The 71,247-nt window shown below is 50.4% G+C and overlaps 2 long non-coding RNA genes across 2 annotated transcripts; one reads left to right on the top strand and one right to left on the bottom strand.

Annotated features, from left to right (window-relative positions):
* Window positions 1–19,980: 19,980 nt before the first annotated feature.
* LOC121160843 lies at window positions 19,981–26,786 on the bottom strand. The gene is made up of 2 exons (XR_005884582.1): window positions 26,424–26,786; window positions 19,981–25,691 (listed from the first exon to the last, which is right to left on the bottom strand). It is a non-coding gene; the product is annotated as an uncharacterized LOC121160843 (long non-coding RNA).
* LOC121160844 lies at window positions 25,748–44,330 on the top strand. The gene is made up of 3 exons (XR_005884583.1): window positions 25,748–25,970; window positions 39,993–40,102; window positions 44,205–44,330. It is a non-coding gene; the product is annotated as an uncharacterized LOC121160844 (long non-coding RNA).
* The last annotated feature ends 26,917 nt before the right edge of the window (window positions 44,331–71,247 follow it).

Here is a 71,247-nt window from a genome sequence, read left to right as displayed (position 1 = left end):
TTTTTTAAGGCAGTGAGGGCCGCCTCTCACTCCGACTTGGCCCCGACTTCGCCTCTGGCTCTGAAACCCCTCAGGTGAGTCTCCCGGCGCGGTGGGCACCCGACCCACAAGCCCAGGCTAACCACCCGAGGCTGTTGGTAGTGCGGCGCCTCGGGTTTGTGAGGAAAGCACGTTTCTAACTAGTGTCTTGGTTTGGGCCTCCTGTGGGCCTAAAGGGCTTTCCCGTAAAACCGCTCATGCCGAGGAGGCCGCGAAACTCCGGCTCCGGCGCGCTCTCCTCAGTCAGCTCGCCGGAGCCGGAGCAGGACACGCCCCTTCCGGTGGCCGGCCGCGCCGCGGGCTTCGCTCCCCGGATCTGAGGGACCGGGGCGCCCTGATCCCCCCAATTCCTCCTTCCCCTTGGGCAGTGGCGCCGGGCCTCCACTTGAACTCCCTGTGGTCCCAGGTGGATTTGCTTTAGCAAGGGGATTTTTTTTCCCCTCAAACCTGAAGAGCAGGGGTTATTAGACGACAGCAGATGAGAAAGACGGGCTGTGCCTGCAGGCCACAAAAAAAAAAAAAAAAAATTTTTTTTTCCTTCGTCTTAGAACAGATCAAGGCAAGCCCTTGTTCTCCGCGCCGCCTGCCCGTGACTAGCAGATCTGGGTCAAGAACCTTCCGTGCTAACTAGGCCTCAATTCCTTTCACAAGAACATGGATTTAGTGGGAAGGGGCATGGGTAGGAAAGGTCCACTCCTTTTTAATCTAACTCAGAAATGAGGATGAAGAGATAATTATAGCCAAGTGTTTGGAGTGCTCGAGCAGAAAGACAACCTGCACTCAGGGTGTCATTAATTTTATTACTCCTCAGCGGAAGGCAGGGGAACCAGTCAGGGACAGGCCAGATGAGAGGGGAGTGGACTGCCTTAGGATCCCTGCAGGGTGTGGTGGGCATAGGGGCTGGACTAGACCAACCTTTATGTATCCGCTTTTCTGAGGCGTCTGTGCCATTGTAGGCACTTGGCTGGCTGGGCATGGGTGGAACACAGATGCTCACACCCACCCACAGGGATGACCCTCCATGTGTGCGTGGAAAGACGGGAAAGCACCCACATGTCTACTGCATGTAAACAAAAGTGTCCCCCTGCGCCATGGGGTCAGCCATCCCCAGCATGAACCAAGCCTCCTTGGATGGTCAGAGCGTGTGGGAGGGGGGAGGCAGGGTGCAAAGTCACATCCTGTGGGCACTCATGCCATCTACTCATGATGCAGCACAGAGGGCCCTGGGCTGGGGGGAACGATGCTGGGCGTCAGCATGCTGGGAGGTGTGGAAAATCCATCAGAGGCCTGCTGAGGAACCGGAGCCCAGAACCCCAGAGGAAGCGTGTGACTGTCTCCTCTCACCTGCCTGTGCATCTGGGCCGGATTCCTGCCTGCACAACCTCAGGGGCTCCCTGGTAGCCACTCGGGTGTGTGTGTGTGTGTGTGTGTGTGTGTGTGTGTGTTCCAGGGAGTGCTGCAGTCCCAAGGCAGGCACTACCCTTTTCGTGTTTTGGCTGACTGGGGCAGCTGGGGGTATTGTAAATTTCCTGTACCCAGTGACCAGGAATGTCAGGTAACCACTATGAGGAGACCACTTGGAAAGGCAGGCCTGACAGCTGGCTCGGAAGCAAGCTGCGATCATCCGCTTCAGACAGCTGAGTCTCCATATGACCACTGTCAGAAGCACGCTGGCAAATCTGCTTGCTCAACCATGGACTGGACTCAGTGTGGCTTCTAACCTCCACCTGCAGCTACCCCTGCCCGGGGAGAACCGTTTTGCTGACTGGTTGGAGGGAAAGAGTGCATTCTGGATCCAGAGGTGACTCTGTCCCTCTCAGTGGCAGCTTCTGGAAAGAAACCCTTCCTTTTAGCAGCTCTGGAAAATTAGCTGTCTAGTGGCAAGCAGCAGGGCCTGATTCTCTGGCCTGGTAGTGGTGCCACAGATACTGTATACACGAGACTCTGGCAGCACTCTGGGTGTCAGGCAGCAGGGCAGCCCTTATAAAGCTGGAACCCGGGTCTTCCTGTAGTCATTTCTTTGGAATTCATTCATAGGTGTCTGTGCCAAAGCACTTACCTGGAGACAAAACATGGCAGATCGGGGTGTCCTGAGGGGGAAGTGCCTGAACCTTGGGTGCCCAAGCTTCCCAAATTATTCATTTCACAAAACAGAATCACAGGTGGCATACCTCTCGTATGAATTTTAGCCTCCCTTTCCCTCTGCAGCCCCCTCCTGGATAGAATCCAAACACTGCTGCGGTCTCCTCAGCCCCCCAAGAAATTTCTCTCCCGCCTTTTTCTTCACCACTGTCGCTCTGTTCATTGCAGTCCAGTCCGTTCTTGGATCTCGCCAAGGTTTCCCCCAGTGCTGGGCCTTTGCACTTGTGGCTCCTGCTGCCTTGACAGGTTCTGGCCTGGCTCCTCCCGCCGTTGGCTCCCGTCTTCTCCTCCAGCTCGCAGCTTGAATGTCATTTTCTCAGAGATCTTCTTTGACTTTATCTAAGAATATCCCTCCATTCTTCTCCAGCCATCTGCTGCTTCCTAGCGCTTGTAACAATCTCTAGCTGTTTCATGTCTCTGTTTGCTTACATATTGATTCATCTAAGGCTCCCTTGACCGTTCACTGCTCTGTGAAAGTGGGGCCCGTGTTGTCTTTTCCAGCATTGTATCTCAAGCCTCCAGCACATATAAGGGTTCAGTGATTGTAGAATGAATGATTAGGGGCCTGGTGCAGTAGCCTAGCGCCTAAAGTCCTCGCCTTGCACACACTGGGATCCCATGGGGGAACTGGTTCGTGTCCTGGCAGATCCGCTTCCCATCCAGCTCCCGGTTTGTGGCCTGGAAAGCAGACCAGGACGGCCCAAAGCCTTGGGACCCTGCAACCATGTGGGAGACCCAGAAAAAGCTCCTGGCTCCTGGCTTCAGATTAGCGCAGCTCTGGCCATTGTGGCTGCTTGGGGAGTATATCATCAGACAGAAGATCTTCCCTTCTGTATCTCCTCTTCTCTGTATATCTGACTTTCCAATAAAAATAGTAATTTTTTTTTAAAAAAGAATGAATAATTAGAAGTTACATTTGGGGGCCCCAACGCAGTAGCCTAGTGGCTAAAGTTCTTGCCTTGCATAGGCCAAGATCCCATATGAGCACTGGTTTGCATCACAGATTCTCCACTTTCCTTCCAGTTCCCTGCTTGTATCCTGGGAAAGCAGTGGAGCATGGCCCAAAGCCTTGGGACCGTGCACCCATGTGGGAGACCCAGGAGAAGCTTCTGGCTGCAGATTGACTAAGCTCCAGCTGTTGCGGCCACTTGGGGAGTAAACCAGTGAATGGAAGATCTTTCTCCCTGCATCTCTTTTTCTCTGTATATCTGCCTTTCCAATAAATAGAAATAAATCTTTTAAAAAAAATAAAGATACATTTGGGAACATGTGTAACCCCTGGGCATCAATTTACCCTACTAGGCACAATAAGGCCATCAGTTTTTTTGCCTCCAGAGTGTGACACTGCCCTAATCTTGACCTTGTGGGAACAGGCCTATCCAAGAGGACGGTCTCGGGGCCACCCAAAAATCCACATTGAAAAGAGAAAGGTCAGGTTGGGTGCATGGTGCCACTGCTAAGACTGCTTGAGGCATTCACACCCCGAGTCTCAATGCCTGGCTTAGAGTCCCAGCTCTGCTTTTGCTTCCAGCTTCCTGCTCATGTGCACTCTGCGATGCAGCAGTGATAGCTCAGGTGCCTAAGTCCCTGCCTCCCATGTGGGACAGGCTGAATTCCCAGCCCCAGCTTCAGCTCCAGCCAGCTGTGGATTTTATGAGCGTTTGGAGAGTGAAGCAGCAGGTGGAAGCTTTCTCTGTTTCTGTGTCTTGCCAAGAAAATAAGTCAATTTTTAAAAGATAAAGATCCTATCAGTTCAGCTTTGGGGAGAAAATAAACTGGGAATGCCGACTCCCTCCTTGCTTGTATGTAGTTGTTCCATGTGGCATAAATCCCCAGTAGTGCAGTGTGACGGGACGGTTAGTAGTTGTCACTGGCTTTATTCAATTCAGGTGGCTAGGAACCTTCAGAGGCTGAACGAGGCCCCACCAGCCCCTGCAGCCTAGGTGAGGGGTTGCCACCACGTTCCCAACAGAAGTCACACTATGGCCCCACCCCAGGTATGGGCACGCATAAAGGGCCCAGCCCAGCCACTTCCACTGAGGTCTAGACTGCAACCCCCCAGTGGGCATCCCTAAAGTGACCCCAAGGTCCTCATGGCAGATTCCCAGAAGCTGGTCTCCTAGGGAAGGCAGGTGTGGGGCCTCCTGCCTGTTTTGGAAACGAGCTGTAACACAGAGAGGAAGGCAGATGTGCACAGGTCTCCCCCGCTGTGCAGAGGGGAGGGCTGGCAGCTCCAGTCCAGCTGGGACTCTGGGCATAAGAGAAGCAGATGCAGACTCTGACCAGCATAATGTCTCCAATGGGCACTTGGTCTCTTCTACCTAACGTTTAATAAAATAATGATTATAATGAAAATCCTCCCCGCCCCATGCCAGAAGAACTGAAAAACAGCTTCTGGTCTCCAGAAACACCAAACACAACCCCAGTCCCATGTCAGATTCAGCTGGCTTTTGTCATACACAACTAGGAGCTGCACTAGGTGCTTGCACAGCTGATGGTGTTGATGATGTTGAGAAAAGGATTGGTGAAGCCCATTTTCCAGGGAAGGAAACTGAAGCACAGAAAGATCATTTGCCTTCATACAAAATCACACAGCTTGGAAACTGCTGGAAATATGCATTTCAGATGGTCAGCCTCAAACACTCATACTGTTTACTGGCCACCTACCATTACTATTGGCTTTGGGCACTGCTTTATCATGGATATAATATTTAAAGAGTTGGCTCTTTCACTTAACAACAACGGAAAGAGCGATTGACTTGATTGAAAGGCAGAGTGACAGAGAAAGAGGGAGAGAGAGAGATCATTCTTCTGTTAGTTTACTCCCCAAATGGCTGCAACAGTTGGGGCTGGGCCAGACTAAAGCCAGGAGGCTGGAACTCCACCCAGGTGCCCATGCTGGTGGCAGGGGCCTGGGTAGCTGGACCCTCCTCTGCTGCTCTCACAGATGTGTGAGCAGGGAGTTAGATGGGAAGTAGAGTAGCTGGGCCTCAAACCGATGCTCACATGGTACTGGCCCTGGCTTCTGTGACTTGCTTGGGTGCCAAAGGCTCGGGAATTACAGATAGCACAGCAGTGTGTCACCTACATTCCCAGCAAAAGAAAATGCTGCCTTTGGTAGAGGTTAGTGAAAATCGAGTGGAATCAGGGTGAGCTTATTCCATGCAGATTCTAATGGTGACCCCTTGAGACTGAGACACAAAGGCAAGAGGACAGAGTGGCCGAGGGCACAGTCACTGAGTCAGGAAAGCCAGAGACACAGATTTGGCGACCTCACTTGTTGTGCTATGTCTCTTGGATTGATTCACAACTCTGTCATCCGTGTAACAGGGCTGAGGGCCCTGCTTCAGTGGGTTTGCCACACTGATCCCGTGAGATACAGAATGGAACGCGCTGGCCCAGGGCTAGGACGTGGACAGTCCCCAATACTACGCGACTGTTTGCCACCACCTTACACTGTTAATTAGGTCTTTGCCCTACATCCATGGAAGGTGACAGTGTCTGAATCAGACCCTTTCGGATGGTTTCCTCTCTTTCTCGCTGGAGATCCTGCTCTATGAAGCAGCTCCAAAGTTTCTCTCTCTACCCCTCCCAACCCACCAACAATCCCAGACTGATGATGATCCAGGGAATTGGGAGGTGGGGTGGAAAGACAGGTGCACCCTTAACTAGTGGCTTAATAGCTTTTTCTTTATTTCTCCCTTGAAGAAAAGATTAAAAAAAAAAAAAAACTGAGTTAAAGGTCAAGTGACACAGAGAGATGAGGCAAAGATCTTTTTTAAAAAAAAAAAGATTTATTTTTATTGGAAAAGCCGATATACAAAGAGGAGGAGAGACAGAGAGGAAGATCTTCCGTCTGATGATTCACTCCCCAAGTGAGCGCAACTGCCCGTGCTGCGCCAGTCCAAAGCCAGAAGCCAGGAACCTCCTCCCAAACTTCCACATGGGTGCAGGAACCCAAGGCTTTGGGCCATCCTCGACTGTTTTTCCTGGCCACAAGCAAGGAGCTGGATGGGAAGCAGAGCCACTGGGATATTAACCAGCACCCATAGGGGATCCCAGCATATTCAAGGTGAGGACGTTAGCTGCTAGTCCACCGCGCCAGCACCCAAGAAAAAGGTCTTCCATCTGCCGGTTCAATCCTCCAAAACACCCACATGAGCTTGAATGGGACCAGGACAAAGTCAGGAACCAAAATTCCAACCAGGTCTCCCATGTGGTTGGCAGGGACTCAAGCACTTTGAGCTGTCATGGCTGCCTCCCAGAATGCTTTAGCAGGGTGCTAGCAGAAGAGTTGGGATCCAAACCAGGAGACCTGGGACCCCGCATCCCAGGCAATGGCTTAACTCACTGCACCACAACTCTGGCTCTCATTTTTTTTTTTTTTTTTTTTTTTTTTTTGGTAATTGTCTGCCAAAGCTGAGTTACTGAGTTGTTCAGGGAGCAAATTCCAAGAGCATGAGCCTGTCTGTATTTCTCAGGACAGGTTTGGGCCAAGACAAACGGCAGTGATGCCAACAGTTGCTGAAACCCTGGGACTCAGAGGCTGGCTTTCGGGGGCTGTGTTTGAACTTTCTCCTCTCTCCCAACCCCTGTGATTAAAGGAACCACAAGTAACTTTCTCCTTGCTGCCTTTCCCCTTTCTTTCCCGTGCACCCCTTGGACAAGCTCTGCCAGCTGCCTCAATGTTTCCCTAAGAGCCTGGAGCTGTGGCCTCCGGATTTACATTCACTTGGCAAGGCCTGGTGGAAATGGCCGGAGCAGCCTGAATAATTGGAACAGGGAAGAGGGGAGGGGAGGGCAGGGCTGATGGGTGTCTGATTTCATAGGGCTCAGGCTTGGCCCCACTCCTGCAGATCCAAGCCACAGGCCTGGTCCTGGAGCCTGGATGCAGAAAAAAAAGAAAAAACGAGGCCACTGGAGCTTGAAACAAAAGTCAGCCTCGTGCAGGGAAATGAGCGACATCCGCTGGCCTTTTGGGGAGAAGGGGTGATGGGGCTTCATGAGCCCTCCTCCCCCCTCATTCCTCAGGGGTCACCTGCCTGGTGGGGCTTTTAATTTCTAGTCTACCCCCTTTGCAGGGGTTTAACAAAGGTTGTTTGAATGAAGTGCTTCTTCGGGAAGGAGTTGGAGGTTACTCTTTTTGCATTTGGTTCTGTAGAATGAGTTCACACCCCTCCTCCCACCCCCTGCCCCTGTGAAAGCTTGTGGTTATTGCCTGCACTTGATCTTGAACTGTTTGAGGGCAAAAACTAATTCTCCCCACTTTCTCTGTCTTTGTCTTTCTTCTTCCTTCCCTTCCACAAATTTTTATTGAGCACCTATTCTGTGCTATTATTGCGTACCTCCACCTCCCCACAGCTCCCCCCTCCCTGCCGCCACTCCACCATGCCTTCCTCTAATACTTAATATGTCCTTCTCCTGGTACCTGTTCAGTAAGTGTTAGATAAATAAAAGAACGAGTGAATGGATGGATAAGTCAATAAATAGAATTTCAGGTGGGACTCCAGGAAGTGGGCCGTGGCCATGGGTTGTCTGAGAGGCTTGTATCTGTGGTTGAATTAAGATCTCAGGCTGATGCCTGAGGCTAGCAAGATGGTCCACTAACAGCAACTTGACAGTCATGTGGTGGTGAAACAGTTAAACACTAAGCCAGCCCTACAACTGTTCTGTCCATAAAGTAAGAGGACAGCAATCTCAAGACTTGCAGATCTAGATCTCCATGACTTTCTGGGAATTTTCACCCCAGATCCTTCCATGAGAGAACAATGAGACCACCACATTCACTCCCAACTCTTGGTCTGGTCTGGTCTGGTCTGGTCTGGAACTGGCTGTGTCTCTTCTTCAAGAATCTACAGTGGTTCCAAGGTGTTGGAAACATCAGGTGGACATTTCCCTCCTTGGTTTCCCTTCACCCCCTTCTCCCCAGAAAGCCCAGAGCCTGGGCATGGCCAACCCATCTACCTGACTTCTTGGGAATTCTCTGTTCCAGTGAGGTTGCCTTCCTCGAGTGCCCTTCCCATTCCATCTATGACTTCGGAGTCCCAATGACGGTGTCAGAGGTGAAGTTAAGGTTAACCAAATCTAAGTTGTTTTTGAGTAGGTCACCCCCCAAAAGGAATTTTGCCCAGGAAAGAAAAGAAAAATCACCCATAATGCCTCCTCCCAACTCTGTAGCCATCTTGGTTCACGTCCTTCCAGTCGGCTTTCTTCTTAGATCTAAACAGGGTTTTAAAGAATGGACGACCCCATTGGTTTATCCATCCCCATGGTTGTTTGGCCATAGAGGTCATTTTTAACCTCTCATGGTCACCTACATGTTGTGGCGAGTATCCGAGCACCTATTTTTCATACATACACATATATATCTTGCATAATTAACCTTAATCTAAATTCCTAATAGAGGACTCATAAGGACGAAAGGTTTTTTGATGATAGGGCAAGAGGAAATTTGTTGGAATATAGATTCTCCTGGCAATCCAGGGAGGCAGATCAGATCTGCAGAGAGAAGGAGAGACAGAGAGAAAGATCCTCCCATCTTCTGGTTCACTGCCCAAATGGCTGCAATGGCCAGAGCTGAGCTGACTCAAAGCCAGGAACCCTGGACTTCCTCAGGTCTTCCATGTAGGTACAGGTTCCCAAGGCTTTGGGCCATCTTCTACTGTTTTCTCAGGCCACAGGCAGAGAGCTGGATGGGAAATGGAGCAGCTGGGACACGAACTGGTGCCCATATGACATCCTAGTGCTTGCAAGGTGACAATTTAGCCATTAAGCTGTCATGTTGGGCCCGAACTGGCTGTTTCCATAGGGGTTGCCAACACCTTCTCATCACTACCTATTAATATTCTAATATCAAGCTTCTCTGACTTCTAGAAGGCAATCTGCCAGGGATAACGATAATAATATAAACCAGCAGCCAGTGTGTGTCTGGCTGGTGGCAGAAGTCGCCTGGTAGGACTTGAGGGACTGGAACAAAGCCTCTGCGCCCACGCCTTGTCCCAGCTCCTCTCCAGTTCCCCTGCAGTTGCCCCACTCTTCCCTCCTCCTAGATGAGAGGATCGTGCACTCACACAGACACGTATGATTGACTGCGGTATTAAGAAAATATGTATGACACAATGTTTTTTAGCTTTTTCCAGGGATATTTATATCACACCAATGGCATGTTGGGCTCCCCCCTCCCAACCCCCAGTTACTAAGAATGAATAAATCAATTGTTCTAATCAAGCTAATGGAGAGCACAGGGGCTAGGAAGATAGGTGGGAGGGGCTTTTTGCAGGAGCTGGCTGCTCCCTGAGGAAGGGGGATAGAGTAGGGGGGGCAGGTCTGACCTGGACCTTCCTTTCCCTCTCTTGGAGCCGGTTCTGGGGCTAGCCGGCCACTAATGACTTCACAGGACAAAGGTCACTGGAAGTGTTTGGAGTTCCTTGCAAGAAAGTAGCTTTGGGAATTTGTAAGCCTCTGTGTTCAGCTCTCGGGAGCTGCGTGCAGGGGCAGAGTTGTAAACAGAGAACGCAACACTCCGTTCTGGTTCATAAAGGGCTTGTCTCCCACAGTCTCATAGCCTCAGCCTTAAGAGGCTGCTCAGAACATGGAGGAAGGAGGGGGGAGAGGGGGAATGCAGTTTGTTGTGGTTGTTGCTATTACATAAAAATTAACGGCTTGGCAAACCCTGGGATCGTCCTGTGGTGCTGAGGTCATGTTTATACCAAGCACATGCAGTGCAGGGCTCCTAAGGCACCGACAGCACAGCAGGCAGGGCAGGAGCCACACAGCTCCTTCTTGGGACTGGGAACCCTGGGCCCAATGTGCCGGGACTCCAAAGAGGGAGGCTAATGACTTCTGCAACCAGTGCCCTGTCGGTCACCAGACTCCTTACCCATGAAACAGGTTGTCTACTTCTTTACTTACTGAACCACACCAGCTCCACTGAGCAGTGCGAAAACAGGAAAGGAACCTATGATGCGAGCCAGGCTCTCATTCCTTGTCCCTGCATCCATTTACCATATTTACTGAGCACCTGGAGTCGTTATAGGACTCTGCTGAGTGCTTATGGGCTGGGAAAGTAGTGGAGAATGACCTAAAGCCTTGGGACCCTGCATCCACATGGGAGACCCAGAAGCAGCTTGTGGCTCCTGGTTTCAGATCAGCTCAGCTCTGGACATTATGGCCATCTGGGAAATGAGCCAGCAGATGGAACATCTTTCTCTGTCTCACCTTCTCTCTGTAAATCTAATCTGCCTTTTCAATAAAAATAAATAAATCCTTAAGAGTGGGATGGTCCTTGTCTGGAGCGATGTGATGGTCAAGGCCAGAAGATAGATGTTCATCAGTCATCACACAGGGAAATGGAGAAGTGTAAGCAAAAGGGAAGCTAAGAAAGGAGGCCTGTGGGAGTGGCAAGTGTCGTCGGAGGGGGCTGAGCTGGCTGTGCCGTGAGCGAGAAGGGGAAGAAAGGCCGTGCCTGTGCAAAAGTCCCTGCTAAGACAGTGATCCATCCCAAGACATGGAAGCCCCGAGCAGTACGAACAAGGCATAGATGGAGCTAAGAACACTTACTGGGAAAACAGGCCATGGTTAGCAAGGATAAGGAACATCAAAGGGGAGCCCAGGCGGTGACATATCAAGCTAATCCTCTACCTGTTGTAGCAGCATCCCATGTGGGCACTGGTTCATGTCCTGGCTGCTCCACTTTCAATCCAGTTCCCTGATTATAGGAAAACCATGGAGGATAGCCCAAGGCCTCAGAACCCACCTGGAACAGGCTCCTTCCTGGCTCTCACCTTAAAACCAGCCAAGCTCTGCCCATTGCAGCCTTTTGGAGAGTGAACCAGTGAATGAAAAATCTCTCTCTTTGTCTCTCTCTGTAACTCTTTCAAGTAAAATAAATCTTTTTTAAAAAATGAAGTGTTCACTGTGGGAAAACGGTAGGCAGGGGCTGGCCTTGTAGCACAGCAGGTTAGGTCATTGTTTGTTCGATTCAATTTATTTTTATTAGAAAGTGAGATATACAGAGAGGAGGAGAGAAAGGAAGATCTTCCATCCACTGGTTCACTCCCCAAGTGGCCACAATGGCCTGGAGCTGAGCCCATCTGAAGCCAGCAGCCAGGAACTTCCTCCAGGTCTCCCACACGGATGCACGGTCCCAAGGTTTTGGGCCATCCTCAACTGCTTTTCCAGGCCACAAGCAGGAAGCTGGATGGGAAACAGGGACACTGGGATTAGAACCAGTGTCCATATGGGATCCTGGTGTGATCAAGGTGAGAACTTTAGCCACCATGCCAGGCCCAATGAGCCCTGGTTCTAATCCTGAGAGCTCCGGCTGTTGGAGTCACCTGGGGAGTGAATCAATGGATAGAAGTTTTTCCTTTCTGTCTCGCATCCTCTCTGCAATAAAAATAAGATAAATCTTTTTTTTAATAACGAAGAAATATGCAGATCAGGCAGATCCTTAGAAGCAGAAGGTAGACTGTGGGTTGCCATGGACCAGGGGTGGGCAGATGGGAAGTGTCTGCCAAGGAGCTGATGGAAGGTTCTGGACTAGACAGCAGATTTGCCCAATGGTATGGATACATTTAATACCATATGCTGTAGGTGTTACAGTGGGTCAGATGGCAGCTTTTCTATGATACATATTTTACTACAACTTAGAAAGTGGAGCAAGGAAGGAGACTGAACCGCTTGGGTCTGGATGACGATGTAAAATTTTTATTTAGTTTTATTTTATTTGAGAGAGAAATTTTGTATCTGCTGCTTCATTCCCCAAATGCCTGCAATGGCCTGGGCTGGGCCAGGCTGAAGTGAAGAGCCAGGAACTAAATCCAGGAATACATGGATCCATGAAAGTCAGGGACTCATTGTCTGTTGCCTCCCGGGGTGGGCGTTAGTAGGGAGCGGGATCCGAAATGGAGAAGCAGGGATTTGAACCAGGCACCCTGCTGAATCCCAAGCTGGGACCTAGTCTTAGCCACTGTCCTGATGAAAGTGGGAGGGGAGGTGGGGCCAGCACTTAGAGCAGGGGGCACAGCGGTGCTGCTGGCGAAAGATGGGCACATCGGAGTAGACAACACACAGCTATTCCAAATCAACTGCTGCCTCACATACCCGGGTGCGATCGTCATTTCTGGTGGTGCTGGCCCAGGTTCCTGACTTCTCCCTGGCAGGGGTCACTCCATTTCATTGTGCCTCAGTTGTCTGCCGGCACACACACACACACACACACACACACACACAGAGCCCACAACCTAGACCCTACCAGGAAAGCTGCTACGCTGCTGCCGATGGCAGGAGGCGGGTCTCTGGTACAGGCCATCCTCTGAGATGCCCCGTCCCTCTGCAGCGCGAGCCCCGCCCCGGACAAGCCCCTCCCAGACCCCGCCCCCGGGGCTGGCGCACGCCACGCCCGCTCAGCTCCGAGCTTCCCACCCGCGCGGAGCTCGTGGTACCCGCCAAGGGACAAGGAGGCGAGGGATGGGCTGGGAAGGTCGGGGTCGGGAGGGTGGGGGGAGGAGTGGAGGAGCCGGGGGTGGTGGACCCGGCAAGGTGAGAACCGGGGTAATCGCCCGAGACAGACCCTCCCCGGCCCCCCTGTCCGCTCACTCCCTTGTCGCGACGCGCCCTTGGCTTTTGCATAATGTAAGTACTTCTTTAATGCGTGTGCTGGCTCCAGCGCGCTCCATTTGTCTTTCTGCCCTTCACCTGCCAGCGCGCTTCCGCCCGGTGTCTGCTTAGGTGGAAGCGCCTGCGTAGGAGGGCGCTTCCCTACGCCTCGCGTTCGACCCCCAAGTCCGGGGCCAAGGGCAGCGCGCGACAGGGGGCCGGGAGCCGGGAACACTGGGGGGGAAGCGGGGGCGGAGCGAGAGCGCCCTATGACAGCCTGGTGGAACCACAGCCGATGCCAACTTGGATCCTGTTCTTTTCTCCAATAAAAGGAACTTTCCGCTTGTTTTTCAAACACCCCTCTTGGAAAAAAAAATGTATTTAAAGAGATCAGCACCCATGCATCGGAGGGGAGGCCTCGTGGCGCAGAAGCGAAGCCGGTGTCCGCACGCGGGCGCGCGCGCGCGCACACACACACACACACACACACACACACACGTACACACATACACACACCCCGCCCGCGGTGTTCCCGAAGGTTTCGACTCCTGTTACAAGGAGGCGGCCCCTCCCCCCATCCCTGCCCCTCCCCCGCTGCTCTTATTTCCCCTGCTCGGAAGGCGCCTTCCTCAGGCCCCCGGGTGGTGGTGGTGGTGTTGGTGCTGGGGTGGGGAAGCCGCCTCTGCTGAAAGGAGGGGTGTCGGGCGTCACCGAATGAAGGCCAGAAAGAACCAATTCGGTAATCAAAGGAATGATAATGATTGCGCTCACTTTGCTGTCCCCCACCTCCCCCGGCAACGCTCCCCTCGCCCCCTCCGTTTGCGGGTGCGTTGGAACGCTGAGCGGGATATGATGAATGATCACCTGTCATGGCTTGTTTATTATAATGCAGGCAATCAATTACACATCCCCAACGCTGGCCGGCCCGCAGGAAATTTATATGCTCAGCACAAACCAATGTGAAAATGGAATCTCATTTGCCAAATGTGTCTCTCCCGGTTCAGCACGATGATTACAGTCTGTGTTTGTTTCAACAGTCTTGTGCGGCTGACAATGCCATCATTTACTGCCTGGCTCGGGTCGCCGTACTCTAAGGCTTTATTTATTGTGTTCCGGAGGCCCTCCGCACAGGAAAAAGGACAAGGGTTTCTGTTAGGGACGCCACCGTGGTAAAGAGTGGTGGGGCAGAGCCACATGCCACCTCAAGAGTCCGCAAGGGTACTTCCCTGCCCTCCCAGCGTCCAGCTAGCAGCTCTGAATGTCAGGAGCTCTACGGGTCCTAGAATTAGAGATCACAGAGCTCTGTTAACGATCTGATTGTGTACAGCAGGGGCTCGGTCTTCCCATCTGGAAAATGGGTGCTTGAATTCTCCCTTGCAGGAATATGGTTCCGGCTGGGGTCTCCTAGGTGTTGTTAAACATTCATTGCTGTGAGTTTGGGAAAGGAAAAATGTGACTCAGATTCACACTCTGCATTTTTTTTTGTCAATTTCACTTTTTTTATTTAAAGATTTTTAAAATATATATTTCTTGGAAAGTCAGATTTACAGAGAGAAGGAAAGACAGAAAGATCTTCCATCTGCTGGTTCACTCCCTAAGTGGCCTCAATGGCCAGAGCTGGGCCAATCCAAGCTCAGGAGCCACAGGCTTCTTCTGGGTCTCCCACACAGGTGCAGGGTCCCAAGGCTTTGGGCCGTCCTCGACTGCTTTCCCAGGCCACAAGCAGGGAGCTGGATGGGAAGTGGAGCAGCTGGGATGCAAACCAGGAGCTTTATGGGATCGCAACACATGCAAGGCAAGGACGTTAACCACTAGGCTGCCGAGGCACCAGGCCATCTTAATTTTCTTGAGTCTTAATCGCATCGTTTCATACTCTCTCCTCATCTCTCAAAAGCAACCGAAAAAATCTAGAACTAGATGCTTTTCAATGCAAGCACCCACCCATCTAGGCTATCTTTTCTGACCACCAATGTATGAAATTCAAGTTAGAATTCCATCAAAATAGCCCAAGTCAGGTAAAGAAATGATTCAAGTTCCTATTTCCAGAGTGAAAGAAGAAGGCTGTGTTACACATTGGGGTGGAGGAGCTTGTTTCCATAAATGTGAACAAGGGAGATTTCAGCCCTGCTGACCCCTGGAGCCAGCTGCCCCCCACTGCTCCCTTGGGGAGACCCCTGACTCACAGACCCTTATGCTCTGGGCCCAGCCCCAGCCAGCTTCCTGACACAGAGGGGCAGCCAGCACCAACCTCAGTGTTGGAGCCTGAGGAAGCAGCCTGTGTTTGCCCACGTCTTGACAGTTGAGGTTCCTGGGAGGGGCTGGTGAACAATGGGAAATGAGACATTTGAGCGGTTGCAAAAAATTCCGTGGGGACCCCCCACCCTGGGGGCCATTACTGTGCTGTCACTTGGAGAGTTCCTGAGCAAACCTCAGTAGCGTTCCCAAATGACACTCCCTAGGGCAGGCCCACCCTGGCCACTTTGTGCACATCCTGATTGTGGGTCGAGGGAGGGGATCTTGTGCAGTAGTATCTGACTTTCCGGCTTTGAGAGCTTGGGGACCTGCATGTCTGAAGGGCTTTGCCCAGGTTCAGTGTCACCTGCACAGTCATTTAGAAATACTACTCCCCATTGGAGAAGATTCCAGAGGGAAAGAGGGGGGCTCGCATGCACCCCTATCTGACATGCCACCTCCTGCTTTCTCCGTGCTGCATGGGAAGCAGGGCACTTGTTTTGTTGGGGACTCCCTTCTGCCCTTACTCAGAGAATAGTAACATGGACCAGCTGCTAATTCAAGGTGGCCAATGTCGTGCTGTCTTTGCGACGTGATATATGTGTTTGTAAGACCACTGAGAGGTGAGGTTTATAGATTTTCAGAGACACTTGATAGACAAGACAACAGAAACTTACTGAGGTTAAATAACTTGCCCATGTGTATTAATCATGAGGTTTCAGTTGCCAAGTGACAAAATCCCAGTTTCGATGGACTTGCGCCAGCTTGGAAAGCTACTGGGCTATTTCACTGAGAAGCCAGGGCTGTGTGAGCTTCAGACACAGCTGGATCCAGGCCTGCCCTCTCCTTTGCAGCTTTCCTGTGTTGGTTTGAGGTTTAGCCTGGCTCTCATCGCCTATCTTGCATCTTCCCAGAGTTCCAATCCAACCTTTCTTCCGGTGCTTGAGGCCACCCCTCCCGCCCCAGGATGCCCTCTGCTGTGCCAGCCCCACTACTGCACAAGGACAGTCCGGTTGGGAGATCATGGAATCTGCTGCAGCAGAGAGGAGGATGGGGACCTGTGGCTGGGGGCCTCCCCCTGTTCAACCTTCCCGCAGTTCTGGTTCATGTTAAGCTTCCATGCGTGCTTTCTTTTTTAAATTTTATTTGTTCCAAAGGCGCGCGCGTGCACACACACACACACACACAGCTCCCATCTGCTGTTTTACTTACCAAATGCCTGTTAAGGCTGGGGTCTGGGCCAGCCCAGAACTCAAACTAGGACTCCCACAGGAGTGGCAGGGCTCCAACACCCTGAACTATCACCTGCTACCTTTACCACATGCTTGTAGCAGCCAGTGGCTCTGTCCTCCCACTGTCCTCCAGCCTGGTCTCTGGTCTCCAGGCCCCAATGTGAACTTCAAACACCAGGTTTTCTGGGACCAGCACTGCGGCGCAGTGGGTTAAACTGCAGCTTGTGCCCGCCCCCCCCCCCAACTCCTTCAACATTCCATATCTGAGTGCTGGTTCAAGTCCTAGCTGCTCCACTCCCCAAGCATCTTACTTGGGAAGACAGTGGAGTCTTCCCAAGTGCTCAGTCCCTCTCACCTAAGCGGAAAACCTGGAAGGAGTTCTAGACTCCTCGATTCAGCCACACCTGGCCCTGGCTGTTGAGAGCATGATGAAGACACAAATAGATTCTTTGTGTATCACTTTACTCTTCAAATAGATAAATAATTTTTTTTAATAAAGGTTCTTGAAAGACATAAATGAGGTACTGAGCCAGGTTCAAACCCGAGCCATCAGGATGAAAGAAAATGAGGTGGCTTGTTTTTAAATAAAGATTTATTTATTTGAAAGGCAGAATGACAGAGAGAAGGAGCAAACAGCTGAATCTTCCATGTGCTAGTTAGCTCTCCAAATGGCTGCAATGGCCAGGGCTAGACAGGCCGTAGCCAGGAGCCTGGAACTCCATCCAGATCTCCTACATGGGCGGCAGGAGCTCAGGTCACTGTGTCACCTTCCACAGCGTTCCCCAGGTGCATTAGCAGGGAGCTGGATCAGAAATGGAGAATGAGGCTGCCTACAAGTGACAGCATTATATTGGGCAGGGGGCATAACAGCTGCCTGAGGAGGGGCTCTAGGTAACGTTGCCCGCCCCCTGCCCAAGTGCATTGAGCACTTTGCAAGAGGAAGATGCAGAAAGTTTTGGGGGCTGGTGTGAGGGCATGAAAGGCTGTTATTCTGTCTGCAGTACTGACATGCCACATGGTCCAGCTACTCCACTTCCCAGTTCAGCTGTGGCCACTGTGGCCATTTGGGGAGTGACCTGCAGGTGGAAGATCTTTCTCTCTCTGACTTCCCCTCTCTGTAACTCTTTAAACAAATACATCTTTAAAAGAATAAATAGAAAGTTTTTGTCCCCCTCAGGCATTTTCTTCTGTTTCACAGGAGCTTCCAGCTGAGCCTGAATTTCTTTTCCCTTTCTCTCTCCCCACGTCTCTCTTTCTCTCTGCCTCCAGCAGACACACAGGGGGGATTATAGGACAAGAAGTACCATATTACCAGGTGGGCATGGCTCCCGTGGTGCCTGCCTGATACAGGTAAGCCAGGTAAGAGGAGGCGTGCCGTCTCATTACCTGGCCTATGTGGCTGCAGCTTATTGAATTAGCGTAATTCTTAACGTCTTCGGCTTGGAGTGCCTCCAGGCCCACCAGCTGGTGCCTTCAGCGCCGTTCAACTCGCCTTAACTCAATTAACTAAGCCGGGCTGAGCCGGGCTGAGCTGAGCTCAATGAGTATTTCTCAAGCACTGAGCTGGCCCCAGGGGCAACCGTATTTTCAAAGTGCCACCTTCCTGATCTTCACCGTATATGCTATTAATTTCTTCATATTTTTATGAAATGAATGAACTTATTTTTTCAAACTTCACTTTTTAATTTATTGGCATACTCTAAAAGTACCCAATGGAAAGTGAACCAATCAGTGGCATTTAGAACATTCAACATGTTGTACACCCAATGCCTCCATCTAGTTCCAAAGCATGTTTATCACCAAAATAAAACCCCGCTAACTGGAAGCTCTTCCCCACTTCTGGCCACTGTCACTGCTTTCTAACTCTGCAGGTTTGTCTATTCAGGACATTTCATGTAAGTGGAATCGGGCAATATTTGTACTTTCATCTCTCACTTGGCATAGTGCTTTTGTGATTTTATGCATATGGTTACATGTATCAGAACTTTTTTTTTTTTTAAGATTTATTTTGGGGGTTGGCATGGTAGGTCAATAGGCTCATCCTCTACCTGCAAGTGACAGTATTATATGGGTGCTAGTTCCTGTCCTGGCTGCTTCACATCACATCCAGTTCCCTGCTAGTGTCCCGCCTGGGAAAGCAGGCAAGGACAGCCCAAAGCCTTGGGACCTTGCACCCATGTGGGAGACCCAGAATTCAGGAGTTCCTGGCTCCTGGCTTCGGATCAGTTCTGTAAGGCCCTGAAGACTGATAAGACCCCTCCATTTTAGATTTGGTGCCATTTTAAATATCTGCTTCCCCTAGGTCTTGGTTTTCTTAAGGTCTGTGCCCTTTTAGGTTCAAATTTTGTTCTCCGCCAATGGGATGTAACTTCGCAACCCTGTTCCCATCAATTCAGTGTAACCTCCTGGCACCGTACCACTAGACGGCACTATCCACCAATCCCTTGTGGCAGCCTCCCGCTAGAACCCGCTTACTGCTACATCTACCAATCCCCCATGGCCCTGACAATCCCTCACTGCCCGTTTTCCCAATACCTCACTGCCTGTTTTCCCAGTACCCACCCCTGGCCATAAAAGCATGCTTCCTCGTGAGCACTCTCTCTTAGCTTGGAGCCCCCCTCCTGTCACTATGGCCAGAGATCTCTCTTCTCTCTCTCTCTCTGCCTTCTCTCCCTTCTCACGGTCTTCTTCCTCGGCTCTGCTTTCTCTGCCTTCCGCCTTAGCCACCTCTCCCGCTGGAATAAAAACCTCCTGTGTGACTCACTGCGTCTGACCTCTTGGCAAAAATTAATGGGGAAAAATTCTAACAGCCTCAATTCTGGCCATTGCGGTCACTTGGGGAGTGAACCAGTACTTGAGTCATCACTGCAAGTCCTCCGGGATATAACTTAGCAGGGAGCTGGAGTTAGGAGGATAGTAGGGACTCAAACCTGGATCCGCAGAGATGGGATGCTGGGCCAAAAGCTTGCCCTTCCAGAACAATGATGTATACGTAGCAATAGAACATGAGTTATTACATTAATATACTAACTATTGAACGATGTGGTGGTTTATTCAGAACATTGGTTTCCAGAACCCTGCAGACGAGACCTGGGTTGGCTGGAAGACCTCAGTGCTTCGGTGGAGCCCCTTGGATGCTGTACTGGCCAGATTCTGTTCAGAGACAGAATCAAAGACAGATTGATATCATTTCCTTGCCCCAGAGCTCCCGGGAGCCACCTGGATGCATGGACTTAAAGGCAAACACTATGAAGATGAATTTGCATTTTAGTGGAATCCTGTACTTCACAACACTCTGGTTACGTCATTCAATGATGGGGACGCAGATGAAAGGGGAGGGTTTTTCAGAAAGTTACCTGTGGGTTTCATGAGAAATGTTGCACCAAAAATAAACTTAGGTTTTCACTTTGCTGTCCCACAAAATTTTGGACAGTGCCCTAGTAACACATTCCTTTCCCCTCTTCCCCTTCTCAAGAGAGCTTCTACTTTTTCCTCTTAGGAGGAAGAGAAGTAGGAAGAGGCAGCTAGGTTCACCTGGCAGGGCTCAAGTTCAATTCCGTCTTCTCTGAGCTGGGCAAGCAATTGTCCTGTAGCAGGTTCTCCATAAATGTGGTTTTTCATTGCCATTCTTACTGTCCAAATCCTGTCACCTTCTTCAGGACGTGGGGCCTCCAGAACCATAAGAGAATCGGCGATTTGTGACAGTGAATATGGTTCTGGAGGCCCCACGTCCAAAGTCCGGGTGGTATCAGAACCATGCTCTAGGGAAGACCCTGCCCTGTGCACATCCAGCTTCCGGTGGACGCTGGCATAGCTGTGCTTGTGGCTGCATGGCTCCAGCACCTGCCACCTTTGCATGTCTCCTGGAGGGAAACTTGTCATCAGAACCAAGGGCCAGCCCACAATCCAGAATGATCTCATGTTGAGGTCTTTCATATAATTACATCTGCAAACCGTTTTCCCAAACAAAGTCACATTCACCAGTTCCCTAGCGGGGAAGGACAAGGACACACATTTTGGAAGGCCGCCTTTCAACCCACTGTAAATGACACTGGCCCTTCTTTCTGTGGACAGCAGGTGGGGAGAAAGCTATGTGCTCCTGTAATTCTTTCTTCCCCCTTGGATACTTGCTATGATGAATAAATCAAGGCAGCAGCCAACATTAGGTATTCAGGGCCATGGAAGGAGAGAGAGAGAGAGATGGACGGTAGAAAGGCTGTCCCCTTCCCCTTCTCACTGACATTCAAGGTACTTTTCACCCTGCAAGTCTGCAGCCACTTAACATACACGTAGCTGCATAGCTGGCAGCATCCTAGGAGTAGGGGTGAGGGTTCCTTACCCGAAGCTGTGAAGTTCAGGGGCCAGATTTCAGGCTGACCCTCTCCCCCTGCCCACCCTGCTACGGAAGCCCTGGGGGCAAGGCATCTTGGTCTTGGCACCCCAAAGTGCTCACCTGCATGCACTTGGCTGGGGGCAGGGCAGGTTTGCTCTTTGCAGAGAGTCTGTGTTCAGATTCCTGCTTCAGCAGCACCCAAGGACTCCCAGGAGTGGCGACTTCAACTGAAAAAACTGCAATCAGCCAGGCTCCGGGCTCTAGGCTCTGGCGTTTACTGTACAGAACTATTTTTGGTATGTGTTCATAGACAGCACACGCAAAAGTCTTTGGTATTTGAGATGCAAGTATTAGGGATAATTAAAGTTAGCTGCTAATGAGCATGCCTGGAATAGCTATTCTCTGTGTGTGCAGGTGCATGTGTGTGTGTGTGTGTGTGTGTGTGCACACACTCCAAGTGTGGCCACACATACCCCTCAGATGACCTCACCAGCACCCACAGGTCAGTGTGGTGGACCAGCTAGGATGTCCAAGGTTGGAGGATGAAGTCTCCAAGTCTTGCCTGCCCAGAGGTGAATGCTCCCTACTAACCACACCCCCTCACTCCAGAAGCCTCCTTGACCACTCTCTGAGTTCCCAAATGGGAGAAACAGCAATGAAATTTCATGCCAAGAGGCATGCTGCACGGCAGAGGATGGCCAGCACAGACCTGGCCTGGGATAGAGGCAGCACTGTGCCCGTTTCCTAGTGGTAGGTGTGTGTTTGTGTGTGTGTGCACGTGTGCGTGTGTGTGTTCAGGAGGCTGCTGCAACAAATTCCCAGAGACTGGGTGACTGGGCACAACACCAGTTGATTGAGTCTAGAATTGTGCAGGTAGGCAGGTGTGCCCCCTCCAAAGCCACTAGGGGAGGACTTCTCTTTCCCTCTTTCAGCTTCTGTTGACCCCTTGCTGGACGCATCACCCCAGCCTCTTCCTTTGTCTTTCCAAGGCCATCTTTTGTCCATATCTGTCCTCCCCGGCACTCCCCTCAATGTGTTTTGGTGCACCCCTCTGATTGCAAGCACGTCCGCCTCTGCATGACTCACCCTATGACCTCACTGAAGCTTGACTGCGTCCTCCCAGACTGCATTCTGCTGGGGGTTTAGGGCAACAACATAGATTTCCTGGAAGGGGCAGGGAATGTGTTTCAGGTGGAATTCAACCCCTAAGAGAGGCTACGTGTAAGGAAGGACATCCATGGAGGGTTACCTACTTGCTAAATCTGGCACAGCGCATGGATGTAGGATTCATTTAGTGGGAAATGAGCACTGGCTGCCATGACTACTAATTATTTCTCTACCTACCTGTCTTATCTATCCATGTGTCCTCCCGTCTACCCACCCACCTGTCTGCATATCTATCTATCTACTTACCTATCCATCCATCCATCCATCCATCCATCCATCCATCCATCCATCCACCTGCCTGCATATCTATCCATTGCTTCTAGGCCTTTTGGTTAAGATTGTCAAGTGCATCCAATCTACCCATCACATATCTATGTATGTTTTCACTTTCGTATCATCAATATATTCATGCATCTTTGTATCTGTGTGTGTACACCTATATCTCTATGCATCTACATATCTGCACATGCAGCATCTATCTCTGTCTCCTGTGTATGTGCGTGCCTACTCTCTATCTGGGATCCAGGAGCTGTATTTACCTTAAGGAGGTCAAAAGTTCCATGAGAACAGTGATTACCACTTCAGCCCTTGTATTTAACCCATGGCCTCAACAGATACTTGCTCAGGAATTAATTTTCATTGTTTGGACTCTGAAATTACATGGGGAAACGTTCTCCCTGCCTATGACACACAACCGTCCAAAGGCTTCTGAGGCTGATCCTGGTTGCTCCCTAACAGATCAGGCTCCCGGCTCGTCGGCCTGTGCTCTGCCTTTCTGGCTTTCTCCCATGTTCCAGTGGCAAACATCACGGAGCGTTCCGAGTACACGGGGGTGTCTCCCTCTAATAGGACAGCCCTGTAATTGCTCAGTGAGATTATCACGTCAGGCTCATCCATCACGCCGTCCTCCGAGTAGTCTGGTTTTCCTAATGGAATGCCATGTCCTACACAGGAAGGGAAGCGGCGGAAAGCGGGGGCTCCACGGAGGTTGCTTTCTGCCTGAAATGATAGTGAAATCGATGCAGAGGCACTAAGCTCTGGCCTGTGAATCCAGGCATCCGTAAAACCCGGTTATTGACAGCGCTGAGTGGATGCTCTACAGGTCCCCTGTCCCAGCCTTGATCGGGGGCTGTGTGCTCTCTCTCTCTCTCTCTCTCTCTCTCTCTCTCTCTCTCTCTCTCTCTCTTTCTCCCTCTCTCCCTCCTCCCTTTCACTTTACCTCTCTCTCCAGGGGCACAGGAGCAGCCCAAAACAAATGCCACCAGGGAAGCCAGCTGATTGTTTCCACAGCCACATGACAGTTACCCCCTAAGTGGACTCCAAGTCAAATGCTTTTCCCCACGTGTGTTTCTGCTGGGGAGAAAGGAGCTCCCCATGATCTTCCCGACCATGGAGAAGATGATCCTTCCCTGGCTGGCCGGCCTTTAATGTGCTTGCTTGGCAGTGGCCCAAGGGGCAGAAAGTGAGTCTCTTACAAATCTACCATGTGACCGTGGTGAAGGGTGGGGGGACTTGATATCTTGGTGTGTTTGCTGCCCCCTCTCTAAGGACCCACCTTCCCAGCTTAGAGTCCTACCAAGAGCTGTGGGAGCAGCCCCCATGACTTGCTGTATCCCAGAGATGGAAAACAGCAGATGCCTTTGGGTTTTGCTGTGTGACACACTACCTTGTGGAATTTTTGAATAATAACAAAACAGAGGAGTTTTGTGCAATTATTTGTGTCTCCCCACCAAGAAGTTCCATGACGGCAAAGACCTGTTTATCTCTCTCTCTCTTCTTTTTTTCCTTTTTTAATGTGACCTAGCACTGAGTAGGTGTCCAACAAGAATCTGTAGAATGAATGGCTGACCAGATGATAGATGAAAGGACAGACAGGTGGGTGGGAAGATAGAAGGACTGATGGGTAGATGGATGGATAGACAGATGGATTGATGGATTGATGGTTGGATGACTGGATATGTAGCATATCATAGTATGCATCTATACAGGCATGAAGAAAACTATCAGTATTGATCCTTTGGGGAAATGTCTGAGAACATTCCAAGACCCAAGCGCTCAGAGGGGTGTGGATCCACAGAATAGGAAAGAACTGAGTCCTTTGCCTCTGCCTAGCTTGTGATGGTGGATGTCACCCCTCGGCAGTTCCTGGGTCACAGCTGCATTGCTCCAGTCTGTGTGACATGTCACCTTTGCTATGTGTCTCCAGCCTCCCCTGGGTTTCCTCTTTTACTAAGGACACCAATCATGTTGGATTAGGGACCCATCTTATTTCTAAAGCATCTCACCTTAAGTAATCTCATCTTTAGTGAACCTTGCTCATGAACAAGGTCTCATTCTGAGGTCCCAGAGGTGGGAATTTCCACATATCTTTTCAGAGGACCCAGCTGGAGAATGCAACAACCTGAGGTGCTGGGGCATCCACCAGAGCCACCACTCCTGCACAGGGCCCTCTGGAAACACATGTGAGGATGTCGGCGGTGGCCAAGTTGGGCATAGACAGGAGGCACAGGTGTTCCGCACCTCCCATGCCTGGGATATAACAACTACGGTACAGGCCAATGATGACACAATATGCAACAGGCAGAACTGATACACAACGCCCTAGGTTTGCATGCATCATCCCAGAGAGCTCCTACAGAGAGGGATGAAGTGGAAAAAGCAGAAACTAGACGGAGATGCATGGCCCTGACACCACTGACACAAATCTGAAACAAACTCCCAGTAACACACCGCGTGTGTCTCAGGAGCATTGGAAAGTGGGTTGGAAGGATTTATTTTGAAGATGCTGAAGTGGCTGCCTGTGGGAAGTAGAGAGACGTGATAACGGGGTAGATGAAGGCAAAATGTTCGTAGAAGAAGGAAAAGGAACAGCCTTGAAGGCGAGGCATTAAGGCGAGATGTGTGATTCTACGAATGCACTCACCCAGCTTCCATCCAGAAATCGCTCAGGAGAAGGAATTGCCCGAGGTGACGGATGCACTGAGGGCTTGAAGGGTAGGGGTGAGGGGCACATGATTATTTCTGGAATGTCTGGAAAGACTTGAGACTTGCAGGAGGATGAGAGTTGTACAGGTGAGGAATGGGATAGAGCTGTCCAGGTAGGGGAGAGAGCAGGTGTATGAACTGGGGAACAAAGTCCAGGTGCCCCAGTGCCTTTACCTGGGGGAGACAAGTGCAACCCCCATGTCACTCCTAAAGAAGGGCACAGAGCTGGCTGTGGATGTGGCCTCTCACAGTGTCATCCACAGGGGCACAAGCCGGCACTCAACAACAACCACAAAGAACCACAGGCCTGGCCAGAGCCAGAAACCCAGGATCCCCCAGAGCTTGCTTTCCACTCCTTCCTTTGGATGGAGATGTGTGGCCCGGCTGCTGCGCTGCTGCTTTCTGCTTATTTTGTGGTGGGGCTGGAGGATGTGTGGAGGCGGCCTGGTTTCCACCGGGATAGGCAGGCAGCGCCCATCTGTGTCCTCTGTTGTGACAACCATAAATGCCACCCAGCGTGGCCACGTGTGCCCTCGGATGTGCTAGGGCCAACTCGCCCCGCTTGGGCATCAGGGAGCAGAGTTGAAGATGCATTGTTCTGGGGCAGCCCATCCTGAGGTCCCAGCAAGCTCCCAGGCTGGCACTCAGCCAAGCCTGTGACAAGGAAGGGCAGCTGACACTGCAGCGGCGTCCTTCCACGGGCTGGGGGACTTCCAAAGCTTTTTCACATGTTTGTCTTCACCCTGAGTTCCGGAAGCTAGCCTGCATCCACAGCACCCATAGTTAGTGCTTATTATTGTCCCATTCCTCAGGTGAGAAAATGGAGGTCTCAGAGCTGGTTTCCCTTGGTACGGTGGAGACCTCGGCGAAAGTCAGTTGATTCTCTGCTGGATCCAGGGGTTCCACTGGCCATCAGGATACATGTTCCTCTGCGCTGGCCCCACCCTCATCCTGCTTCTGTCCTATATAGTGAATCACCAGCAACACATTTAGAACCCGGCCTCTGCCTTCAAGGCCCAGCACCATAGCCAAAGGCTGCCTCTAGCGGTCTCAGCTAGACTCCTGTCTGTGGCTTCCAGAAACAAATCACTGTGGCCAAGACACGAGTGAGATTTCTCCTGGCTGGGGTCTGGACCGCCTGCTCATTTCCAGAGCAAGAGCCAAAGGTGAGGCCCAAGCCTTATGGAGAAGTGTGGGTGAGAAATGCTGCAGGCAGAAGCCAGCAGAGCACATCTGGACAGGTAAGCCAGAGGTTGGCATACCCCCACCACAGCGATGGTCAGTGCGGGGTGCCCCATAGTGCCCACGGCTACCCCTTGTCATTGCTGCTGGTTCAGTGTCAGGGGTGGGACTCCTGACTCACACCTGAGTGGAGGGCTGTGTTGGCCCTTAGGTGGTGTGGCAAAGACCAGCCTTTAAGTGGGGTTGCTTCTAGCCCACATGCACCCCTCCCCTGCCTCAGCGCTCCCTTCCCGTCTTGAAGTGCATTTGGCAAGTCCTTCATTTCCACAAATGATGCTTTTCACACCAGCGGCTTTGGGAGGGGACAGACTGGCCACCTCTCTGTAGCCTTCCCTGTGTTCTGGCTTCCAAAGGAATACTCGCAAGAACCTGAACCTGAACGCCTGGGGCAGGGGCAAAGACAGGAGGGGCGGGGATGAGGGAGAAGTAGGGGCGAGGCCGGAATCAGTTACCTCCTTCAAAAGTCCCTTGTAGAGGGCAGTGGCCGAGAAGTCAGGGGTCGGAACGGAGGCCTTCCGCATGTCTAGCGGTGCTTCAGCTGTGAGGACCGCGTGGGACGGAGCTAAATTTATTTGTTCCTTTCTTTCTCGGAACAGTGGCGGCGCCGACGACGCTCCGCAGGCAGCTGTCTCGCTTCGCTGCGAGTCTTTTGCAGGCGCCAGCATGCACGGGGCTGGCACGTTGGGCGAGGATGCCCACCCACTCCTGTGCTCCTGGCGGGCTACCAGAGCGCCCCTCCCCTCGGCAGGGTAAGGGCAGTAGTAAGGCGTGGCTGCCTCCCAGGCCCCGAGGTGAAATCATCACCTGAATGAGAGAGAGAGAGAGAGAGAGAGAGAGAGAGAGAGAGAGAGAGAGAGAGAGCGAGCTGCAAGTTGCACCTTGCAGATCCCAGGCCTGGTGGAGGAATCTTGGAGCCACACCCCAGGAAACCACAGTTCCTGCCACCTCTGCTTTCACTGCTCAGACCTGTGGGAACCTTACAAGGCGCGGTTAGCCCCAGGCGGAGCTGGGCTGGGCTGCGGGTGAAGACACTGCAGGACCCCCCACTGCAGGGCCAGGCACTACCCTGACAAGCCACTTAAAAAAAAAAAAAAAAACGGTGCATTGTGAAAGTTTGAAAAGATCCCACTACCCCATAGGCGGTCCATGCAGGGAGGGAGCCTGGGCAGAGCTGGCATCTTTATTTCCAGTGTTTGCTTGAGCGGTTTCTGGACGGTTACTGTCGCAGTAGTGCTGAGTCAGAAGGATCCCACAGCTGCTTGCCGGAAACACAGCTGTTGGGCAAAAATAACCACAGGGCCCGGCACCGTGCACCTTCCAAAAAAGAGGGCCGAGAGATCTCAAAACAAAAGAGAGAAACAGAAAACCAGAGAGACACCAGCAAAAAAAAAAAAAAAAAAAAGCCCCCATTACCCACTGCTGCTCGCCCACTCACTAAAGGCTTGGTGGCTTGGTGTCTCTCTCCCAACTCCCAACTGGCTGGCCACTTTTCCACTCCGTGGAGCAAGGGTGGAGGTCAGGCAGCCTGTGAGATAGTCAGTCTGGTTTGGCCCGAGTCCCATTGCAGCTGGGACTCAGAATTCAGTAAATCTCCTAGCAGGATCATTTTTTAATGAATCCTCTTTGTGTGACTTGAGAATGATGCTCTCAAGATCCAAATGGTCCCTGGAAGGTAAAAAAAAAAAAAAAAAAAAAGAAGAAGAAGAAGGTTTCCAACTCTGTTATGGGGTTTCAATGATCTCTCCTTATCCCCTAAATAGCTTCTACCTGCTAAGGCCCCTGTCTCAGTGGTTGTGATCTTATTGGGGAAGGGAGGTGTTTGTAGATGTGAATTGCCTTAGAGGTCTTAGGGAGGGACCATGGTGGATTTTAGCGGGGTGGACCCTAAACCCAGCAACAGGTGTACTTCCAGGGGAGAGAGGAGACGCAGACATGCTGAGGGGAAGGTCAAGGGGTGGCCAGGGTTCATGCTGGGGAGGATAAGGACAGACAAGAATTTGTCCCAGGGTCGTGGGGAGCGGGCAGAGCCAGCCCTTCCTTCTCTCCTAGGCTGGGAACACTGGCAGCATCCTATGTGCGTGGGTGTGGAGGATGGCACGGTGAGGGTGCTGGAATTCACAGGTGTAGACAAGACTTGGTGGCGGGCCAGGTGTGTGACCACGCTAGTTAGCCGCCACTCCCCAAGGCAGCATGTGTGTTAGAAAAGAGGCCGGGCTGTACCACATCCCAGCTGTGTGCCCTGGTATTAAGAGGTTTTATCTCTGTTGCCCTCAGTTTCTTCTTCCATATAATGGGTATCCTAAGAAAACGTGCCTGGCACAGTGGCAGGGATCAGAGGAGTTAAACCTGCTTCCCACAGGTGCTTTTGGGCTGCGTGGCATTGCTGCTGCCATCTTTTTTTCTTTTTAACATTTATTATTTGTTCAAAAGACAGAGTGACAGGGAGGAACACACACACGCACACAGTATCCATTGGTTCACTCTCTAAATGACTACAACAGGGTTAGGATTAGGGTTAGGTCCCTGATCCAGCCAATCAAAGTTTAGGAATGGGCATGCGGTCTGAGTGGACAGCTGCTAAAACCACTGGGGATAAGCAACTCCTCTCCCTAGGGCTCTTGTTTACAGCAGGCTGTCTCGGCACCCCCGCCCCCAGCAAGGCCTACCTTTGGATAGTGCCAAAATCATTGTCTTGATATTGACGAGTTTGAGAGGCCAGCATTGTGGTGCAGCAAGTTAAGCTGCCCTTTGCAATGCTGTCATCCCATCATGGTGTGGTGGTTAGCATTCTGGCTGCTGTGTTTCAGATCTAGCTTCCTATTAATGTGCTTGGGAAAGCAGCAGAAGGTGGCCCAGTGCTTGAGGCCCTGTGCCCATGTGGCAGACCTGGCTGGAGTTCCAAGCTCTTGGCTTTGCCCTGGACCATCTCTGGCTGTTACAGTAACTGAGAAGTTAACCAACAGATGGACTCTCTCTGTCTCTCCTGTCCCCACCACTCTCCCTTTCAAATCAGTAAATCTTTTTTTAAAAAAGAGTTATCTATCTATCTATCTATCTATTTATTTATTTTAAAGATTTATTATTATTTTTTTAATTACAAAGTCAGATATACAGAGAGGAGGAGAGACAATGAGGAAGATCTTCTGCCCAATGATTCACTCCCCAAGTGACTGCAACATCCGGTACTGCGCCGATCTGAAGCCAGGAACCAGGAACCTCCTCAGGGTCTCCCACACGGGTACAGGGTCCCAAGGCTTTGGGCCATCCTTATCTGCTTTCCCAGGCCACAAGCAAGAAGCTGGATGGGAAGTGGAACTGCCGGGATTAGAACTGGCGTGAATATGGGATCCCGGCGCGTTCAAAGCGAGGACTCTAGCCGCTAGGCCACCGTGCTGGGTCCAAATGAGTAAATGTTTAAAAAACACAAACTAACCAGAATGCTTAAGCTGGTCACCTATTTCTCTGCCTGAGCAATAAATGTAATATTTGATATTGTGCAGGTCTACTGGAAACAAAACTCACCACCTTTCTTTCCCCCATGCCATTTTAGTAAAAGATTTATTTGTTATTTATTTGAAAGGCAGAAAGAAAGAGAAAGGGGGAGAGGGATTTACCCACTGGTTTACTCCCCAAATGCTTATAATAGCCAAACTAAGACCAGGCTTGAAGCCAGGAACCCGGAACTCCATCTGGGTCATCCACATGAATGACAGGGCCATCACTGAACTTGGGCCGTCATCGGCTGCCCCCCAAGCACATTAACAGGAAGGTAGGTTGGAAATACAAAGTAGCAGGACTCAAAAGAGGCACTACAATGTGGGTTGCAGGCACCTCAAGCAGTGGGTTAGCCTGCAGCACCACAACACCCACCAAGGTCTCATCTCTAATTTTTAGTGCATTTTCACTGTGAACATGGATTTTTGGTTTGCAGTTTTATTTTTTGTTGGGGTCCATGCAGTGGATGTAGGGGACACGAAGGTATGAAGAGTATTGTTCCATTACAGGCAGAGCCACAGGGAACTTCCCCCGGTTTGGCAGAGCCCCACGGAAGTCTCTGCAGCCACCTGAATGCAGCTCCACCTTCTTTGGCATGGACACCGGACCACCCTGCCGGGGAATTCTAATCCATGCAGGCATTGTTTGCTACTGTGAGGCTGGCCTTTTGCTCAGTGTGAGCTTGGAGGTTAATGTCGGTGATAGCGTCTTGCACAAGGGCCTTCTATTATTCCTACTGTCTTGGCTGTCCCCATTGACCTTATGCTAATCAAGGGACCTACATTTAGGCTTTCATTCTTTCCTCATTCTTTAGATTACCCTTTTCTTTGTGATACAAGATTGAGTTGTAGGATAAGAATTGTAGCAGGAACTTCTATTGTTTCTAGGCAAAACTAATGGCAGAATTATCCTTAGAAATTCCCAACTTGACCATGACATAAAAAGTCTGAGCCAGAGTTTGACTGATTTTGTATAACTAAAGTGGACAGCTTTCCTGCATTGTCCATTATGATCATGAAATCCTAGTGGTCCGTCTTTCTTTCCTCTTTGCGCCTCATCCGCACACCCTTCGCGAGTTCCAAACTCAGCTGGAGCTGGACTCCGGCAACTCAGCTGGAGCTGGACTCCAGCAATTTTTGGTTTTGATTTGTACATCCATGCAGTGAAGCTGTTATTCCATTGTCTCTGAAGCTGATTTTAGGAGGAGTTGGTGATTTTTCTTAACTTTGAAGTCTTTTTTGGGCAATGTGCCTTTTTATCTTGGTTGCTCTCAATCACTTCCTCTTTATTGCTAGGCCTAAGTAGTCACGTGACTCAATGGAGACCAAAAATTTGGGACATTTTTCATCCATCATTATTTCTGGCTTTTTTTTTTTTCTGATCTCTCTCCTACTCTGATTACATGTATGATAGACCATCTAAAATTATTTCAGCTTCTCTGAAGCTCTGGAACATTTTGAAAGTCTATTTCCTCTTAATTCTTCAGCTTGAATCATTTCCACTGTTTTGTCATTACATTTGTTGATTTTCTGCAGTCTTTCTTATACTACTAAACCCATCCAGGAATTTCCATCTTTAGATGTTACACTTTTCATTCTTAGAAATTTCCATTTAATTCTTTCATAGATTTTGTACTTTTCACTGCATTCATGTTCCTTACATTTTAAACATACTGATGATAGCTTTTTCAAAATACTTTTATTTTTGTAAATGTAGAGCAGCAGAGAGAGAGATAAAAAATTGGGCGAGATAGATATATTGATCTTTCATCTCCTGGTTCACTCCCCCAAATGACTGCGAGTGGCAGGTGTGAGCCAGGCCAAAGCCTGGAGCCGAGGACTCTGCCCTGATCTCTCCCATGGGTGCCAGGCGCCTGAGCACTTGGGCCGTCCCTGTTGCCCTCCCACACATGTCAGCAGGGAGCTGGCTCAGAAGCCGAGCAGCTGGCACTCACAACCACATTCTAACAGGAAGTTCTGATGTCACAGGAAGTTGCTTAGCCAACAGCCAGAGAAGTCCAACGCCTGCCCTGTTTTGAAGTCCTTGGCTTCTCATTACAACATCTGTGTGTTCACAGCCTGTTTATACGGACTGATGTTTCTTATGGTGAAGGGCCATGTTTCTTTGATTTTTTTTTTAATGTTGTTCAGTCGAATGCTGGACCTGTTTATTTATTTATTATATTTTTATTGGAAAGTCAGATATACAGAGAGGAGGAGAGAAAGGAAGATCTTCCATCCACTGATTCACTCTTGAAGTGGCTTGCAATGGCCGGTGTTCGAAACCAGGAGCTTGGAGCCTCTTTCAGGTCTCCCACACGGGTGCAGAGTCCCAACGCTTTGGGCCATCCTCATCTGCTTTCCCTGGTCACAAGCAGGGAGCTGGATAGGAAGCAGGACTGTCGGAATTAGAACTGACACTTCTATGGGATCCTGGCACTTTCAAGGTGAGGAGTTTTGCTGCTAGGCTACCACCCCGGACCCATAACTGCTTATTTAACTTTGAAGTTTGTTTAGGCCATCAGTTACGATATTTCTTGTTCAGTTTTTCTTTCTTTTTCTTTTCTTTTCTTTTCTTTTTTTTTTTTAGACTTGTATTTAAGCATTGTTGTAGTGGAGAAGTCTTTCTGCTAGGCCAGTTTAACTCTACTGCTTAAGTGGGACTTCCCCATGGTCTCTAATGAATCATTTGGATGTTCATAAAATTCTGCTCATTTGGCCTTGAAAGTTGCTGGGTCCCACTAGAGCTCCTACAATGACTGGGCTCCCACTGGGCCAGGGACTGCTCAATGTCACCCTTTAGCATGTCACCCTGCGTGTGCCTCAGTGACCGTGGCGCCCTAGAGAGATTTCTCCTTCTACTTATCCTGGACCTACCTTCCTGCCTGGGTTTTTCCAGAATAAACCCCGCCTTTTCAACCTCCGCCACTGTGCTTTCCTCTCTGTCTCCCATCTAACTGCTTCCCGGCAGACAGGCAGGACTCACTCTCTGAGCCTCCCTCCTTTAGACATGCTTTTGCCCCATGTCTGAAGATGTATTCTGCCATTGTGTGCAGCTGGACCAGTTACTTCATCAAGGCCAGAGGCGCAAGTTGATTATAACTTAAGGGGGAAAAGAAAAGAAGATCAGAAGGACCTTGCTGGGGCAGGGCTGTGGTTTCACAACGCAAGAAAGCCAAAGAACAGTTGCCCGCAGGGGTGGAGAGGAAGGCAGCTCGGGAGACGGAGGGGAACTGCCGGTCCCTTCAGGCTCAGTGAATGAGCACCCACTCTGTGGAATCCCCGAGACTCTGATTTCTGGGAGAAAACCATCTGGCCTGGCCGCATTCACAGGAGGGCAAAGATCCTTTTGTTAATGGTGCTTCTGGGATTCCCCCTCCAAACAAAACCAGAGGAAGGAAAATGGCCTGTGGCTAGGTAAAATATCAGACGCGTTGCAAAATGTTGGCTATAGCACAGCGGGTTCAAGCCACCACCTGGAACGCCAGCATCACCTAGGGGCACCAGTTCCAAGTGCTGGCTGCTTCACCTTTGATAGAGCTGCTTCTAGGGGGCCTGGGAAAGCAGTAGCAGACAGCCAAGACCCAGGGGTCACAGCACCCAGGTAGGAGACTCAGGTGAAGTTCCTTTTGGCCCAGCCGACACCAGTCCTGGCGCTTGTGACTATTTGGGGATGAACCAGTGGATGGAAGACCATCTCCCTCTCTTTTTCTGTCTCTCTCTCCCTCTCTCTCTCTCTCTCTCTCTCTCTCTCTCAGTAACTCCACTTTCAAATAAATAAATACATCTTTTTAAAAAAATATTGCCTAGTGCACAAAATGTCTAAGGAGGGCTATACTTTTTTTAAATTCAGAGCCTTGGGATTTCTTTTGGACCACGGGGCTACACTGCTTACCTCATTTCCCTGCCTTCCCACCCCAATTTCACTTTATGAGCGCCATGCAGACAATGGGAACTTTCCATCCAGCCAGAAACACCGGTTTAAGGCTCGTCAGGAATAGCTCCTCTGAGTCTGCCGGTGTCGAAGAAAGACTCCCAGAGAACAGAGTTCGCTGGGGGTGAAGGGCAAGCTTGAGCCTGCGGCCTGGGAGCAGTACGGAAGATGAAACCCAACAGGTCCCCTTGCACTGTGCGTAACCACCAGGACTTGGACGTTCCCTGCCTGGACAAGAATGCTGTGTTTTGTGTTGCCACAGTGAGCTGGAGGCGGCTGCAGGCTAATTTATTAAGCAGCTTAATTCAACCGAACGCACAGCACAACGCACCAGAAGGCAGGGGGTGGGCTCTGCTTGGTTTTTCTGAGAAATTCCATTGTTCCCACTCTGCCTAGTGGCTACTTGGGTTGTGTGTGTGTGTGTGTGTCTGCAAACACACACATGCGTGCATACACATGCAACTTCTATAAAGGACTCTGCGCTTCCCACAAACACTGTTTTCTTGCCTGAAGGTACTTGAAAAAGTCCATGGAAAAACGAAATGAAAGGGGATATGTGTGTTTTGGCGCACAAACAAAAAAAATCTCAAACTTCATGCACTGTCTCTTCATGGATTCACATGTCTGTGTGGATTTCACGTAATTCTTGTACCCAAACAAGCTTAAATCATTCTATGTTTGCATAAACATTTTCAAGGTAGCCTCTGGTGCTCATACCCATTTCATGGATGGGAAAACTGAGGGACAGTCTACGAGACTGTAAATGACAAAAACCAAGAATGGGATTTGAGACCGCAGGATGAGGTATGTTTTGAGGACAAATTTGAAAGAACAAGAAAGAGAAAAAGAGAAGGAGGGAAGAAGATGGGGGGGAAGTGGGTAAGAGAAACCTCTGTCTTCAAAGGTGTCGGGGTTTTCGGGGACTTGGGTGTTGAGAGATGCTGTTTGCACAATTACGATCCCAGTGGAACTACTTGTCAAGGAACGGCAAAGAAGGCCCCTCGGGTAACTTCTCCAGCTTGCTGTTTTCCAAGCTATGTCCTTTGTTTGGCACAACTTATAAGAAATCTTTTCATTCCTTGTGGGTTTTTTCTTTCCCAAGAAAGAAACCATAGCCCTTTCATGCCTATTCAGAGAAGGCCACAAGAAGGCTATAAAATTAATTCCCAGGAGGGTTTTAGTGATTTGCATCCTGTTGACTGTTTTATAAAGTTGGGGTGGAGGAGAAAAGGAAATGAAAGGCAGACACCTGAAAGATGAGGGGTGGACTTGGAAGCTCCCCTCCCAGGCCCCCAGTGAAGAGTCCTGAGGGGTCAGAAGACCCTTCCAGGGAAGTACCGAGGGGGCCACATTCTCGGCTGTACTTCTAATGCTGTCCACAGTGCCTGAACCATGGCCGCTGTTCACTGAACTCTCTGTTGGGCAAAAGAATGCCATAGTGGGTGGATCTCTGAGAATTCCTCCCCCATGTGTTGGCCAAACCGGGCTGAAATTCTTCCATATCTTTGCCTATTTCCCCCTTTTTCTTGCTGGCAGTTGTCTCTGACCCTCTGACTCTGCCGAGTCAGTGGCCCCGTAATAGTCAGGTTTTGTGGTTGTTGTTGTTACTATAACAAAGTACATGGGGGTAGCTTAACGTCCAGACAAGAGTGGTTTATTTACATTTATGCCCCTAGAGGACCAAGTCCAAAATCAGAAAGCCCCATCAGTTTAGCGCCTGGTTTTGGTGCACTCACTGGCGAAGTTTCCAAACAGCGCAGAACATCCCATGGCAAGAGGGAACACCTGTATGTGTGTCTAGGGGCTGCACCTTAGTGACCCAATTCAGTCACGTCCCACAGGCCCCACCCACAAGCATTGCAACTGGATTAGAACCATTCATGTAGGACTTTGAGGGCCAAAACTCATGGGACCCTGGGGGGATATACCCAAACTGATATCCAGACCATAGCAGTAGCTTTCCCTTCTGTGGATCAAAGTCCTGTGAGAAGCCCACTGCCCTCCCTTCCCCCCAAAGGAAAAAAAAAATAAACTAGTACAGGTGCATGCATGTGAGCTTGCCTTTCAAGTTGTGAGCAAAAGCTTTGAACTTCACCCACGGTCGCAGCCCAGTAAGCTCTGACCTTTCGCTACTTGTCTGCCCAGTCTTCCCTCACACCGTGATTTGCTCTTTGCTTGCATCCTCATAACACCTTTTAAAACAAACAACAACACTTATTATTTATAAATTTGCAACTGGGCATGACTTGGAGCAAGTGTGGCAGGGAGCAGGGGATAGGCAATGTCTCTCTGCTGGAGACTGGAACTGGAACTGCCCAAGGCTCACACACACACACACACACACACACACACACACACACACACACACACACACGTCCACAGTAGATGCTGCGAAGACCTAAACAGTTGCATCCGTGTGGCTTCTCTGGCAGATCCAGGGCACATGAGACTTTGCTTCTTCCTGAACACACAACCCCGTAGTGATTGTTTATGCTTGTGATTATGGCAGTTTACTTACCTCTATGTCACCTGCAAAACTGTAAATCCCTCAGGGACTAGGACCACAACTTGCTCATCTCTCATTTCCCAGAACCCTTGCACAGAAGAAAGCATATGACCTAGTGGTTACGTCGCCAGTGAGGACACCCACAGCCCACATCAGAGTGCCTGGGTCCAGGGCCCAGCTGCAGCTCCCAATTCCAGCTTCCTACTAATGCCAAGGTAGCAGTGATGGCTCAAGTGACTGGGTTCCTGTCACCCCTGGAGGAGATTTGGATTAGGGCTTCTGTCTCTTGGCTTTGGTCCCTCAGTCCAGCCCTGGTCATTGCAAGCATTTGGGAAGTGGCTGGGGTTGGTGAATGGAAGCCAAGGAGCTGGGAATTCAACCCAAGTCTCCCACTTGGGTGGCAGAAACTCAACCATGTGAGCTATCACCTGCTGCCTCCCACAGTATGCATTAGTAGGAAACTAAACTCAGGAGCTGGGGCCAGGCCTTGACCCCGGGGACTCTGCTGTGGCACACAGGCATCCTAGCCAGTAATCCGTTCTTGTTATTTAGACACGCTAACATTTTCCATTTCCAAAGGATCCAAGTATGGCTAGTTGAAAAGGGGAAGGCCTGCCTCATTTCAGCAGGCCATGGAGCCATCCCGGAGTCTTTTCTTCACAAAGCACTTGTTAACAATTCTGTTTAATATGCCAAGGATCACGCTCCAGAAAACTGTGATGAAATGCTTGGAGGGATTGTGTGGTTCAGGTCAGTGACTCTCCAGTGGTTTTCCACGGAGCAGAAGTGGTTGGTCACCAGCGAGTCTCCGGGTTGTGGGAGAAGGGCAGCGAAGCACTTCGAGACAGCAGACTAGGCCCTCCAGCCCCTAAGTCAAATCATGACACTTTTCACTATGGAAAAATCTGTTTGGATATTTCTTGAACATTCTGTTACTTAAAAATTGGAAAACATTTGAGAGTCATAGCTTTACCCAAGCTCCAGATGCGCTATTTTTAACAGCTGAGATTCTGATAAGATTATTGAAAAGCAAACTATCTTATTTATATTCCTGTAAATATAAGAGCCTAAGGGCATAATATTAATCATTTTTCATCAAAGGCAGAGCACAGCAAAACATGTTATCAGCCAGTGAAATATTTGCACCTATAGAATTAATAAAGGGCTAATCACCGTAATTTTTTGTTGTGGTGTTATGACATAGTTGAATAAGCAGTGGGGTCTCCCCTTCCCCTCTGTTCCTTCCCCTCCCCTCTGCCCTCCCCTCCCCTCGGTCCCTTCCCCTCCCCTCTGCCCTCCCCTCCAGTCTTACCATGGGTATCTTTTGTGAATTTTTACAAGTCCATCTTACTGCAACTGAGGTGTCTCCCAACAATGTAGATTTTTAGTCATTTTGTTGAGAGTCCATCCTTGTAGTGCATGCATGAGGACTTACTTCTCTCTGTTTTAATCACCGTAATTTATCCATCTCTATAAAACCAATCCTACAGATTTGCAAGGAAAAGACCCAGGACTCAGTAGAAATCCAGGCCAAGCCTGCAACATTCACCACAGAAGCAGAAATGCAAATGGCCAATAAACATATGAAAAGATGCTCAGCATCACTTGTCAGGGAAATGCAAATGAGAACAATGAGATACTATTTTTTACCCATCAGATTGGCAAAAATGGAAAATGTGTGTAACATCCAGAGCTGGTGAGGGTAAGAAAGCCAGTTCTCTCTAACACCATTGGAGGAGGCCTTAAATCAGTATCACATTGTGGAAAATCAACCGTTATTCGTATTTTGGAAAATTTAAACTGTGGCCTCGCACTGCCTCCCCCAAATCTAGGAATATATCTACCCAGAATTGAAAAGGCCAGTATATGAAGGCATGAATATATAAAGATGTTTGTGGTAGCATCACTTTTAATAGTTTAAAAAAAAAAAAAACCCTGAAAACGTTGTGGCTCTATATTTTAATGGTTGAACAAATGATGATGTATTTACATTAAAGAATATCAAGCAGCTATTAGCTATTCACTGTGAGATAGGCCTGCAACATCTCCTTCCGTACAAAAAACGGCCAGTACAAGCCCATTCGTATCACAAAAAGAGAAGGAACATCAAGTCAAACTCTGTAAGCGAGCTTGTGTGTGTTTAAATGAAGAACACAGTAAGAGAATAGGCCGGATTGTTCACGGTGATGGCACCAGGGAGTGAAACTGGAGTTGGGTAAACAGACTACCTGTTTTATTTTAGACATTTTTCTCTTGTTTGAATTATTTCAGGATATGTATATAACTTTTCTGATTCCAATGGTCAGAATGAAAAAAAAAATTAGGGGGGAAAAAAAAAAGAAGCAAACCCAGTTGCTTGGATGAGAACCCAGCCCAGGGTTAAAGCAAGTGGGTTGTCAGGGGGGCAGGTGGAAGGGGGCCTCCGACAAAGCCAGTGTTTTCCTGGAAACCAAGTCTTGGCTCTTCTCCAACACATGCGAAAGGTTTGAGGAAAACATACTCTAGAATGGAGGTGGGCAAATGGCAGAGTGTAAGCAAGCTAAGGTTTGTGGGGCTGTGCACAGACTGTCTCAGGGCACTCACCTCTGTCCCTGTAGCTCCAGACCAGCTGCACGTGGGGCAGCGTCCCGGGGAAGCCAGAGCTACAAATCCCAGTGCTTGGCCAGGAGTGACCCAGGAGCTGTAGTTTGCTGATCTCTGCCATGCAACATGGACATCAGCTTTGAAAAGCCGATTTTTTTTCCCACATTGTGGTACATAGAAGTACACAATCCTGATTAGATTTTACAAAATGAACACATCTCCATCACTGTCACCCGAGTTAAGACACTGGAGGTGCCAATTAGGATGCCTACACCCCACGCTGGCATGCTTAACTCCGGAGTCTGGCTCCCATTTCCGTTTCCTGGTAATGTGAGCTCTGGCAGGCAGCTGTGATGGCTACCTGCCACCTGCCTGGGAAACCTGAATCAACTTCTTGGCTGCTAGTTCGATTCTCTCCAGCTCTTCCCCGGCCAGAGTAAGCATCTGGGGAGTGAGCCAATAGAGGGCAGCTTTCTCTCCGTCTCTCTCTCTCTCACACGTTTATTCAATACCACAAAAGTGTCCCCCATGTCCTCCCAAGACATCACTATCGCCACCACTAATTTGGCTTCTCTCCTCATATTTTACCTGGTTTTGTCTCTATATAAATGATACCATACAGCACTCTAACCCTCTATAAATGATACTTTGGTACAATCCACCCTTGTGTGGGTTTAACTTCACTACTAGACGACATTCCACATTATGCCACCCTCAATCTGTTCATGATGTTTGGGTTGTTTCTAGGTTGGCACTATAATGAATGTTGCCCCTTAGGAACCTTTGTTCCTGTGCCTGTCTTTGTCTTCAGAGCACACATTCACATGTCATTCTCAGGCATCTATGGAGTATGTGTGGCTGTGCTCAGCACTTGTAAATGCCACTAAACATTTCTATAAACTGGCTGTACTCATTGAGGCTCCTACGATCAATCAGGGCAAGGGGGCTGAAGCAGCCCCGGGCATCACTGACACTTGGGACTGACAGGTTAATCCTTCCTCTTCCCTCTGTCTGTCTCCCTCCCCCTTCCTCCTTCATTCCTTCCTGGCATAGTCTCTCTTGGAGGGCACCTAGGGTTCCTTGATCACCAGGGAGCAAGTCCAATTCCCTTGGAGCCACCATGCTGGAGAGACTATCTGGAGAGACCCCATCAAGACAAGAAAGAGACATGTAAGGGTTCCAGCTCTTCTGGCCACCAGAGGTACAAGTCCTCCCAGGCCATGTGCCAAGTACAAAGTCTTCTAGATGAGCCCAGCGTGAGCTACTCTGTCCACCAAGTTCTTTCCAAATGTCTAACTACAGGTACCAAATGACCCTTGTCATCTTAAGCCACATTTGTTCCATGGCAGTAGAAGGAAGGGTGGCACTGGTTTCCCATGCACAGGAGCAAGTGGATCCCCAGTTCCATTGCTTGTACTTGGAGTGATGGGAACCTCCAAAGGCAAAGATGACCTTGATCTTGCTTCTGAAGCCTCACTGTAACCGTCTTGGTGCTCACACACAGGGCAGAAGCTCATCATGGCGAGGAGAACACAGAGCAGAGGAGCTAAGCCTGGCAAGAAGGTCCCTGCCTGGCAGAAGAGCAGGAAGCACCCACAAGCATCCTTCAAAAAGGTGAGAGCCAGAGGGAACCTGGCAGAGCCCTTCCCCCAGCCAAAAGAGAGAGATGAGGTAGATGGCACACATCTGCACTCAGATCTGGCTCCTAGGAGATTCAGCAGAGAAGGCTAGGGGCAGCCCATGCCAACTGCACCCAGGCCTTCAGAAGGATCCTCTGATGCAGTCTCAGTGAATTGTTTTCAGTGGGGAGAGGGTCTGCACCAGACAGGCAAACCAGGGTGGCCAGTTCATTAATAGGAGTGCACTTGGACCTTCTAGACATGTGCACAGCATTCTGATCAGGGCAATAACACCTACCTCTAGCTTTGCTCCCTGCTCCCTCTCCCACCACACCAGACCAGCCTCAGGAGGCCAGCCAATGGCTCTGGTGTCCTTTGTTAGACCAACATTTTAAACATTTGAGAAGCAGAGACAGAGAGACAAAGAAAGAGAGAGAGCATGCTCCCATCTGCTGGTTTACTCCTCAGAGGCTTACAGTGTAGACAGGACTGGACCAGGGCAGGAGAACTCAAGCCAGGTCTCTCACGTGGGTAGGGACCCAATGGCTAGAGGCTGCACCTGTAGCTTTCCAGGCTCTGAGCTAGTGGGAAGCTGGAGTGAAGCACTGAGCCCAGGTTCTCAGACACGGATATTAGGTGCCTTAACTACTAGGCTCCCCTTCATTGCGCTCTTGTACCTCACCACTGGCCTAGAGGGTCAATAATCCTGGAATTATTTCCTGGATGAATGAGGGCATAAGGAAGGGGTCACAGCAGACCTTGGTGAGCACCTACTGGGCGCAGACCTACTGGGCGCAGAGAGTGAACTCATTGCCTGTCCTCCTTCAACCCTCGGCGAGGCAGCAGGGGTGACTCCAGGTTTTCCACAGGTCAGGGGAGTTGACTAAAGTCCTCCAGTCGCTAAAGAACAGAATCCCATCCCAGAATTATCCTGTCTGACCCACACTCTCCCATTCTTTCTAAGAGTACTTCCCAAAGTCCATGGAACATAGGCTTACAACGTCAGTATTCCATTGCAAAATCATCTCAGGGCACCAGTGTTGTGGTATCGTGAGTGGCTTAGGCAGGCTGCCACAGGTGACACCTGCTCTGGTTCTCACCCAGCTTCCTGCTCATGCACCTGGGAAGGCAGCAGGTGATGGGCTAAGTCTTTGTGTCGCTGCCTCCTGTGTGGGAGACCTGGGTGTTGTTTCTGCTCCTGCTGTTGGCCCACCATGGCCCTGGCTGTGTTGGCCATTGCCAGCGGATGAACCGGAGGATGGAAATTTAATCTCTTTCTGTCACTTTCCTTTCTATCACTTTGCCTTGCAAATAAATGCATTAAAAAAATATTTGAAATCCAGGCATAATGAGAGATGTTTCAAAAGTTCATTGATATGTATTATAAAAAAAAAAAAAAAAAAAAAAAAAAAAAAAAACTCCATGGGCTTCCAAAAAAAAAATTTTTTTTTTTTTGCATTATCCAAAGTAAACTTATCTTTCAATCGCATTTTTTACTATGAACTTTCTCAGGTCCTTACATTATACCAAGCATGGTGTCTGCTGCTCTGAGCTGGGGTGGGCATCATAGCGTCTGCCCACCCATTTTTCTCCTGTGAGATAGGGCGAGAGTCTTCTCCCTAAGGGCTTGAATACCAGAGTGCCAAACTCCAAGCTGCCCAGCTGGCTGTGGACCAGGCCTGGGAGCCCAAGACATGGGTACCAACACAGGTCAAGGGTGCCTCTTCTGCTTCTGTGTCCTGGGAACCTGCAGGAAAGGGCAGTGACATTAAATTAAAGAGTCGCAGCAGAAGGAAGAGGGTGGAGAGCTGATGGCCAGGCCCCAAAGGCCAGGTTTCAATTTGCATAATAATTCTGTAAGCAACAATGGCTTTCAGGACATCCATTTAAAGGCTGTAATGTTAATTTAATGGGGGGAGAAAAATCTAATACAATTTCCCCAGAATTTTTCAATTAAATTAATGTGATGGACTTTAATGGATAGCTTAAGTAGAGAGCGTGAATAGGAGAAATATTACATAAATTATACATACATTTATATGTATATAAATGCTGCCCCTGTATGGAATCCTTCGGTTTGCAGGTTTTGACATATGAGAGGCCACGTGCTTAAATCTGGCAACCAGTTGTAACTCTATTTCAATTAAAGTGACCCTTTTATCTTTTGGGCAGGAGTGCTTTCCCTGTGGGAGTGTCACACCCCTTCCTTTCAGCATACTTGCTAGAAGGTTCTGGTCTTAAAGAAACAGTACTCCTCCTCACGTTGCACGTGACAGGATCTATATGGACTCCGGTTCTAATCCCCCGTGGCCCCGCTTCCCATCCAACTCCCTGCTTGTGGCCTGGGAAAGCAGTCAAGGGCCCGCAGCCATATTCCTGCTTGGGAACCACCCCTCTGGGGAGGGCCGGCTGAACAGTGTCCCCCGTGGGTCAGGGCGTGGTCGGAGTAGCAGAATGTGGAAGGCAAGGTCACAAGAGCCATTGTTGGCTTCATCTTTGCTCTCTCTCGACTCCCTCACCCGGAAGAAGTCGTGTTGCAAGGACACTCAAGCAGCCGGGCAAGGAGGTCCACCGGGTGAGGGCCCAAGGCCTCAAGCTGCCATCAGCAAGCACTGTGAGCGGGCCACTTGGAAGCAGATCTTCCAGCCTGGGGCAAGTGTTCGCACGAAACGTCAGACCCTGTAGACATCTCCCAGTGTCACAACTATATGCCTACACCTATAATTTATGGTCTATTGATATTCATGTAATTGAAAAGATATACACAGGCAAAGATCTTCCATCTGCTTATTCACTCCGTGAACTCGCACTGTAGCCAGGTCAGCGCCTGAAAGAAGCCAGGAGTCCAAAACTCAATCCTGGTCTCCATTGTGGGTAGTGGCAAAGACCAAACCACTGAAGCCATTACTTGCTGTGTGTTAATAAGAAGCTGGAACTAGGGACCAGCTGGGACTGGAGTTTAGGCAATCCAATATGAGATTTGGACATTTCAAACAATATTTCCTAACCACTGGACCAAATGCCTGCACATGATTGTCATTTTAATGACAATTTCTTAAAAATCAAAAGGATATCAGGCCCAACAAAATGGAAATCTCCAGGTCAAATCTTGGAAAACCAAGGCATTGTTAGGTGACAGGAAACTCTCCAGCATCCTCAAATCATATCCTAGAGGATTCAAGAGTTTCTAAGAGTTTCTGAAAAAGCTAAGTGAGGTCTGCGCACGGCAGCCTAGTGGTTAAAGTCCTCACCTTGCACTTGCCTAGATCCCATATGAACGCTGGTTCATATCCCGGCTGTTCCAATTCCCATCCAGCTGTCTGGCAAAGCAATTGAGGACAGTCCAAAGCCTTGGGACCCTGTACCTGCATGGGAGACCTGGAAGAGGATCCGGGCTCCAGGCTTCAGATCAGCTCAGCTCTGACCATTGCGGCCATTTGAGGAGTGAATCAATGGACAGAAGATCTTTCTCTCTATATCTCCATCTCTCTGTATATCTGACATTACAATAAAAATAAATAAATCTTAAAAATAAGCTGAGTGAAATTTCCATTGATAAAAGTTTTACGCTACCTAGCAGTGGACATCACCCAAGTCTTGGCCACTTTAGTCCATGGGGACAGTTGTGGATGTGCAGTGAAGCCTGGGATTCTGCCAGTCGCTGACTGCGTGAGCATGGCTGAGGGCACTGTCCCCTCTGAGCTTTGTTCGCTCTTGTGTACAGTGGAGATATTAATAGCTGTCTTGCAGCCTGGCACGTGGGAGGAGCCGAGCGCGTACTTGCCGTTGCTCTTGCGCGGCGCCCCGTGGAGAACGTGGCAGAGGCAGCAGAAAACAGTGTTTGTGCTCAGCCTCCAGGATGCTATGGAACTGAACCTCAGCATGGCTGGAACAGACCTGGGATGAGGGGGTGGAGCCAGAGGGATGGGGTGGGAGAGGGGAAGGTGGTGGGTCTGCCACACCACCACACCGGCTGGTGAGTGAGTGCTTTCCACCCAGCAAGCTGAGCATCGAAGGGCTGCCCAGCTGTGCAGCAGCCCAGGGAGCTCCCTGAGTGCTTTTTCCCAACACAGAGTTGAGTTGGCCTCTTTTCCCAGGAGGCCAAGGGTGCCAGCCAGAGATGAAGGGGAGAGAGAAGCTGGGGCTCCCTCAGAGGACTGACAATGTGATGCCCTCCGCAAGGATCACCTTCCATCTGTAGTGTTGGCGAACAAGTCAAGAGAAAGAGCTACCCTTTCTGTTAGCCAGGACGCCGGCCACGGTCTCAGCCAAGTGGACACCATAAGTATCTGCAAAGAAAGCAGGGCCTGTGGGCTTGGCTTCCTCACTGCTTCCTTCCCTGTCCGAGCAGACATTTGGACCCTTGTCCTCTGCAGCTCGATTCTTCATGATAAACAGCAGAAACAGAAAAAAAAAATTCACCAGGTATATGAGTATTGACACTTTGGATCATAGAAGAGAACAGGAAGTGTGGCAGAAATCAGGTGGCCAGACCACAAGGGTCATCAGTGAGCCACATGTGTCCTTTGCCTATGAGGTTGTAACTGAGTGATGATCAAGGCAGCTGCCATCAAATCACTCTCCTCATTCATAAATCCATATATCACGCATCTACCCAGGCATCTGAGTAGCCATCGACCTATCAACTTTGGCCAGCTGGTCATCCATCCATGCGTTGTACCCACCCTTTTAGCTAAATACTGTCCCTGTCTGGGCCAGAGGCATGTTAACCTTAAACTGTAGGAGTTATATTAGGCTGCCTTTCTAAAAGTCTACTTAGTGGGACAGTAGTCAGTCCATGGGAATGTACTCGCGGTGGTGAAGTGGGAACTACTTACATGTGAGTGTGCGTGTGTGTGCACTTAGGGGTTTTGTGTCTCCCCCAAAAAATGTGGTGATGAAGTCCTAAGTTCCAGCACCTCGGAATGAGACCCTGCATGAAAACAAGGTCATTGCGTTTCATTAAGACGGGGGTCACACTGCAGCAGAGTAGACCCTGAGCCAGGATGACCGGTGTCCTTGTTACAAGGCAATACTCAAGGAGAAGGCTGTGTGACGGAACACAGTGACTGTCAGGCCATATGCCAAGGGACACAAGGGCTGTCGTCCACTGTGGGAAGCTGAGCACAACGAGGCAGGGCTCCACTGTGGATGTTAGGGGGCGCTCAGGGCTCTCCAGACAGCCCAGGTCGGCGTCTTACTGTCCCCAAAATCCACCCCCGGTCTGGCTAGTGCTTGGAGATAGGACTGTCCTGTGCCCTGAGCAACAGTTAGCATCCTGGTCCTTTTCCCACGAGATGCTAGCATCCCTCCCCTGTGACCAGTTACAGCGACTCCAACTGTCCCTAGGTGTTCTCTGGGAGATCAAGTCAGCCTCCAGAGAGAACCTTCCATACAGAGCTTCTTCTGGGTGGCCCTGGCTCCTGTTAGATGAGGACAGCAGGGGCCACAGCTGACTTGACCCTTCTCCTACTGCCGGATGTTTAAAACGGTTCCCAGTCCCTGGCTCGTAAAAACAGCATTCTAACAATTATTCTTGCACATGGCACAAGAGGCACTGTCTCATTCATCAGTAAATATTGGTTAAATAAACATATAAATGACAGCAGAAGAACGTGAACCGAGAGCTTTCACTTCCTGTCTTCTTCTCCGTGTACGTGTGGTGGGGAGACAGGAGGGGTTGGGTGGTAGTGGGAGCTCTCTCTGTGGTTGGAGAAAATGCCAATACACACAGAACGAGAAAGAACCAAGAGAGGAGGCCTCCCTTCAGCCCCTGGGACCAACCGTTCCTGAAGCCATGCCACAGGGTCTGCCCATTCTGCAAACTAACATGTTCTTACGGCGTGGGCTTGACTGAAATTGGGTTTTGTGAGTTTTTTTTTTAAAGGTAGAGACATACGTTTCAAGAGTTGTGGGTGTCAGTGGAGACATTATTTCTTCCCTAAGAGGTCTCCTTTGATCCACCTCCCCTTCCCAGGTCTCTCTGCTTGCCCCTGTGCCTCCCCGACCCCTGCTTCCCCAATCCTGGGTCATCGTGGCTGTGCAAAAGGCACTGCTGAAGGCATGAGTGCTAGGACCTCCTAACTGCTGCACTTGGCTGTTGTGAGAAAACTCGATAAACCCAAGCAAGGAGAGTGGCCCTGCCCACTCCAGCTCTGATGACACCTGCTGCACTGCGGAGGGAGGGGCCGTCTTCCAGGAATGTCCCCAGTCTTTGAGGTTGCCAATCTTTCCATTCCCTTCCAGGACAGGTTTGGCTTCCTGGGCAACCACCTGGCACCAGCGAGTCACGCCCCACCTACCACACACAAGGCAGGCAATTTACACGGTTAATGTTTGCAAAGTTCTCCAGGACCTTGGCTCAGACCCTTCACACAAGCACAGCACTTTTCTGGGCCCGGAAAAAATGACAGGAAGCTCCTGGAATGGATTCCCACCCCATGGTGCGGTGTGGTAAGGATCCTGGATCCATACTGGAGAACATGGGGGAGCAGTGGGCAGGGGGACCCCAACAAACACAGTAGGGAGGAGAAAGGTACAGGTGGGTGCAGTTCAATGCCAGCCACATCCATGTTCATCCCATCCCGACTGTGAAGTGAGCAGCTATTCTGTGTCAGGGACAAAAGGTGGTTTGTTCCGTTGAGGGGAGGTAGACCAAGGGACAAAGACAAATAAACAAAATAAAAAAAGAGAGAGACACACACACAAGAGGATGAAGAGGGCTGGCGAGTCACCTCTGTCACCCATTCAACCCTCACCACCATGGCATGGCACTGTTCCACCACAGCGACAACACCCCACTGCGACACAGTCAGAAGGAGCACACTATTTTAAAGATACCCTTGATTTACATTTTTAAAAGCAGTCATGAGTGAAGCATGCATGTGCACACTCACACTCGCATACACAATCTTCTATCTGCTGGTTCACTCTCCCAGAGGCCTGTCAGAGCCCGTGCTGCACCAGGTGGAAGTTAACAAAGCACGCCACTGCCTCCCAGGGGTCACATCGGCAGGAAGCTGGAGCCAGGAGCCAGGGTCGAGGCTTCAACCTAGGTGCTCTGTGGGAATCTCAGTGTCACCTTCAGCACGAGGCCAAGCACAGATCTCTGTGGATTTGCTTTAATGAGATGAGACATGCAGGCATATGTGACGCACAGCGTCAGGAAGGAAAGGGCCTTATTACCCAGAGGCACAGTGCCGGGTGGGGTGGGGGCTGGGCGGCAGGCAGAAAGAGGGAGGGAAAACACGGGCAAGAGCTTTTATTGTGGTGCCTCCTGGAAGAAGGGCAGAGTCTGCTGGCATGGGACTTGTGAGAGTCATCGTGGGCTCTGGGGTGCAGGAGCTGCCCCTTGCGGTCGGCAGCCAGACCCTGCAGTGACTGGGGCAGGTGGATGGAAGCCTAAAGTGGGAGAGCAGACACAGAAGGGGGGCTGGAGCTTTGGGGGGGGGGTCCTGGGATCTAGACAGGTTGGTTGGCACTCAAGAGCTGTGTTTCCTGTTGAACTTCTTCCGGTCTCCGGAAATTGGCGCCCCTGCCCCTGGGAAGGAGGAGGGATCCTTCCAGGATCAGCAAGCCTCAAGTTTTCAAAGCATCGGAAAGCAAAATGACAAAGGTAGGGTTGATGCCCAGACATAATCTGGGACTCTTTGCTGCCCATAGTCCCTAATGGGGAACCAAGACCCTGAAGGACCCTAGGGAGGAAGGAAGGAAGGCAGCTGCCTGGGGATGGGGGAAAAACAGCCATGGCATTTAGGGTGCCAACTCGTCAGGGACTCTCCTGAACCCTCACAGTTCTGGCGATGGAAGGGTAAAAACACAGCAGGGAGAGGCCAGGAAAACGAGTTTGTGCCAGAACACCCAAGAATTGTTTCGTTTTCTTATAAATTCTCCCCCATTTTCCTTCAGAGCTTGTTGCTGGTGGGGGTGGAGGGGTGTCCTTGGTTAAAACAACAAAAACATTGTTCTCCGAAGTGTGGCTGGCTGGTACCCATGTTGTTTTAATTTGCTGGGACCAGATTGTCCAACCCCTGTGGATTTGATCCCAGACAGGCTAGCTTGACTTATTCACTGGAAAAGTCTGTTTTTCAGCCACAAAATGTACCCCTAGCCCTAGCCAAACATGTTGCAATCCATGCTCAATGTCCCAACAGCAGTTGTCCGGGAATCTTGAGTCCACATTCTAGACTCAATCTCAGGCTCATCACTGCATGTTCTCCGTGAGGCCACTGACCAGCCCCCCTCCACCAAGGAACCACTCTGAATGCAAACTGTAGAGCAGGTCTAGGCTTAGCTGTGTAATAAATCAAGATGAGGAAGAAATGTATGCTAGGTTGGGACTCCAGAAATGCTTGCTAAATGAGTGAATAAATAAAGAATTGGATGAATGTGAATTGATGGGTGGATGGATGGATGGATGGATGGGTGGAAGAAAGATAGATGGATAAGTGAAAGGATGGTTGGATGGATGGATGACGGATGAAAAGATGAATGATGGATAGATGGATGGATAAATGGATAGATGATAGATGGATGGATGGATGGATGGATGGATGGATGGATGATGGATGGGTGGACAGGTGATGAATGGATGAGTGATCTTGCTGATTATGGGTCTTTTCCATATCAGGATGAACTTCAGAACCCAAACACAGCATGGAGATGAATGCCCTGGAGTCAAGCAGATCTGGGTCTCTAAAGTACAGTAGCATCTATGCTGTAGTTGCCATGGCAATATAATGTGTGCACTAAACATATACATCTACTGTATGGATCGGAGGAGGTTCTAGTGACTGTCATCATGAACAAGGATGAAGTTGGCTGTAACATACAGGATGCTGATGGGGCAAGCATCATATTGGAGTGCTTAGTTCAGTTGCCTACTCCATTTCTGATACAGCTTCCTGCTAGTGCACACCCTGGGGGACAGTACAGGTGACTCAAGCACTTGGTCCCTGTCATCCATGTGGGAGACCTGGATCGAGTTCTAGGATCCTGGATGAACCAGAAGAGGAAAGATCTCTCTCTCTCTCTCTTTGCCTTTCAAGGAAATGAAAACAAATTTATTTACAGGATACTGATAAAATAGCCTTCTCCTGAAATGTCTTTGACCTGATTCTATTCTCAACGGACACAGACACAAAAATCCCTTAGCATAAGAAATTTAGACCTTCAAGAATCATGAAAATAAAAACAAATTGCCAATCTTATGACAAAAATTCATACTCATTAGTAATCAGTGATGTACAAATTTAAATACACAGACATCAAAGTGTTCAGAAAGGAACACCCTAATATAGTACTTATGAGAATAGTAATTGAAACAGCCTTTCCAAACAGCAACTTGGCAATATGTACCAAGAATCTCACTCAATTAAGCCATACCCTTTGACCCATTAATCCTACTTTTAGGAAGTTTTCCCTAACAAAGCAATCAGGCAAGTGATCAAATGCTTAGGTACAAAAAAATTTCTGGCATCATTTTTTATGTTAGCAAGCAAACAAAAAAAGGGCAAGAATGGGTGTTTGGCCTGGCAGTTAAGCTGCCTATCAGCATGCCTGCGTTGGATACCTGACTCCAGTTTCTGACTCCAACTTCCTGCTAATGTGTACTTTGGGATACAGCAAGTGATGGTTCATGCAGTTAGGTCCCTGCCACCCATGTGCAAAACCTGGATCCAGCTTCAACCCTAGTCAAGGGGCCACTGTGGGCATTTGGGGAGTAAACCAGTGGATGGAAGTTTTATCTGGTTCTATGCCTCTCAAATAAAATGAATAAAAAATAATATCAATTTCAAAATGGCCTTCCATGCCCAACTGATTTATGTTTAAGACAATATCAACTCATCCATCCATCCATCCATCAACACACTCACTGTTTCACAGTGCATTTAATCAGCTGATAATTACTGAGTATGAGTCAAGTGTTTGATCCTTATGGCGAGGTAATTATGACATACCTACATAATAATACATTGCTATCCAGTCAATGAACATGAGTTTTTCATGCAATGTTATATAACTTAGAAAATGCTCAAAATGTGATGCTAAAAACTACCATATGAAATCAGACATGCACACAATTCTAGTCTCTAGAACATGTGCAAACATAGATGTACACAATTACAGGAGGAAATATATCAAAAGTGCTAACCATGGTGATGAGTTTCAGTGCTTTGTATTGTTTTTCTGTTCTTTTTTTTTTTTACATTGAACACATCAGAAAAGTGTTTTTTTCCGCAGGTTGTTTGAAAGCTTTTACACTGAACATAAATGATATGGTTACAAAAAATGATTTTCACTGAAAAAGCAATTGGAATTGTGGGTTTGTCTGTGCTTTTTTTTTCCCCCATTCAAACAGCATTTACCAAGAAGATGCCCTGAGCTGGGCACTGTGCTAGAGATGAAACAGACACAGGCTCCAATCTCTGGAGACTGATAGGAGATTCGGAGGCGAGCCCCAAGTTCTGTGGGATTAGGGCTACACAGTGCTGGGGCAGCTCTGAGGAGGGGTTTGTGTCTGGGGGAGTACCCAGGACAGGTAGGAACAATAGGCCAGGGCGGGGACACTGAACAGGGTCCTCATCACGGGACTGTGAGAGAGTCTGGATTCCCAGCTCCTGAGCTCACAGTTCTGTGGACGTGGGAATTTCTTAGGCCTGAGGACCAGATGTAACCCATAAGGCCTGTTTTGAGTGATCTTCATTATTTTACAATTTGAACCATTCCTCATGAAACTCCAGATTCCTGACTTCTGAAAATTTCCTGGCAAGCCCGGTCCAGTTCCTTGTGGGCCGTGAGCAACTGGAGCTGCCCAGCCCCTCTTTGGTCCAGCCTCCCCTCCTCTGTCCCTCCCCTCTGCCTGGCCCCCGTAGGCATCTGAGTGGGTGAGTCTGGGCTCTCCTGCCCCTCACCAACCTTGTATAGATGAGCAAACTGGGGTCATTCAGGCGCATCCAATGTTATCCTAGGTTCTGCTGGGGCCAGGATCCACAAGCAGGATCTTACCCCAAGCAGGAGCCAGATTTGAAGTCTAAACTTGGTTCTCCACGTGAAGAGGAATCCTAAAAACCTTGGCGACTGAATGGCAATACAGTCATGTGTTGCTTAACGACTGCAAGGCAGAACGCTGTGCAAACAATGCAGAGTGCACTGACACAGAAGCAGGAGAGGCTTGTCCCTGGGTGTGGCCCCTTGCTGTGGTCGGGAGATGTGGTCAGCAGGGGACCAGTGGGGTCCTGCTGGCAGTACTTGCCATGCTGTTTACAGGAACGTTTATTTTCTGTCATTATCAGCACACTCTAGATCCACGATAGGAATGGGTGTTGTGGCTCAGTGTGCTAAGCCACTGCTTGGGATGTCCATGTCCCATATTGGGGTGCTAGTTATTCCACTTTGGATCCAGCTTCCTGCAACTGCGCCTTGGGAAAACAGCAGCTGATGATGACCCAAAGTATGCGAGCCCCCTGCCACGCAGGTGGAAAACTCAGATGGAATTCCTGGCTCCTGGCTTCTGCCTGGCCCAGTTGCAGCGACTGTGGACACTTGAAGAACGAACCAGCAGATGAAAATACTTTCTCTCGAGGTATGGCGTAGAAGGCACACAAACCCGTAAAGCAGTCAGCCATTAGCACGCTCAAGTAGGATATGCTGCATGTGCTGCTTCCACAGACTGTCAGTGCAATGGACACCAGCATCACCCCAAACACAGGAATAGTGGGCTGAGTCACGCGTCACAAGGCAGCGGGCATCCTGCTCTCGGTGGATTATAGTCTCGTGCTCCCTGGGTGCAGCGCCATGTTGACCAAAATGCATTGAGCACTGCACAAGTTACGCGTTCATCCCTGCACACACATGCCTTGATGCTCTCACCCCAAACCTGCCCAGGAGGATGACCTGTTAGGCTGGGAGAAGAGCATGAACCTGCTTGTGCTGTACCGCAGGTGGAACCTTCCAGTCTCCTGGCGCAACAGATAGTTTTCTCTGCTGCTTATCAGAGAAGGAAAGCGAGGTGTGGCACTATTAAGCTGCATGTTCAAGGTTACACAGCTCACAGAGGGCCAAGTGCAGGGCTCTGTGCTCTGGCCAGCACGCTGTCCCAGAGACTGGGATGCAGGATGCCCTTAACCCAAGGGCCAGCACTTTGGGCTTAGCTCAAGTTGAAACTGTTAAAGGGCTGGTCAAATGGGTTTCTCTCTTGCTTGGAAGTGTGTCTGAGCTACCTCCCAGCAGGAACAGCTCCTGTGTTTTTAAGAAGGGTCGCCACGGTCTCTTTCACTGGATTGTTCCTGCTTCTTTTATTGCCCTGGAACCAGCCCTGGTGGCAGGCAGGGTACAGGGAGCTCCTGGCAGGGCACCCCCTCTCCAGCCACCACCCGGCCCCGCCTTTAAACATGGCCCTGAGCTCGTCCTCCTCTCCGCTGGGACCAGAGCGGCCACAGGATCCTGCTCACAGGCACGGAAAACTCAGAAACTTTAGAGCCAATGTGGGCCAACAGAGGCTGGAGTTGACCAGCTGGATAGGAGAGGGGAGGGTGTCCTGCCTGCCAGCAAGCCTGCCCCGTGGCAAACAGGAAATCCCAGAATTTATAGATGACCCTGTTACAAGGCAAATGTTTTGGAACAAATTGTTCTTCTTTTAAATCCTTGTTTTCCACTAGTTTCTCTTTCTGGAGTTCCCCCTGCCAGCCCCTCCTTTCCACCTTCCCGTTGTCCTTGTTAAACCGGGGCCACAGCGCCACCTGCTGCCGGTCTTGAGCAGCGGCATTGGTTGCGTCCCGGTGGGCCCTGGGTGCTCGCTCTCTCCCACCTCGCGATTCTCCAAATGGGTGGGAGAATGCCTTTCTGGCTTCTGTCCCTAGGCTTTGTGCTGAGGAGCAGGAGAACCCGCTCCTGGAGTTGTGTGACCTGAAGACTGGAGGCAAACTCTCCTGTTCTGTCCCCTGGGAGTCCCCGGGGCTCACTGGCGGAAAAAGCAAGTCAGATGGCGTCACCGCCCAAGGCCAGGTCTCACTGTCTGCACGTTGACTGCTGCCGGCTTGGGCTGAGCGAGTCAAACTGTCTTTGGGGTGCACAGCAGCTCCTCCACGGGGACGCAGGGTGGAAGGTGGGGGTGGGTGCGTCTGGAAAAGACACGTGCCTGGCCAACAATTGATTCTTAGCTGATGTTTGTGCCCCTTGGAGGGAGTAAAAGCAGGACCTGAGGGGAAAAAACTGCACATTTTCTCTCCTTGCAAGGAGGATCAGGCTCTGAGAGGGCGGGCCGCACTGGTGCACACCTCCTCCCAGAAGGAGCGAAGTTTGGCGCCCTTCCAAGCCCAGCTCTCAAAGACCAGCAGATTTCCCCCCTGCCCCCGCTTTTTTTTTTTTTTTTTTTTTTTTAGATTTTATTCATTATTTTATTGGAAAGGCAGATTTACAGAGAGAAAGAGAGACAGTAAGAAAGACCCTTCATCCTCTGATGGCCAGCGCTGAGCCAATCTGAACCCAGGAGCCAGGAGCTTTTTCCAAATCTCCCACACTTGTACAGGGTCCCAAGGCTTTGTGCCGTCCTTGACTGCTTTCCCTGGCCACAGGCAGGGAGCTGGATGGGAAGTGCAGCAGCCAGGACATGAGCTGGCACCCACTTGCACGAAGGGGATTAGCTAATTGAGCCATCGCGCTGCCCTTCCCTTGTATCTGGGGAGAGCAATCATGACCTCAACTCAAAGGGCTGCTGTGAGTGTCGACATGCGATGGTACAAATCAAGGACTTAGCAGAGGGGACTTGTGGGAGTCTGGATGGTGCTTGGTTTGTGAGAAGCACTGGATGAGCAGCTGGGGAATGAATGAAAACGTCATGGAACGCTGTGTGGAGTGCCCAGCATTCTGCAATGAGGCCTGAGGCGATGCTACATGGACGCCTCTGCATCCACAGCTTGTCTTGACTGAGTACAGGACCCTTTGCCTGGTACCTCGGTTTTTTTCCACCTGCCAGATGGGCCTGGTGGTCATTTCACCCGTTGCAAAGAGATGTTGGGGAGAGTTAGTGAGGAATATCCGTGAAATTGCTTCGAAAACTTTAAGGAGGGAAGCGTCAGAAGCAGTGGGGAAGGAAGGGGAGTTAATTTTTATGTACAACTGGTTCCACAAACCTGCTGACTTTATCCTTGTTTTCCAAGGGCCCCTGGGGTGATGGGGGGCTCTTTGGGACAAACAGGGTCCCTTCTGACACAAGTTGGAAGTTGTGGGACTTCCTTTAAGATGCTGCTGCTTGGGACACCTGCATTCCAATTTGGAGCGCTTGATTCGAGCCTTGCCTAAGGTTCTGACCCAGTGTTCTGCTCACGTGCACCCTGGAGGGCAGCAAGCGACAGCTCAAGAGGTTGAGCCTCTTTGCCATTCACGAGGGAGACCCGGATGGAGTTTCTGGCTCCTGGCTTCGGTGCAGCTCTGGCTGTTGCAGGCATTGGGGAATGAACCAAAGATGAGAATACTCTCTTTCAAATAATAAATAAAAGTAGATACATAAGCTTAAAGAAGGAAGCATTCAGGCAGTAGCATAGGTCATGTAGGATCTTCAGGCTTAAAATCAATCAACTAGAAGGGGCCTTTGACATCTCCTTATTGGGTGGACCTGGGACTCCTGGCTCCTCTGCCTCGGATCCAACTCCCTGCTCATGCAGTCCTCCGAGGCAGCGGCGATGGCTCAGGCACTTAAGGTGCCTCCACCCATAGGGGAGACCCAGGCCTTGCTGTCCCCTGGCTCTAGTGAGTATTTTGAACTGAGAGTGGCTCAGCTCTGGCCAACTGGGGAGTATATCAAAAGATGAAAGGTCTTTCTCACAAGTCTCAGGCTGGAATCTCTGCCCTTCAAATAAAACGAACCTAAGTCAACTTAAAATGTCTTCATTTAACAGTAAATCAATAAAACCCAGAATGTCACAGGCTGAGTCTGTCACTCAGGTTCAGTGTGAACGGCTCCTCTTGGGTCGGACAAGTCGGTGGGAGTCACACCTTCCCCAGCCCCTTCATCTGTTCTCAGAAAGCACCTGCCTTTTGTCTCGTTGCTGCTGGGTTCTAGCCCATGGCGCAGCACCTAGCATGACGGACGACGAACACATTGGATATGCAGCACACACTCGCCCCTCCCACGTAATACTTGTGCCTTTAAAACAAACGTCTCCTGCAGACAAGGTTTTAATCTCGGAGTGTGACTAACCACACCAGTTTCATCCCACGAGCGATGAGCGAAGATTTTGGGGGGCGGGAACATGGGAGCTGGTTCATCTCTGCCCCCAACCCCCACACGTCACATCCAGTCATCAGCAATCTATCTTCCCGTGCACACAGCCGGTTCTGTCTTGCTGGCTCTGGGCTCCCAGGCCTGCCCTGCCCTGCCAAGCAAGGCTGCGGGAGCCTGGGCTGCTTAAATATTCTGTAAATAATGCTGACTGCAGAACTTTGCAGACAGACTCGCAGAAGCACAGCAATGCAATCGCAGGACGTCAGAGGCGAGACAGATGCTAGACATCCCAGGGTCCCGGCTTGTGAGATACATCGGGCTCAGTGCTGCTGCCTCCCCTGCCATGCCCAGGGCAGACATCACTAATCCATCATGACACTGTCTGGAGGAGCCTGCTCCCAGCCTTGGCATCCTTTGTGGTATTCCAGAGAGCAGCCATTCAGGATCCTGCATCTAACACATTACAGCCAAGCTTTTACTGAATGCATCCTCTGTCTTCCGTTTCCTCCATTCTTGTTCATTAGTACCACTTTCATCTTCGGCCGTTTGCCAGGCATTTGGTATCAGGGTTTCTTGACCTGGGCATCGCTGGAGGCGGGGGCCATGCTATCACAGCAGGCTGTGCAGCCACCCTGTCCCACCTTGGCTCACTGTGACAGAAATGGGCCTCCACCCACGTTGTCACAACCGCAAAAGTCTCCAGACATCCCCAAACGATGGCTGTTTTCTGAGGATACTTCAGAAAGTTCATGGAAGATGAATTGAAGTTTATTTTGGTACCAAAAGGTTTGTAAAGTCCATACATAGGAGGATGTCTTCCAAAAGGTCATGGGAAATTTGCATTACAAAAGGTGATGCACAGGTTTCAAGTTTGGGGACACCCAAAAGCACTTATCTTTTAATTCCGTTTTTCCCCATGAACTTAAAAAAATATATATTTTATTAGAAAGGCAGGGAGATGGAGAGAGACAGAAAGAGCTATCAGGCATCCTTTAAGTCCCCAAATGGCCACAACAGCCAAGACTAGACCAAGCTGACGCCTGGAACTCAATCCAGGTTTCTCCTTGCGGGTGGCCGTGACCCAAGCACTTGGCCCGTCCCCAACCACCTTCCTGGTGCGTGAGCAGGACGCTGGATCTGAAAGAGAGAGGAGCCAGGGTTTGCACCCAGGCACTCCGATATGTGATGTGGGTACCCCAAGAGGCATCGTCGTTACTGTGCCAACCTGTCCCTCTCCCACGAACTTCTCGAAATGCCCTTGTCCTTTTGTCTCTAATCTTCTCCATATTCATTCAAGACAGATCTGAAGGCACCGAGGCAGAGCAGGAGCCCCACGCCCGTAACCCAGAGCTCAGACTGCACAGCCTGCTCCACCCTCTCGTAGCTCCAATATTCCACTTGACTCCCTGTCTTCTTAGGGGACAGGGATTGGGGGGGCGGGATGCGGGGAGAACCTGGGAAGCTGAAAAATCCCAGACTTTTCACTCTGCCTTGTACATGGGTGCTGGCAGGGGTGGCGGGAGGGCTGGGACTAGGACCACCTTTCCCTGCAGACTGCCTGTGGGGGGAGAGCTGTTTGGGCTCTCATGGCACTTGCCAGTGGCACACAGGCTGCTGGTGGACCAGTAGTAATACCTGCCTTGTCTGGCACATGGACACGGCGCTCACCACTTCCCGGCTGGTGCGCGCAGGGGCAACCAGAGCCTCAGGAGGTTTGAAGGAGACAGCCTGACAGTTTGGACATACAGCCTGTGGGCAATGTTCTCCTTCTCCAGGGCCTGTATCGGGGCCAAGAATCCCTAACAAAGGGAATGAAAAGATTAATTAATTTTAAAAACCCATAAAAACTGCTCATGGAACGGACTTGCCAGAAACTGTCCTTTTTTTTTTCCCCCCCTTCCCTCCCTGGTAGTGATCAAAATGTGGGTTCCTACACACATATTTTACCGACGTTCCATAAATCTTTCTGTGGTGCAGCTTCCCCGTAAGTGAGTCCCTCGGGAAGTCACCGAGACGTCCTCACGACATGCATGTGGAGAGAAAATTGGATGTAACACTCACAGGAGGGGGAGGGGCGCTGGGGCAGGGCGCTGCAGAGGAGGCAGAGCCAGGGCGGCTGCCAAGGCCCCGGAGCCCGGGAAGATTCCCTTTCTTGGAAATTCCTAAAATTTCCAAACTGTCTTTTTGCTTCTAGCACACAGATATGCTCCCCCGTCCCCCCCCCTTTTTTTTTTTTGATTGATGGCCCATCACCAAAAAAAAAAAGTGGTGTTCATTGTTTATTTCTTTTTGGCATAAAAATATGAAGCAAAGAAAAAAGAAAAGTAGAGGAAAGTAGAAGGAAACCATAACAGAAAGATCAAATCAGCATGATCCAGCCCAAATCCCCAGGTTGCTTTGTTTCGCAGTAAAGGACTTCCTGGGTGATTGGATGGCACCGGTCCAGCTACCCAGGGAAGGGGGGCCCAGCGTGGGTGCATGTGGCAGTCCCCAAGGGGCTTGTTAGGGCCACAGATTCCCCAGGCAGGCACTCCCCTCAAGTTGGAGTCTCGGGGTGCGGGGCAGATAGGGTCCCCAGGATCTGTGTTTTTAATAAGCCTCATGAGTGACTGTGTCCAAAGCGGTCTTCGGACCACACTTTGAGAACTAATGAGTTTCAGGTTTTTTAGACCCTCTGCAAATCAGAGATGTGAAAATCCAGATTGGAAACAAAACCCTGGGTGGGGTGGGCCGGGGTGAGTGGTTGTGGGGGAGAGTGAATGATTTGTTGTTTGCAGGGTCTGGGCTTGCATAGGCATTTCCCTTGGTGCTGTTAACATATGATTCCATTCACACTGGGTGTTCGGGGCTGCAGCCAGGGCTCCGTGGGCGACGCTCCGGGCCAGTACGGCACACGGCCACCTTTTCACAGAGCAGCGCTGACACCCATCTGCTCCAATAAATGAACGTTTCCATCTCAAATAACTCATTTGGCTACATCATCGGAGTTACACGCCAACTCCGAGAGGGCGGGGAGGCAGTGCTGCGCGGGCTAGGGGGTGGGGAGACCGCCACGGAGAGCTTGCAGGGGCCACGCTGGTGCGTCTCTGTCTGGCAGGAAGACTGAGCAGATACAGACAGGTGCAGCAGGTTCATTCTCCCCCGCTCCCCACCGCCTGCATGATCTCTGCCAACGTCCCGGAGAGGGTCATGACTAGAGTAGGAGTCGCGGATAACAGGGTCACATGCTGCCTGTGCAGAGTTGCCCTGGAGCTTGTGTGTGAACCTGTGTGTGGGTATGGGATACGGGGACAGTGGTGAGCAGTGGCGGATTCTTCCCCAGTAAGATTTTGGCACACAGAGCGAGGACTTGGACCAGAAAGAACAGGTAGTTCTACTTATTCATTCATTTCATTTTTTTTTAAATTAATTGACTAACTTCCATTTGAAAGGCAGAGAGAGAGTCTTCCAGCACCAGGTGCAGCTGGATCAGGCTGAGCCCAGGAGCCAGGGCTCCCCAAGAGCATGGCAGGGGCCCAAGCGCAGGAGCCATGGCTGTCACCTCCCAGGGTGCATTAGCAAGGAGCTGCATGGGAAGGAGAACATCTGAGACTCGAACCGCTGTTCTGACACAGGACGCAGGCTTTGCAAGTGGCGGCTTAATGTGCTGCACTGCAACACCTGCCCCAGCTTCTTACACTTCGGTTTTCAGAGTTTTACAGCAAAATGGAGCAGAGGGTGCTGAGGTGTCCCGTCTACTTATTCTATCACACACAGCCCTCCTCACTGCCAAATCCCCTGAAAAGGATTTGTTCCTGCTGTGTTTGAAAGGATGGACACGCATGGATGCCTCACCACCGCCCGAAGCCCACAGCTCCCATCACTTTCTCTTGAGAAATCATTACAGAGTTAGAAAGAAGATTATCAAGAGTGCAGAGTTCCTGCTGACCCTTCCTTCAGCTTTCTCTCATGTTAATATTCCGTGTAACTATCGTACAATGATCAAAACCAGGAAACTAATGTTGATTTATTACTGTTCGGAAATTACAGATCCTGTTTTAATTTCATTGTTGTTTTTTTTTTTTCCCCATTAATGTGTGTGTGTGTGTGTGTGTGTGTGTGTGTGTGTGCGCGCGCGCGCGTGTTTTCCTGGACAGCAGGAACCCAACAAGTCAGTGAGATTTGGGTACAAATTAGGTGTAGGAACTATAGCCTACAGGTCATTATAAAGCCCATGAAAACATTTGGTTTGGCCTTCCCAAAGTACCCACAGGCAGAATTGAAATTCAGTAAGCTTGTGCAGGTTCGTTTTTGAGTGGATGATCTTGTATGGCCCATGTATGAGATTATAAATATCCAAATAGCCCTAGGCAGGACAAAGGTTGCCCACCCCTGGGGCTTCAAAAATCCTGGCTCTGTGTCTCTAATAGTGTCCAGCTCGGATCATCTGTCTGAACACTCCTGTCTCCTTTGTAAAAACAGAGGGGACATCCACCACCAAACAGGGCCCTGGTGCTGACCAGGTGCCAAAGCGTGTGTCCGGAGCTCGGCCAACTGGACACCACGGCACGTTGTGTTGGGCCTACCCTCTCTCATAGACACATGTTTTATGCTCAAGGATAAATGGGCATTTGTGCAAATTCCTGTTGGACCAGTCTAACTTCATCTCAGCTTCTGGATCAAGTTTCTCTATTTAAAAAAAGAGAGAGGCAGAGAGCCTTGGGAGGCGAGCACTGCTGTGGTCTGTGCACTAGCCGGATGGATGTCATGGAGGTGCCAAATGCAAGAAAGAGGAACCACGTTCACCAGATGGGCAGAGTGTTAGTGGGAGGAGGTACCAAGGAGACCACAAATCTGAAAGACTTGGAGGGAAGTTGTCCCTTTCAGAAAGGAGGTGAACTGGCATGAGCTGGCACAGAGGCGAGAAGCAACCACGGCCCTGATGAGCGCTTGTTGAGCCCCCTCGCTTGTGCATCCTGCTTAGCATGCTCTGAGCCTGATTTCCTAGAAGTCACTTAAGGACTGGAGAAAACCAGGATACAGAAGAATGAAGTCACTTGTCTGAGTCTTTAGGGGGAATTCAGAGGTTCGAGGTATAGACAGGCAGGCTGCAGCTATGCAATTCTCAGGACTCATTGGAAAATGAAAAGGCCAGTTCCCTGTTGAATGTCTATGAAGAGTCTCCAGGAGCAGGTGTTTGGTACTGCTTTATGGCATCTTGTCCTATACTTGAGGGTCATGGTTCGGATTCTGGCCGCGCTCCCGACTCCAGCTTCCTGCTCGTGCACACCCTGGGAGGCAGCAGGCAGTGGCTCAAGGAGTTGGTTCCTTGTCACCACATGGGGGACCTGGATGGAATTCCCAGGTGCTGGCTGTGGTCTTACCCAGGCCCAGCTGTTGTGTGCATTTGGTAACTTAACTAATGAGTGGCAGACTTCCCTCTGGGACTGTGTGTGTGTGTGTGTGTGTGTGCGTGTGTCTGTCTGTCTTTCAAATAAAATAAATAAATAGGAAGATAGATAAATGAATATTTCTTTTACTATTTTTTTATTTCTTGGAAAGGCAGATTTACAGCAAGGGATAGAGAGGGATGTTTTACAAAGTCAAACCACTTGGAGTCAGTGTTGTGGTGTTGTAGGGAAAGCTGCTGCCTGAGGCACCTGCATCCCACAGGGGTACTAATTCCTGTCCCAGCTGTTCCACTTCTACTCCAGCTCTGTGCTAATGGCTTGGGAAAGCAGTGGACAATGGCTCAAGTGCTTGAGCCCCTGCCATCCTCGTGGGAGACATGGGTGAAGCTCTTGACTTCAGCCTAGCACAGGCTGTTGTGGACATCTGGGGAGTGACCAGTGGATAGAAGATTCTCTCAATTCTGACTTTGAAAATAAACAACCCCCACCCCCCGAGCCAAGTCAAATGTTTAGGCCCCCTGGGATGGAGAAATGGCTCCCACTTTGGCCTATGTCTCTGCCTACTGTGCCACTCTGTGGGTTGGCAGATGCCTGATTTCCATGGTGGTGGAGGACTGGAGAACATCACCCCAAGGTTTCTTACTGGAGCCACGAATGCTGGCGAGGCTCGCGTCCAATCCTCATTCAGAGAATCGCAGAGGTTGTGTGTGTACTAATGGGCTGGGCTCTGCCAGTTTCCTGCTGGATAAAAACCCTAACAGGAAAAGAGGCAGCCCCCATCCCCTGCAGACCCAGCCTCCCATGCAAGACTGGCGGTTCACAGCTTTATCTGTTTCCAGTGCTTTTCTTTGGAATGTTTTTCTTCCCCTTCCCCTCCCTGAGCCACAGAGTCTCTCAGAGCCTTGGGACCAACAGGAAGTCCTCCAAACCTTGGCCTCCTACCAGATCACGGAGGGAGCACCTCTTTGCCTACATCAGCACAGAATACCTCATATCTTCACAATTACCTACTTACTAAGGACCTGCGTTTTTGGGGATTCCTATATTTTCAGAGGGGTGATCTCTCCCCACAGCAAAGGGCTCAGAGAAAGAATGGGATTAAGAGAGAGAAACCCAAACGCAGGGCGGATGAGGCAGCTGGAGGAGCCTGTGTGATGACGAGTGAGAAACTTCCACCGCTCAAAACCAGGTCAAGTTTCACACTTAGTCTGATGTGGGACATGGGGACGCCTCCCCCAGCCCAGACTAGTCAACGGGGTCACCAGGGTGTGGTGGCAACTGAAGAGATGGACGGTGGCTCCCTCCTGCGCCAGACACTTCCTTCTGACTGACACAAAGGCACGCCCGCTGCCTGATGGCCAGAACAAGTCCCCGAGCCCCAACCTACACCACGTGGAGAGCAGCAGGGGAGGTGACACAAGGACTAGATGGTGGGTAGGACTGACTACCACAGACCATCTCCTTCGGCAGAGGCACCGAAGCCCCTGCCCAGGGCTTGGTCAGAATCCTTCTAGATCACCCTAAAGTCTAGGCAAACTTCAAACAGTTCTTGGAAATCTGTAATGAAAGGATGTTTATTTGGGGGCAAAAAAAAATGCAAAGAGGGGTCTTCAAAAAGTTCCTGGGAAATGTGTATGATGAGTGGTTGTGGATGGATTTCCATGTAATGGTACTAACATTTTGGAACCACAACAAATGAATCTTTCAGTTATATTTTCCCTCAACTTCTGGAATATCCTTGTGTTTGTGCATGTTAATTGTAGCTTGCTCCGCTATGTATTCATATATAATCAATAAAATTTCCCTGAGTAGCGGTGGTGCAGCATGTCAAACTGCTGCTTGCAACACTGGCATCCCATATCCACATGCTGGCTGGAGCAAGTCCTGTTTACTCAGCTTTGGTTAAAACGTGCATGGGAAGACCACAGGTGATGGCCTCAAATACATGGACCCTTGCCAACCATGTGGGAACCGTGGGTAGAGTTCCTGGCTCCCAGTTTGACGTATCCCAGAGAGAAAGGGAGAGGCAGAGAGAGCTTCCATCTGTTGGTTCACTCCCCAAATGCCTACAAGAGCCCAAGCAGGACCAGACTGAAGCCAAGAGCCTAGAACTCCACTCAGGTCTCCCACGTGGGTGGAAGGGACCCAATTACTTGAGTCATCAGATGCTGCCTCCCAGGGTGGACACTAGCAGCCCGCTGGACTCCGAGCGAAGGAGATAGGCTTCAAATCACCAGCACTTGGGGTTAAAGGATGCAGCACCCCAAGCAGCATCTTCACTACTGTGCCAACTGCCTGGCCCAGCATGAAGGCATTGCATGGAGCTGCGGGGACAGGGAAAGATGCAGCTCTTGGTATTCTTTTGGCAGCTGCTCAAATCACCACTCACGGGAGCCCCAGGAAACCCTGAGATTACTCTCTGTTCGGTAGAGTCTAGCCTCCTAAGCCAGGCAAGGTCTGCTGTGACAGAGAACTTTCTGGGCTGCACCTGGTGAAAAGTTCGGATGCTCACGTTGCTTCCTAAGCAGCCCCAGAAACAAACACAGGAAGAGGCGGCTGTTTCTCACGGAAACAGCTGAGAATGCATGCCTGGAGTTCCTGCTCAGAAACCCTGGAGAAGCTTTTGGGGAGAAGCAGTGGCATGAGGGGTCAGGAAGCCACCAGCTCGGGTAGGCCATGCTCCTGATCTGTTCTGGAACAAGAGGAACACCCGTGACTTCTCTGGACATGTGGCTGATGCAGCATTGGGGCCAAGAGCCAAAGATCAGAACTAGGTGCTACGAACAGTAACAGGAGTCCAATGCGACATGGATGCCCTTGTTGAGGACAGCCGCCCCCGGGGTTTCTGGCTTTCCCCAATCAACGTAAACCCTGCTTCTGGCCGGGCATTGTCTATGCAGGAGGACCCAAAGGCAGGACATGCAATGGACCAACCAGGGGGCTCCCTGCTGTGGCCTTGACTCAAGGGTCAGGGCTGGCAGCTCTAGGAGCTCACTCAGAAACCCACAGGGAACTGTGTTCGCTGTCATTTCTCGAGATAATTTACAGCTCCATTCACTCAGATGCACCGTCTAATGGGGAAAGGAGTGCCAGTCCTGGAAGGACAGGGCTCAGAGAAGTGACTGCTCTGCCACTTCTTTGCTGTGTGTCCTTGGGAAAGTCACTTAATTTCTCTGGGCCAATGATTAGTCAGCTGTAAAACAGAGATAAAAGCACCCACTCACAGGGCTGATGCACAGAAAGACTTGAGGGGCCTGACACGGAGGTGGCTCATTGATGTCACTGTCGCGATCCCACGAGTAGAAAAGCACAAGTGAGCCTACACTCCTCAGCCGTAGAGTGGTGGCCAGTCGGGAAAGCAGTGACGTTTCTGACAGGGAAGAGCCATGGGAAATTAAACTCTGGAGTCAAAAGGAGTATCTGTGCCTCTCTGGTTTATGAGGAAGGAATGGAGGACCTGTGCCCTGGGGTGGCTCGTCCCAGGTACCAGGCGACGTCAAGGGCAGACGTCAAGGGTGGGGGTGGAGGCCGCCCAAGCTTCCTGACATCCTGGGGCTGCATTTCCATTGTTCCATCTCTCACCCAGGGGTGGCTGCAGGGGAAGCAGCCCCTTCCCCTCTGCAGTGTTGCTCAAGTCCACGGTCGCAGTTCCAAAGATGCTGCTGGTGGGAAACTCAAGTCAGTGTGGAGTATTTTTAAGGAATGTTTCCATGGTGACGTGTGAAACATTCACCTCTTATCAAGATAGAAAAGAGCCATTTACTTTAATGGGATGTATACAGTGGGTGGGGCAGTGTTCATGCTGACCGGGAGGGAACTGGGGTTCCTGGGCTCCAAGTCAAGTTCTCTGGTAGGTCTGAGGTGTTTGGAGAGACCCCTGCACGGGCAGTGGTCCAGCCTGCCTTCTCTATTCATAGACCAGGCCCTGCTGTGACAGTGCCATGTCTCATAAAGCATTGCCATCGGCCGCTATATGAAGCAACCACCGGCTTAGCTACTTGAAGCAATGCACATCTGTTCTCTCGCACTTGCATGGGTCAGAAGGCAAAAATCCAGGCGTCGGAACGGAGGCCTTCCTTCTGGAAGCTTCAAAGAGGGTCAGTTTCCTTGCTTTTGGAGGCTTCTAGAAGCCACCTGCATCCTTTGGCCTGTGGTCCTTTTCTCTGTCACTCTCGCCTCCTCCAGTGCACATAACAGGAGCACATCTCCTGCTAAGGCTGGTGGCTCGATGGCGCCCCCTGACTTGCAGTTCCACTCTTCGGTTCTCTAGGCAATTGTAATCCAAAAATCTCACATGGGAAATTCCAGAAATATGCAACTTATTATTTTTAAGAGATTCATGTATTTATTTGAAAGGCAGGCATGGGGAAGGAGGGGAGAGAGGAGAGAGATCTTCATTCACTGGTTCCCCTTCTGGACAGCAGCCAGAAGCTTTATCCGGGTCTCCCAGCTTGTGGTGGGACTCAAACACTTGAGCCAGCTTCTGCTGCTTTTCCCAGGCACATTAACAGGGAGATGGGTTGAAAGTGGAGCAGCAAGAACACAAACCGATGCCGGCATGGAACGTTGGCATTGCAAGTGCAGTCTTATTTATTATGCCACAATGCCGGCCCCTAGAAGTCCTGAATTGCTTGTTCCTCTGGGTGTTGGGATGCAATTTCGCACTGCCTGGCTCCGCTGGGGACGTGACTCATTTTCCTATGTCCTGGTGCCCACGTCGTAGGCACTGTTCACCTGTCAGTCACACACAGCTGGTTTGGTTAGCAGAGTGGCTGCGCCGTTTATGCTCCAGTCACTCTTCCATAGCAACCTAAGCCTACGTCACGATGCCCTCACCATCTGCTTTAGTTCTTATCACCTAGGCTAGGGTCACCTCGCATCATTGCAACGACAAATGCTGTACAGTAAAATGCTGGTGGGGGGGCATCTTCACACTTTTACTGCAGTGTTTTATTATAATTGTTCTATTTTATTAGTAATTACTGTTGTCCTTCTCTTACTATGCCTGTTTTATGCACTCAACTTTGTCGTAGGTGTATGTGTGTACACAGGACACAATCTAATCTGCAGAGGATTCTGGGCATCCTGTGGCTGGAATGGCTTCCTGTGACAAAGGGGGATGAGTGCACTTGCTCTGAGTCCCAACATCCTCCTAGGTGAGCTGCAGATGCCCAAAGAGCTGCTCTCCCAGGCTGGAAGCGGAGTGAGTCCAGCAGTGGCTCATGGCAGGGCACTCACACCAGCCCATGCATGGCAGGGCGAGGAGGAGACTGACAGCTGCCCAGCTCTACCAGCCCATCACTGGGCCCGGACACAGCTCAGGGACCTCGATGGCCAGGGGCAACTTCGGCCTGGGATGGTTCAAATCTGGGCTCAGGAGCTGGATAGGGGTGGGAGCAGGGGGACAGGGTAACCACATTCTGCCTGTGCCACTTCCTGGCTCTGGGACGTGGGTGTGACTGACACTGTCTGAGTCACAATTCCTCGTCTGCAATATGACTAGAGACTCATGGAGGTGCTTGGGGGATGGTGGGCGGGGGGGGGGAGGGGAGGATGCGTTCCTAAGAGAATATCTAAGAGGAACTACAGCGACAATGATGGTGATGATGCTCCTTCCAATTACGTGGAAGTAAAATTGGGCCCAGAGAAGGGAAGGGTTTTGCCCAAGATCACACAGGCAGCTTCCTGTAGGATGAAGCAGTCTGATAGAATTGCTGCCTTGAGTTCTGGGGATGGAAACTCGAGACAGCGGCGGCCTGTCCCTTCTGTAGACTACTCTTCCCGTGAAGGGCAAGGTGGCACTCCCTCCCACCCTCCCCCCCGCACCCCCACGGGATCGTGCAGTTCTGCCTGCCGAGGGATCAGATGGCGTCAGCAGACGGGCTCTCCATGCTACTGGAGCCTGCATCACTCCCATCACTTATTTTGGACAGGACACAAGATGGGAAGGCAAAGGAACCGGCTGTTGGCTGGCCGGCTGCTGGTCAGACAGTCAAGATGCGCCAAGTCCTCCCAGCTGGCTGGGCACAGAGCAGGCACCTCTCCCTGACCCCCACCTACCACAACTTGGCTCCCCTTTACTCATTTAACTTTATTGACCGTAAAGTAATTGGTTCAAAGACAGAAGAAGCCAACTATATTGGTTTAAATGTTTTTAGTAAAAAAAAATGTTTTTAATAATTTTTTTAAAATTAAAAATCATTGTAGAATTCAGCTGAAATGTGTGAGCTTCAGTTAACGGCTGAGGTCATCAGAGGTCAGGAGTCACAACTCCTGGAGCCAGAGGGTGGTGACCTGCAGTACAGCCCCCCGACCCATCTCTACCCCCCCACTCACTAGGCTCTGTGGAGTCACTGTGCCCTTCTAACATAGATGTGGGTGCAAAGCACTCCCCCCTTCGGCTCATGGCACAGTGCAAACACCCCCTGATGCCCACCCATGGCCCCCAACTCCCTACCCCCATCCCAGGATGGTGGTACTGGGGTGAACACCTGAGCCTCAGCAGCTCTCTTTAACATCAGAGCACAGGTGGCTCTTCAAGGCCGTGATTGTCAGGATTGGCAGGCTTCCCTTCTGGGCAGGACAGAAGGGTGGATTGACACACTGACAGTTCTGATGGCGGGAAGGACCAATTGAAACGAAGATGGTTGCGAGAGTTGCAGCAGCTCATGGGAGCACACATGCATCTTTCGTTCTCCTCTGTCTAATGGGCCTTTCCAGGAGCCTGCCCTCCACGCTACACCAAATGGCCCTTAAACCTAATGAGCTGGGGTCTCAGAGAAATAGCTTCCTTGTCACAGTCTGCAGACACCTGCTGGACTCCTGGGAATACCAGGAAAATGGCTCTTCTTCCCACCTGTGGGAATCTGTGGCCTTCCCAGGTCCATTGCTATCAATGGAAATGCCCTCACTTCAGCCAGGCTACCACTGTAAAGTGCTTTTGGAATGCTAATCCATTCATTCTCCCAGTAACCCTGGAAGCTTCCATTCGAGGGGGAAAATAAACCCTATTATTATTATTATTATTATTATTATTATTATTATTATTATTATTTCACCACTCATTATCTCTTAATGGAAAGAAACAATTGGGCCATGATCTGAAAAGAATGACAGGGAGAAAATGCCCCCAGGAGAGCCAAGCTCACTGGCTGCCAGCCTGCACCTGCACTCTGCCACCTGCGGGGGTGTCCATGGCCAAGGGGCCTGCAAGCCCCTCCCTGCTGGTCATAGGAAGCCTGGGGCTTCGCTGGGCTGGGGTCCCCTGAAATAACATTATTTATTATTCTTGGCCATGTGGCTCTTATCCTTTGGATGACTTGAGGGAGTCCAAGAGCCACTCACTCCCTTTCCCTTATTTGTAAGGTGGTGGGTCCTCTGCCTGGTGGGGTCATGCAGCTAGAATGATGAGTGGCAGAAGAGGAAGGCTCTCCAGGGATTTTGTTGGGCGCCTTGGCAAGGGAGGACTGACACCTTGGTCACCAATCCCCATCAGCCCAGGACGGCCAGGTCTCAGGGGTCCTACAGCTATATCCCAGCTCTGTCACTCCCTGGCTGTGTGACCTTGCGTGAGCTGCCTAACCTCTGTGACTCCCCGAGAACCCTTTATCCAATTTTTAGAATTGCTGTGAAGAGGAATCGAAGCTCCCAGCACTTGTAAGCTGGGTGAGCCTGGCATTTCCAGCCACATCTTACACACTGTACATGCATTGTTTCCAAAACGCACAGGAGTCAGAGGTAGAGAATGAGGGATCGACAGACACACTTGCCATCTTAGCACTGCCACTTAGAATGAGGTGGCACTTTAAGGAGTGTGAATGAATTGAAAGTATAATAAAGAACTATGGTTACTTCTATGGGGTAAAGCTCATTAAAAGATAATGCCCAGGATGCTTACACCTAAACCAGCAGGCCTGGGTTCAACTCCCAGCTCCATTTCTGGCTCCAAAGTCCTGCCAATGGGAGCCCTGGTTAGCAGCAAGTGTTGATGGCTTACATACTGGGGTCCTTGCCACCCACATGGGGAGACCCAGATGGAGTTCTAGGCTCCTGGCTTCAGCCTGGCCCCAGCCCCAGTTATTTTGGGCATCTGGGGAATGAACCAAGCGGAACGGAGACCTTTCTCTGCCTGTGTCTGTCTCTCTGCTTTTTAAGTAAAATGAATAAAAACATATATTATTGTTCAAAGGCTCTTAAATTTGTGCATGCCAGCCAGTATGTGTAGCAGACTGATCTAGTCTGTCCCACATGGATGTGTTCCCACGGGCACTGGAGCCTAGTTTGATCCAATTGAACCCACTATCCAGCCCATACTCTTACCAGCAGGTGCCACCACCTGTCTAGCCAGGCCTGCCCCCTGCCCCGGTTCTCATGCTCATCAGTGGGTGTTGCAGCCCATCAGAGAGGTGCCCACTCCCAGTCTCGGATCTTGCACTATCCAGGTGGTTCTGCAGTCTAGCTTGACAGGACTTGCTCCCAGTCCCAGCATTTGCTAGCTGATGTTGTAGCAATGCCCAACCAGCGTGTGCTTACTCTGACTCATGTATGAACCAGTTGGTTAGCGTAACCTGACTCTTCCCGTAACCCAGCTCACATGCAGTGCAACAGGATCCAGGGCTAGGGGCTGGCCTAGTGGGGGTAATTGGGGATCACTTCGATTAGGCTGGTGTATATGAGGGCTGAGTGTGGGGTGAGCAGGGTTGGGCTGGGCTGCAGCATCCATTGATTTACGTGAGAGATGGGATTGGAGACTGAACTGACCCAACAGTTGCAACTACCAGTGTGTGCATAGGCTGATATGGGTGACAGACTGAGCGAGACCCCATACTGGCAAGCAGACACAAGAGTCTGGTCTGGGATCACTTTAGATTTCTTTGGGGATTCCTCCCAATGGAACTGCTGGACTCAGACCATGGAGTGCATGTGTCAGAACTGGGCTTCCTCAGTGGAAAAATGGAGCAGTGGACAGAATGTCCCCAGATGCGCATGGAGGACATGGCAGTCCACTGAGGCCTGCAGAGGACATCCAGTACCAGAGCAGAGGAAGGAGAACAGAACAAATCGGACAACTACCTCACCCGAACACGAACAGCAAATGTCTGGGTGAACGGAGACTCAGGTGGACTATGTCAGCCAGTAGATTTCGGAAAGATTTCCTCATTCTTGGCGCAGCAAGATTAACAGCATTTCAGAACTCATGAAACCATCTGAGCAGAACCCTTGGAGCATGCTCCTCATCAGGGACCTTGGGATGACATCAGGTGGCTGTTCCCCATCCCGGGGAACTGAGGTGGTTGGGAGGCTGGGAGCAGTTTCTCCTCTTATCTCCTCTCTTCCCCCAGATGTAGGAAGAAGAAAAAGGAAATTCGGAAACAATGATCTCACCCACTTTCCCCTAATCCTCAACCCTTCCCACCCTAATCAACTATGTAAACATCATCAAAAATAAAATTTTTAAAAAGAAAGAAAAAAAAAAAGGCTGACAGCAGAAGAAAAAAGCCACTAGGCTATTGACAAATGTGACTTGAAATCACACGGTTTTAGCCAGGCAACTGGGTCTTTCTGAGTCTCAGTGTTCTCCTGTGTAAAATGGGATAATAGTGCCTGGAAGACTGGAGATGAAATAATACAAGTCAAAGCTACAGGAGAACTACAAAGACACTGTACAGGAGAAAAGTCAAATTTGTGATCCCTAATGTGGGGCCTGCCGAAGAGCCCACGCAGCGGTTCCCTGCAGCAGGCGAGGGAGGGGAGAGTTGGTGGGATGTGGATGGGATGGCGGGGAGGGGCTAGTTCCTGCAGGTCCTCCCGCAGCTGTGTGGGCAGACCTTCCCTGCCTTCCTGTCCCTCCCAGCCCTGCTTACACACATGTACAGGGCAGTGTGCTCACGGCTGCTGTCAGCAGGTCTCCAGACAGACCCAGCTGCTCCACAGTGGCTCCCACGCCTCCCCTCTGCCAGCCTGGCAGCCGGCACTCACACACCTGGGAGACTGCCGCCGCTACCACCCGTTTCTCCAGCTACCACCCAGGACACAAGGTGCCCACTAGAGAGTCTCATCCCCCGGGTGGCCACAGGCCAGCCCCCATGCGACCCCTCTCTGTCAGCCAATCGGACGGGCCGCCCTCGGTCTTAGTGGCCAGGCAGCTCTTTCCTCAGGCATGGGAAAGGCACTCCTGCGCAATGTGTTCATACCTCCCCAAAAGGGAGGAAGGGGGCCTTTCTGTGACTTCAAGGAGGAAATCCCCAGCGGGGCCTCACACCAGCCCTGGGTTAGGCTATTTTAAAACCAACATATGCAGGGGGTGAACCTGCTAGAAGGAGGAACCTTGGATGAGAAATCAGAGCAAGGGTGGGGAGGCGTGGGGGAGGCTCACAGCATGCCCAGCCGTGGTCACCACCATCCCTGCGCGTCAGCAAAGCTGCCCGAGAGAGCGGTGGAAAAACTATCTGGGCTGATGAGGCAAGTTCAGCCTGCTTTCCTGGGAAAATCCTAGGGCTGCTAAAATACCCAAGGCTTTGCCGGAAG

The sequence above is a fragment of the Ochotona curzoniae genome, unplaced genomic scaffold, assembly GCF_017591425.1.
Source record: "Ochotona curzoniae isolate NIBS_2020 unplaced genomic scaffold, NIBS_Ocur_1.0 contig_46, whole genome shotgun sequence".
Classification (NCBI taxonomy): domain Eukaryota; kingdom Metazoa; phylum Chordata; class Mammalia; order Lagomorpha; family Ochotonidae; genus Ochotona; species Ochotona curzoniae.
This window is presented reverse-complemented; position numbering and strand designations above follow the sequence as displayed.